At 41.0% G+C, this 72,089-nt stretch overlaps 1 protein-coding gene across 4 annotated transcripts in view; it reads right to left on the minus strand.

The window, feature by feature from the left end:
- AEN (apoptosis enhancing nuclease) overlaps positions 1-899 on the minus strand; it is an 8,731-nt gene extending 7,832 nt beyond the window's left edge. Inside the window, exon 1 of one of the 4 annotated variants that reach the window (XM_075858191.1) lies at positions 832-899. The gene's annotated coding sequence lies outside the window, so the exon portion shown is untranslated. Of the gene's footprint in view, positions 1-178; positions 253-302; positions 492-831 lie in introns of those variants that run through there. The other 3 variants (XM_075858188.1, XM_075858189.1, XM_075858190.1) reach the window with 3 other exon arrangements.
- Between the last annotated feature and the right edge of the window lie 71,190 nt (positions 900-72,089).

The raw sequence follows: 72,089 nt of genomic DNA on the forward strand, positions 1-72,089 counted from the left end.
CGTGCATTGTGTCTGGTTTTAGATGCAGATTCCACACGTAAATTTGGACAGAATACACAGCAATTCCAGCAGCAGTATACGAGAATGGGGTTTTATGACTAATCGCAGACTTCAATATCTGCAATATGCGAATTCACATGCAAATCCGCGGTAGATGATGGGAATAGTAGCGACAGACCCCTGGGCAGCTGCTGAGTAGTACACGTGTAGACGCCGCAGCCAATGATCAATAGGTGTTATATAGATCCTTCAACCTGGAGGGTGACTGCCGGCCGGTCACCTCGAGTCTCCCTCAAACTCACCAGTCCAGCGATCGCACGGTCCCCGGAGATTCTAAAAAACCCCTCTCCTCTCTATTCACCACGTGTTACAGTACCGGCTTCTTAGCACTTGCCTGGACATGTTCCTGTACTGGGTGCCCCTGATTCGTTAATTCCTCAATGTCCCGCCCCCGTGCTGTTCTGATTGGCTAGGATTGAGATTAGTACTGTATTTGGAATGCAGGAAACCGAAGCGGAGTGACGTCACCATAGAAGCCTGACAGGCTATGAGAGGAGCGCTGCCGCCCAAACCACGTGACTATCTATTAACGTCACCAGACACGTTCTATCAAGTTTTATTCGCAGAAACGTGGCGTGCAAGTTACACGTGTGAATGGTGGCAGCTGTTCATGCAAGCTTTGTTTCATAAGGGTCATTCACACATACACACAAACTTGTCTTGTATTAGGTAATGGTGTTCGTGTTCCTAAATATTTCAAGCCGCTTTATATTTTGATACGGACAGGATTTAAGTGAAAAATAAATTAAAAAAACTGTCCAGTATACGCACCTTTTGAATTCTGTAGCATTGCACTGCTGGTTTCTGGTCCTTGCCATTTACATTAAGTATAGTGAGAAGACATCCATAAGACGTTGTGCCTGGTCAATGTCTCAATGTTATAGTGGCAGATTGGCCACCACGGTCAGGTGACCAAGTATGTGAAGTCCACGTAGTCACATGATAGTGTCCATAGCGATGCAACCTCAAGTGGCGACTAGCTGCTGCCACCAGGTAAATCTACCATAGCACAATGCAGGAGAAAACTAGTACTAGTATAGGTCTGATAAAGACCCCATGCACTTCTATGGATTCCCTATTAAAAGTGTATTCCCAGAATCGACAATTCTCACCTATCCAGAGAAGCTTTGTGTCTGATCGCTAGGGGCCCCACCGATAGCGAGAACGGAAACAGTCGAGTACAGCGCTCTGCTGTTTTCGTCAGTACCCTAAGCAATTGAGCGACAGGCACATGCTCGACCACCATTCCATTTAAAGAGGCTCTGTCACCAGATTATAAGTGCCCTATCTCCTACATAATGTGATCGGCGCTGTAATGTAGATTACAACAGTGGTTTTTATTTTGAAAAACGATCATTTTTGAGCAAGTTATAAACAATTTTTGATTTATGCTAATTAGTTTCTTAACCCCTTAGCGCACCAGGACGCAACGGTACGTCCTGCATTGAAGTGCTTTAAGTCACAGGGACGTACCGCTGCGTCCTGGCTAATTTCTGTCACCCTGTCAAAAGACAAGGTGACAGAACTGTGCCGTCAACTGTTTATGACAGTTGATCGACACAGTAACACGGCAGGGGACCAATAATAGCGGTCCCCTGACGACGATCGCTGTAATTGGTCAGTCTTCTGTGACTGACCAATTACAGCGCATGACAACAGTAAGGGTATGTTCACACGGCGGGGGTCCGTAACGGCTGAAATTACGGGGATGTTTCAGCCTGAAAACATCCCCGTAATTTCAGCCGTACCGGCATGTGCAGGCGCTTGAACGCCGCGTCAATTACGGCCGTAATTAGCGCTGCTATTCATTGGAGTCAATGAATAGCGGCTCCAATTACGGCCAAAGAAGTGACAGGTCACTTCTTCTACGCGGGCGTCTATTTACGCGCCGTCATTTGACAGCGGCGCGTAAATATACGCCTCGTGTGAACAGACAAACGTCTGCCCATTGCTTTCAATGGGCAGATGTTTGTCAGCGCTATTGAGACGCTATTTTCAGACGTAATTCGGGGCAAAAACGCCCGATTTACGTCCGTAAATAGGCCGTGTGAACATACCCTAACTGGGCTGTCAGCGTCTGATCTCTTCAGTCCGAGAGTGAAGATTGTAGAGATCAGACGTGCCAGTTAGTTTACACCTGTCAGACCACCGATAACCCCACATTAACCCCTCCACTGCCGCTGTTTACCTGCTCCTAGATAGAGAGAGAGAGACAGGGATAGAATAGAGAGGAGAGATGAGAGAGAGAGAGAGAGAGAGAGGGAGAGACAGAAAGAGAGAGAGGGAGAGACAGACAGACAGAGACAGAGAGAGAGATAGAAATTTTACTGACAATGAATTTAGGGATAACATATAGGTTTAGATTATTAGGGATTAGTTAGATATAATTATATAGGTAGATAGGGATAGTTGGCTAGGAATAATTAGGGAGGTTTTATAAAAAAAACTAAAAAAAGATATATATATATATATATATATATAAAAAAAAAGTTTAAAAAAATTTGTTTCAAATTGTATAGTTCACTGTTACAATACAGTTTGTTGTAACAGAAATTTTACTATAGAGAGATACACACACGCTGTATCAGTTTTGCACGTGCATACGTATACGGGCAGTATGGCAAAGCGATCATATACAGCGGAGGAGGCATACGAAATGCTGTGCTCTGATACTGAATCAGCCAGTGACGGATCTGAATTTATTCTTTCATCTTCCAGCGATGATGAGGAAATTCCTCAGAGTCACGAAGTGGACCGCCATCAAGTCTACCCTGATAATAGCGAACATTTCTGGGTTCCCCCCGTTAATTATACCCCCCAAGTTCTAGAATTTAACGCTACTTCAGGGATTCATGTAGACACAGTGGCTCTTGATGATACAGGTTTTTTCAAACTCTTTTTTTCAAATGAGTTTGTTAATTTTATTGTTATGCAAACTAACTTATATGCGGAGCAATTTATTGTCGCTAATCCGCAGTCATTTTATGCCAAGCCAAACAGGTGGCATCCTGTTAATGCAGCGGAAATGCATAAATTCTGGGGGTTGCTGTTAAATATGGGCATCACAAAAAAAACCTCTGTGAGATCATATTGGTCAACAGACGTGTTGTACCATACTCCCATGTACCGCAATACAATGTCCAGGGGAAGGTTTGATGCAATAATAAGATTTCTGCACTATAATGATAATCTGCAGTGCCCACCCCCAAGTGACCCCAATTCTGACCGCCTATATAAAATCCGGCCTGTGATCACACATTTTACTAACAAATTCAGTGAAATATACACCCCTGGAAAAGAGATCACAATTGATGAATCCCTCGTTCATTTTAAGGGCCGGCTAAAATTCAAGCAGTACCTCCCCAATAAAAGAGCCAGATACGGCATCAAAATTTACAAATTATGTGAGTCTAAAACTGGCTACACATACACATTCAGGATTTATGAGGGCAAAGACACCAAGATTGAGCCCGCAGACTGCCCTCCTGTCCTAGGTACAAGTGGTAAAATTGTTTGGGATCTCTTGCACCCCCTGCTAGACCACGGCTACCACTTGTACCTAGACAATTTTTACACCAGAGTTTCACTACTTAAATGCCTGACTGTAAAAAAAAATGTAGCCTGTGGAACAGTACGGAAAAATCAGAGAGGCCTCCCAAAGACCCTCCTAGGCCAAAGGCTACAAATTGGTGAGAGCAGGGCAATGTGCAGTGATGGGGTGTTATTCTTAAAATATAGGGACAAGAAAGACGTCCATATGCTAACAACGATACATAATGACGCAAGCACTCTCGTCCCTGTGTGAGGCAGATCTGCTGAGGCCCCAAAGCCTGTTTGTATACAGGCGTATAATAAATATATGGGGGGGGGGGGTCGATTTCGCCGACCAAATGATTAAGCCCTATGATGCCATGAGGAAATCCAGGACCTGGTATAAAAAAATTGTCATGCATCTTGTCCAGGTAGCGATGTACAACTTGTACATTTTGTACAGATCTGCCGGCCATCGCGAAAAATACCTGGAATACCAGGAAAACATCATCCGAAAATTAATTTTTGAAGGCAGTGAGGAGGAAGGAGAACCTTCAATATCAGCCAGTGAAGCCTCAAGAATAGTTCGAAGGCAACATTTTCCTTCAGAGGTGCCTCCCACAGAAAAAAAATTACGGCCACAAAAAAATGTCGTGTGTGCTACAAACGAGGAATCCGTAAAGATTCTCGCTATCGATGCGAAACATGCCCCTCCAAACCTGGCCTTTGTATAATAGATTGCTTTAAAACCTTCCACTCCTCTTTAGATTATTAATTTAGTTAATTTATTTCCATCTTTCACATTTATTCACTGCCACTTTTGCCCCTTTTAATTTTATACATTTATCCTTATGCCACTTGCTTTATTGCCCATTACAAACGTGAACACAAACTAACCAAACAAAACTAAAAATTCTCATTACACCCCTAGATGAATAAAACATACGGAATATTTCTGTACTACAGAAAAAAGCAGAACAGACATTTGTTTCTCTATTGTTACCAACTGCAAAAAAATGTAACTAACTGACACATCTGAAAAAAATAACAATTGTTACTCTGTACAACCTCATACATTTCTGACAACCCCTTGTGCTTTAAAAATTCTTATTACACCACTAGATGAATACCTTGAGAAGTGAATAATTATAATATCTTTTGAAAAACTGAGGTTTTTATATTTTTTCTTGTCTTTGCCTGTTATTATGACCATATTCTGCCAAATTCAGCGGTTATATTTATTCTCATAACTGGTGATATGGGCATCTTGCATTTTTTTTTGGAGGATATCAAGCTGTTCATCATCAATACAGTATGGACTCTAGATAGTTCTATTCTGTTTCTTCACTGACCTTTTAAAACCGACAAAACTTCTAGTAAAGCTCACAATACTTCGGGGACTGGTGGTTCTTTACTATCCATATATACAGAGTTGGACATTGCCCCTTAAATATTCTGCAGGTGACAGGTTGTTTTGCGCATATTTCAGTTCCTACCTTGCCGGGCAGGGACCTGTTATGGTGTGCCAACGTCACTTGGCACGTCCGTCTCTCATATAGTGATTGATGGGGCTAAAGAGGCGTACAACCAGTCCCTTTGAAAAAAGATGATGAATATATTTCGCTGCAACTGTTCTTTCATCCTGTGAACACGCTTTCATTTCAACACGGTTGTATCTATTTTTTTCCTCCAATTTTTAGATTGCCCTTCACTACAGGATAATTTTTCCTTGCTTGCTAACTTACTACATATCAAACCAGGACTATGTTTGATGGTCAACAGCTTTGTTGGCATTATATGGTCATGCAGTAACTACAGACAAAAATTCACTGTTAGGGACAAGCCTTTTTTACCAGTAAAAATTGGCGCTCTATTGTTTGATCCCCCAGAAACGCAGCATATTTCTACACATAGGAGTAACAGAGTAAAGGGAATAAATTGTGAGAATACATGCCATTTATATATGCTGTACCAGAATGGCACATTTCCATTTTTTTTTTACATCTAACCCCAATTATTTTCTGCTTTAAAAACTTTTATCACTACATCCCTAGATGAATAGTTTAGGGGGTATAGTTTTCAAAATGGACACAATTCTGGAGGTCTTACATCATTCTGCAAGCTGAAATCCCCAGAGGCGTGGAATAGGGCCTATAATTTAGATAAAATTGTGACCTGAAAGCCGCAGGGTGCTCCTTTTGGGGCCCACCATTTGATCGAGCAGCAGATGGGGGTATTTATAAACATAGAAGAACAGGGATAATTAATGTTGGGGTGCAATTATTCAGTTTAATGTACTTTGTAGGAAATTTGTAAGAAAAAAATCTGATTTTAAATTCTTCACATGGAAATGCATCATATCCTACAAAAAACTTGGGCTCGAAATACTCACTACTCCACTAGATATGTACTTTAGGGGGTGTAGTTTCCAAAACCTTTGGGGGCTATCCCTATTCTGGTACCTCAGGACCTCTGCAAATGTGACATGGCTCTCAAAAACCATTCCAGCAAAATCTGCATTCCAAAATCCAAATGGCGCTCGTTCCCTTCTGAGCTCTGCCGTGGGTCCAAACAGCAGTTTAGTACCACATATGGGGTATTGGCGTAATCGGGAGACATTGCTTTACAAATCTTGTGGTGCTTTTTCTCCTTTAGTCCTTGTAAAAACTAAAACATTGTATGTTTTCTCAGAAAAAAAGTAGATTTTCATATTCACAGACCAGTTCCAATAAATTTAGCAAAAAACCTGTGGGCTCAAAATGCTAACTATACCCCTAGAAAACTTCCTTGAGGGGTGTAGTTTCCAAAATGGGGTCACTTTTGGGAAGTTTCCACTGTTTTGGCAGCACAAGACCTCTTCAAACCCGACATGGTGCCTAAAATATAATCTCAAAAAAAGCAGGCCCCAAAATCCACTAGGTGCTCCTTTGCTTCTGAGGCCGGTGTTTTAGTCCATTACCACTCTAGGGCGACATGTGGGATATTTCTAAAAACTGCAGAATCTGGGCAATAAGTATTGAGTTGCGTTTCTCTGGTAAAACCTTTGTTGTTACAGAAAAAACTGTATTACAAATGAGTTTAGTAAAAAAAATTGTAAATTTCACCTCTACTTTGCTTTATTTCCTGTGAAACGCCTAAAGGGTTAAAATAATTTCTGAATGCTGTTTTGAATACTTTGAGGAGTGCAGTTTTTAAAATGGGGTGATTTATGGGGACTTTCTAATATATAAGGCCCTCAAAGCCACTTCAGAACTGAACTGGTCTCTGAAAAATAGCCTTTTGAAATTTTCTTGAAAATGTGAGAAATTGCTGCTAAAGTTCTAAGCCTTGTAACGTCCTAGAAAAATAAAAGGACGTTCAAAAAACGATGCAAACATAAAGTAGACATATAGGAAATGTTAACTAGTGACTATTTTGTGTGGTATTACGATCTGTTTTCCAAGCAGACACATTAAAATTTAGAAAAAATAGAAGAATAAATTTTGGTGTTTTTTACAAATAAATATTGAATTTAATGACCACATTTTTTCAGTATCATAAAGTACAACATGTCATGAGAAAACAATCTCAGAATCGCTTGGATAGGCAAAACCATTCTGGAGTTATTACCACATAAAGTAACACATGTCAGATTTTCTAAAATCGGCTGTGTCCACAAGGCCAAAACAGGCTTAGACACTAAGGGGTTAATGACCAACTGGGCGTGTTTTTACTTTTGACCAAGTGGGTGTTGTACAGAGAAGTGTATGAGGCTGACCAATCAGTGACCAATCAGTGTCATACACTTCTCATTGTTCCAGCCCATTGTTTCAGTGTGATTGTGCTGTGGATCATGCTGAGCTGGAACAATGAGAAGTGTATGACAGTGACCAATCAGTCACCAATCAGCCTCATACACTTCTCATTGTTCTAGCTCAGCATGATCCACAGCACAATCACACTGTAACAATGGGCTGTAACAATGAGAAGTGTATGACACTGATTGGTCACTGATTGGTCAGCCTCATACACTCCTCTGTACAACACCCAGTTGGTCAAAAGTAAAAACACGCCCAGTTGGTCAAAAGTAAAAACACGCCCAGTTGGTCATTAAGAAACTAATTAGCATAAATGTAAAATTACTCATAACTTGCTCAAAAATGGTCGTTTTTCAAAATAAAAACCACTGCTGTTATCTACATTACAGCGCCGATCAGATTATGTAGGAGATAGGGAATTTATAATCTGGCGACAGAGCCTCTTTAAGCTCTTCACTGTGACAAATGCAATGAGGAGGAACGTGGAGTTCGGGACCCCCGTTCTTGCGGTCGGTGAGGTCCCCCAGCTTCCAGACAATTATCAACTTTCCTGTGGATAGGTGATAATTGTCGATTCTGGTACAATCCCTTTAAGGTTCTGTACTAAGCGGAGCCGTATCATACCTCTTAACTATTTAATTTGGAAAAGAGGGACATTTTAAGCAACGCCCCTAACCTCGCCCAATATCCCACATAAACACATAAAACCACGGCCAGATACTTCTTCCAATAGCAAGATCATATTCTCACTGCGGATCTCTAGACTTAAAAAAAAAAAAATATAGATATCACAGATATTATGGGTCCGGTTATGTCGTCTTTGTGTTACTTTTCCTAACTTGGGTATAACATTTTCTGATCACGGCAGCAGCAGCTGCAGGACAAACCAAAAGGCTGAGAACAATAAAAGTCAAGAGGGAGACCCTATGGTGGATGACTTTTCAATTGACAGGTAGCAGAGTTACATGATGGGGAATTTTTTTTCCAGTTGTGTAACTCTGCTACCTGTCAATGGAGAAATCATCCGCCAGAGGGAAAAATGTTTCCCCATGGCGGAGAACCACAAAGAAACACCTGGGAATCAGACATGATGGGGAAACATTTTTCCCTGTGGTGTATGACTTTTCAGCTGAGAGGTAGCAGAGTTACATAAAGGGGAATTATTTTTCATTGAAGTCTAGTTTCTATTGTAGCGCAGGGAAGAAGACAGAAGTCGCTGGAGGTGAGGAGAAGTTTTTTTATTCTTCATATTACTAACTTTATTTTTTTTGTTTTGCAGGTTCTGCTGGATCGTTTGGGCTACGTTGTAAACTCGTTGGACTACTTCGATGATATACGTTTTTGTTTTTTCAAATAAAATGGTCAGAGAGGGTTATGTAGGGGAGTTCTTATTTCAATAAAAAAATATTTTATTATGTCTCTGAGTGTTCTCCACTCAGAAAAATGCAATTTTTTTCAAATTTTCTCTGAATTTTGCTATTTTTCACAAATAAACACTGAATATATCGACCAAATTTTACCACTAACATAAAGCCCAATGTCTCATGAGAAAACAATCTCAGAATTGCTTGGATAGGTTTAAGCATTCTGGAGTTATTACCACATAAAGTGAAATATCAAAAACACAAAAGAAAGAGAGCTTGTAGCCAGAGAAATATATCAAACGTACAAAATTTATTAATAACATATACAAGAATACATTTATATAAAAAAATATATGTATGCGATACAATATATTGAAAGGACGAGATTCTAGAAAAAAGTTTCAGGAAGTAGATATCGGAATTATCAATATACAGATTGGGTTGGCTGTATTGTCACAGAAGCAAAATCTCTCAGATATGTTAGGGAAATCCCTCTTATAAAACGTAGTCAAGTAACATAGCCTCAATATAGAGAGGCATAATTGTATAGATCTACATACTAAGTATAACACATAAATTCCAGATATCTAACTACAATAGTTACTGGGAGAGAGAATGCATTGGACAAGGCTTACCCATGTTGTGTTGAGGTAGTAGTCCGATACGTGCTCCAGCACAAAAGCCCCAACGCGCGTTTCGCAATAGTGTTGCTTCCTCAGGGGGAGATGTGTGTCTATGTCCTGTGTCTAAGGGCCCTTTATACTATGTGACTCAACAAGAGACAGCCGATGATTATCGGCGCATGCCCAGAGCCACGACCGGAAGCGAGGACTGCCCCACTTCCGCCTCCACATGCTGGAGCGCACATCCGGATACCCGACGCGTAGCGGGATTTCCGGGCATGCGCAGTGCATCACCAGAGATGGAGCGGGGACAGCGTCGCAACCCAGGTTGGATCCGGGCATGCGCACACATCGCACTGACAAGTTTACAGATCAAGTCAGTGAAGTAATGTTCATCTAGATGTAGTATGTCATGTGTATATCAACGATCATTTTTAGAGACATTAAAGGTATGTTTAAATTAGAGTGTATGAATGCAAAAATAGAAACATAAAATAGAAACATAAAAATATAACGACATAAAGTGGCAGTGTAATACTAAAAAACTGTTTTAGAGCGGGGCATATAGCTGACCGTACTCAAAGTAAATATGTGAAGTGGAGATATGTGTAAAAAAGGGGATAATCTTATATGTATATTTAATATAAGATGAGTAGAGTCTTACTGTACTTGGTACTTAGTTTAGATGGGGAAGTTGTTATCTACAGCACTCACGGACTGATCACCATACATAGTGATTAGAAGACAATTTATAGAGATGACAGAAACTCGACAAGAGTATTAAAACAATTACGTGAAAAGTAAGACAATAGCGCAGATTATTGATAAAAGAAGTGACCATATTATACAGTAAATTTATATTGTTCATGACAAAACAAGATACATCCTGCTAAGCCGATGTATCGATCCTATAATTAGTGCTGAATATTAGAAAACTGAAATAAATAAAAATATATTGATAGAAATCAATAGAGAAGTGGTATATGATACATATAGCAATAAAGATTCAAATTAATATCTAAAACAGTTACAGTCAACTAGAGGCCATTATATAAAGTTTAATGCATACATCCACTGATCTTAGTAACAAAAATTGAAGTGGAAAATACTAAGAAGCCTTCTAGACCCTCACACCCTTGGGAGTCCAGATGACACATGTCTGCTCTTTCCCCACATTCTTGTCATATATATGAATACAGAGTCAAACTAAACAATACATTAGAGAGAATTAGCCACATAAAATGTCACAATATTACACGATCATATTATGCAGTACAATGGGTTAGACGCTCTTGTTATTCGGGTATTCTAGATGGTAGAGAAAGGATTAGGGACATCATTCACAGTCTTCGGGCAAAAAGACATACAGGAACATTTTTTGGAAACCTAAATAAAAGCAGACAGTTAGAAAAAGTACAAGAAACAAAGTTAAAATAATTTAAAAATAAGGAATGGCAGAGACTATAGAAATGGGACGAAGCTCAGGTTTTCGTTAAGGCCATGAGGTTTCATGGATCCGATCATTACGATCCATTTGCATTCCCTTTGTGACAGAATTTTCTTCACGTTGGCCCCTCTGATGCCACAGTGTATTTTATCAATGCCGCGTGTCTACAGAGTTTTAGGGTTACAGTTGTGGTACTTTTTAAAATGTCGAGGTAGGGTTTTGAGACTCAAAGGGTCATCAATTTCAGCTGCTTTAGCAATATCCCGTACATGCTCCCTAGTCCGGGTTCTTAGTTCCCTGGATGTGAGTCCAATATAAATTTTCTGGCAGCCACATGTGGCATAATACACCACATGTGTACTGCTACACGAGATATAGTCCCTGATCTCAAATTGTTTAAGTCCATCAGCTGACGCAAAATTAGTCGCTCTACATATATTGCTACATGCCTTGCAATCACCACAGGGATAGCAAACCTTTTTTGGTCCACGGGAGCCAAATGGGCAGACCTGACGAGGTATGTAATGGCTTTTGACTAGCAAGTCCCTCAAGTTCTTGGCCCTCCTTGCCGTCATCATTGGCCTTTCTGGCAAGGTCCGAGCTAGTTGTGGCTCGGATCTTAAGATTGGCCAATGTTTATCCAATATTGCCCTCATCTGGTTCCATTGTCTGTTGTATGTAGAAATAAATCGTATTTCTGGATCGTTGGATTGATGCAATTTAGGTCTCAAGAGCTCATTTCGTGGTGTATTTCTTGCTCTCCCATATCCTGTTTTAATCACTCTATTACTGTACCCTCTCTCCCTAAATCTAATTTTTAGATCGTTGGATTGGTTTTCAAATAGGGTATTGGATGAACAGATCCGCCTGATCCTAAGGAATTGTCCAACCGGGATGGCTCTAATGGTGGATGGAGTGTGGGCTGATGAAGCATGCAGCAAAGAATTGACTGCCATAGGTTTGCGATACACATCAGTGTGCAAAAAGCTTGAGTCATCAGTAAATATTTGTATATCCAAAAATTCAATCCTCTGTTGGTGATATTTATATGTCAATCTGATGTTATATGGATTTATATTCAATTGCTGCATGAAATTCATCAGCCCAGACTCCGATCCTTGCCAGATAAAGAAAATATCATCTATGTATCGTAACCATAGATGCGCATGGTCCGCGGCACAGGCGCCATCCCCATGGAAAATCTGCCTCTCCCAGAAGCCAAGAAACAGATTTGCATAGGATGGCGCACATGCCGCACCCATAGCTGTACCCTGTTGTTGCAGATAGTAACAATCCCTGAACACAAAAAAGTTGTGACTAAGGATAAATTTGAGCAATTCCAAAATCAAATCACATAAAGAACCATCCCGGTTGCCAGTCCCAAGGAAAAAGCGGACCGCCTCTATTCCATCATGATGCCTGATGTTTGTATAAAGTGACTCCACATCAGCTGAAACTAAATACATATCTGGTTCCACTTGGATCCCATTGATCCTACACAAGACGTCCGTCGTGTCCTTAACAAAAGAAGGTAAATCATTTACCAAAGTTTTTAGATAATAGTCGATAAATTTACATATCGGATCACATAATCCGTTAATCCCGGACACGATCTGACGTCCCGGGGGGTCAATGGGATCTTTGTGTATCTTTGGTAGGAGATATAATGTAGGGACCTTTGGATCAACAGTCATCAAACCATCATAGATCTTTTTTGGAATAACTCCTCGTTCAAGGGTCCATATCAAGGATTGTCTGTAGTTCCTGTGAGAAGCGAACTAGGGGGCTTGAAGATAATTTCAAATAGGTCTGTCTATCGCGCAGTTGTCTAAATACTTCTTTTTCGTATTTGACCGTTGGCCAGATTACTATATTTCCCCCCTTGTCAGCGGCTTTAAAAACAACATCTTCCCAAGTTTGACGTTCCTTAAGGGCATTTCTTTCATCTCTCGATATGTTATCATTTGTCCTAAATGTGGACAATTTCTTGAAATCATCCACAACCATTTTAGTGAAGATCTCTATCTGTGGACAAAGTGACAAAGGGGGAAATCTAGTAGATCTAGGCACAACTGTAGATGGAAACGTACCTGATGATTCAATAGTTTGTTCACGCAAAAGGTCTTCCAATGCTTTTAGAGCTTCTCTTTCTAATTCACTGGTGAACTCAACAGATGTATTGCTATGAAGTTTCTTAAGAACCAGTTTTCTCGAGAATAGATGCAAATCTTTCAAGGCTGTGAAGAAGTTAAAAGCATTGGTTGGTGAAAATGTCAGACCCTTCCCCAGAACATCACGTTGGGCATCAGAGAGGGCATGCGTGGAAAGGTTAATTACCTCCAGATTACTCCTTGATTTTTTTGTCCCGCAGATGATTCGATATGTTCTTTCTTTTAGCCTGTCGCTCAAAGCGCCATCGTGGACTCTGAGTACTCTGGCTATTCCCAGGTTCTGGGATATTTCCAGTTTCCCTAAATCTAGGGGGGTCATCGGCCGAGTTTCGGGAGGAGACTGAGGAAGATCTGGAGTGGGAAATGCTCCCAGACCTTCCCTTGTTTCTATGCCATTTATACACACGCCCTTGCTGGTAATCATTGGTATCCCTCTGAAACTTGCCCGTTTTCACCGTACAGATCTCCTTCTCCCATTTACCAAAATCTTTGTCAAGATCATCCGATAATTTATCTAATGCCATGGTGGAAAGGTCCATCCTAAGTTCCACTTGAATGTCCTCTATTTCTTTCTCAATTTGGCTTAGGCTAGTCTGATTGGAGCTAACAAGTAATTCCATGAAACCTCTAGAACAGTTGTCAGAGAGTTCCTCCCATTTATTTTTGAACACCTCATTATCCATTTCAAAGGAAGGGAAGACTTGCACCCTCAAACCCCGGGGGATGAGTTTTTTAGCCAAATATTTCTCTAAGAAGGCTTTATTCCACCAAATTTTTATTCTTTGGTGTAGTAGTGACCTTAATTTTTTAATAGCTTCCCTACAGTCCCTGCCACTATCGTTTAAAAGCAAACTAGAGTCCTCCTTAAAGATTTCATCAAGATGTGCGAGCCATGATTGGTCACGGACTCTGAAATCCATTAGATGCAAAGAGCCAACAGCTGTGAACAACACAGAATAAATAGTAATCAATATATGCGCTCCAAAACGCATTAGTGCTACGGGCTAGGTCTAAATCAAAGACTGACCTCCCATATGTAGTCAAATAGGCAACTCTATTTAAGTATATCAAAAACACAAAAGAAAGAGCTTGTAGCCAGAGAAATATATCAAACGTACAAAATTTATTAATAACATATACAAGAATACATTTATATAAAAAATATATGTATGTGATACAATATATTGAAAGGACGAGACTAGAAAAAAGTTTCAGGAAGTAGATATCGGAATTATCAATATACAGATTGGGTTGGCTGTATTGTCACAGAAGCAAAATCTCTCAGATATGTTAGGGAAATCCCTCTTATAAAACGTAGTCAAGTAACATAGCCTCAATATAGAGAGGCATAATTGTATAGATCTACATACTAAGTATAACACATAAATTCCAGATATCTAACTACAATAGTTACTGGGAGAGAGAATGCATTGGACAAGGCTTACCCATGTTGTGTTGAGGTAGTAAGTAGTCCGATACGTGCTCCAGCACTAAAGCCCCAACGCGCGTTTCGCAATAGTGTTGCTTCCTCAGGGGGAGATGTGTGTCTATGTCCTGTGTCTAAGGGCCCTTTATACTATGTGACTCAACAAGAGACAGCCGATGATTATCGGCGCATGCCCAGAGCCACGACCGGAAGCGAGGACTGCCCCACTTCCGCCTCCACATGCTGGAGCGCACATCCGGATACCCGACGCGTAGCGGGATTTCCGGGCATGCACAGTGCATCACCAGAGACGGAGCGGGGACAGCGTCGCAACCCAGATCGGATCCGGGCATGCGCACACATCGCACTGACAAGTTTACAGATCAAGTGAGTGAAGTAATGTTCATCTAGATGTAGTATGTCATGTGTATATCAACGATCATTTTTAGAGACATTTAAATTAGAGTGTATGAATGCAAAAATAGAAACATAAAATAGAAACATAAAAATATAACGACATAAAGTGGCAGTGTAATACTAAAAAACAGTTTTAGAGCGGGGCATATAGCTGACCGTACTCAAAGTAAATATGTGAAGGGGAGATATGTGTAAAAAAAGGGATTTTCTTATATGTATATTTAATATAAGAGATGAGTAGAGTCTTACTGTACTTGGTACTTAGTTTAGATGGGGAAGTTGTTATCTACAGCACTCACGGACTGATCACCATACATAGTGATTAGAAGACAATTTATAGAGATGACAGAAACTCGACAAGAGTATTAAAACAATTACGTGAAAAGTAAGACAATAGCGCAGACTATTGATAAAAGAAGTGACCATATTATACAGTAAATTTATATTGTTCATGACAAAACAAGATACATCCTGCTAAGCCGATGTATCGATCCTATAATTAGTGCTGAATATTAGAAAACTTAAATAAATAAAAATATATTGATAGAAATCAATAGAGAAGTGGTATATGATACATATAGCAATAAAGATTCAAATTAATATCTAAAACAGTTACAGTCAACTAGAGGCCATTATATAAAGTTTAATGCATACATCCACTGATCTTAGTAACAAAAATTGAAGTGGAAAATACTAAGAAGCCTTCTAGACCCTCACAACCTTGGGAGTCCAGATGACACATGTCTGCTCTTTCCCCACATTCTTGTCATATATATGAATACAGAGTCAAACTAAACAATACATTAGAGAGAATTAGCCACATAAAATGTCACTATATTACACGATCATATTATGCAGTACAATGGGTTAGACGTTTTTGTTATTCGGGTATTCTAGATGGTAGAGAAAGGATTAGGGACATCATTCACAGTCTTCGGGCAAAAAGACATACAGGAACATTTTTTGGAAACCTAAATAAAATTAGACAGTTAGAAAAAGTACAAGAAACAAAGTTAAAAGAATTTAAAAATAAGGAATGGCAGAGACTATAGAAATGGGACGAAGCTCAGGTTTTCATTAAGGCCATGAGGTTTCATGGATCCGATCATTACGATCCATTTGCATTCCCTTTGTGACAGAATTTTCTTCACGTTGCCCCCTCTGATGCCACAGTGTATTTTATCAATGCCGCGTATCGACAGAGTTTTAGGGTTACAGTTGTGGTACTTTTTAAAGTGTCGAGGTAGGGTTTTGAGACTCAAAGGGTCATCAATTTCAGCTGCTTTAGCAATATCCCGTACATGCTCCCTAGTCCAGGTTCTTAGTTCCCTGGATGTGAGTCCAATATAAATTTTCTGGCAGCCACATGTGGCATAATACACCACATGTGTACTGCTACACGAGATATAGTCCCTGATCTCAAATTGTTTAAGTCCATCAGCTGACGCAAAATTAGTCGCTCAACATATATTGCTACATGCCTTGCAATCACCACAGGGATAGCAACCCTTTTTTGGTCCACGGGAGCCAAATGGGCAGACCTGACGAGGTATGTAATGGCTTTTGACTAGAAAGTCCCTCAAGTTCTTGGCCCTCCATGTATTTAGTTTCAGCTGATGTGGAGTCACTTTATACAAATATCAGGCATCATGATGGAATAGAGGCGGTCCGCTTTTTCCTTGGGACTGGCAACCGGGATGGTTCTTTATGTGATTTGATTTTGGAATTGCTAAAATTTATCCTTAGTCACAACTTTTTTGTGTTCAGGGATTGTTACTATCTGCAACAACAGGGTACAGCTATGGGTGCGGCATGTGCGCCATCCTATGCGAATCTGTTTCTTGGCTTCTGGGAGAGGCAGATTTTCCATGGGGATGGCGCCTGTGCCGCGGACCATGTGCATCTATGGTTACGATACATAGATGATATTTTCTTTATCTGGCAAGGATCGGAGTCTGGGCTGATGAATTTCATGCAGCAATTGAATATAAATCCATATAACATCAGATTGACATATAAATATCACCAACAGAGGATTGAATTTTTGGATATACAAATATTTACTGATGACTCTGGCTTTTTGCACACTGATGTGTATCGCAAACCTACGGCAGTCAATTCTTTGCTGCATGCTTCATCAGCCCACACTCCATCCACCATTAGAGCCATCCCGCCACCATTCATCCAATACCCTATTTGAAAACCAATCCAACGATCTAAAAATTAGATTTAGGGAGAGAGGGTACAGTAATAGAGTGATTAAAACAGGATATGGGAGAGCAAGAAATACACCACGAAATGAGCTCTTGAGACCTAAATTGCATCAATCCAACGATCCAGAAATACGATTTATTTCTACATACAACAGACAATGGAACCAGATGAGGGCAATATTGGATAAACATTGGCCAATCTTAAGATCCGAGCCACAACTAGCTCGGACCTTGCCAGAAAGGCCAATGATGACGGCAAGGAGGGCCAAGAACTTGAGGGACTTTCTAGTCAAAAGCCATTACATACCTCGTCAGGTCTGCCTATTTGGCTCCCGTGGACCAAAAAAGGGTTGCTATCCCTGTGGTGATTGCAAGGCATGTAGCAATATATGTCGAGCGACTAATTTTGCGTCAGCTGATGGACTTAAACAATTTGAGATCAGGGACTATATCTCGTGTAGCAGTACACATGTGGTGTATTATGCCACATGTGGCTGCCAGAAAATGTATATTGGACTCACATCCAGGGAACTAAGAACCTGGACTAGGGATCATGTACGGGATATTGCTAAAGCAGCTGAAATTGATGACCCTTTGAGTCTCAAAACCCTACCTCGACACTTTAAAAAGTACCACAACTGTAACCCTAAAACTCTGTCGATACGCGGCATTGATAAAATACACTGTAGCATCAGAGGGGGCAACGTGAAGAAAATTCTGTCACAAAGGGAATGCAAATGGATCGTAATGATCGGATCCATGAAACCTCATGGCCTTAACGAAAACCTGAGCTTCGTCCCATTTCTATAGTCTCTGCCATTCCTTATTTTTAAATTCTTTTAACTTTGTTTCTTGTACTTTTTCTAACTGTCTGCTTTTATTTAGGTTTCCAAAAAATGTTCATGTATGTCTTTTTGCCCGAAGACTGTGAATGATGTCCCTAATCCTTTCTCTACCATCTAGAATACCCGAATAACAAGAACGTCTAACCAATTGTACTGCATAATATGATCGTGTAATATAGTGACATTTTATGTGGCTAATTCTCTCTAATGTATTGTTTAGTTTGACTCTGTATTCATATATATGACAAGAATGTGGGGAAAGAGCAGACATGTGTCATCTGGACTCCCAAGGGTGTGAGGGTCTAGAAGGCTTCTTAGTATTTTCCACTTCAATTTTTGTTACTAAGATCAGTGGATGTATGCATTAAACTTTATATAATGGCCTCTAGTTGACTGTAACTGTTTTAGATATTAATTTGAATCTTTATTGCTATATGTATCATATACCACTTCTCTATAGATTTCTATCAATATATTTTTATTTATTTAAGTTTTCTAATATTCAGCACTAATTATAGGATCGATACATCGGCTTAGCAGGATGTATCTTGTTTTGTCATGAACAATATAAATTTACTGTATAATATGGTCACTTCTTTTATCAATAATCTGCGCTATTGTCTTACTTTTCACGTAATTGCTTTAATACTCTTGTCGAGTTTCTGTCATCTCTATAAATTGTCTTCTAATCACTATGTATGGTGATCAGTCCGTGAGTGCTGTAGATAACAACTTCCCCATCTAAACTAAGTACCAAGTACAGTAAGACTCTACTCATCTCTTATATCAAATATACATATAAGAAAATCCCCTTTTTTACACATATCTCCACTTCACATATTTACTTTGAGTACGGTCAGCTATATGCCCCGCTCTAAAACTGTTTTTTAGTATTACACTGCCACTTTATGTCGTTATATTTTTATGTTTCTATTTTATGTTTCTATTTTTGCATTCATACACTCTAATTTAAACATACCTTTAATGTCTCTAAAAATGATCGTTGATATACACATGACATACTACATCTAGATGAACATTACTTCACTCACTTGATCTGTAAACTTGTCAGTGCGATGTGTGCGCATGCCCGGATCCGACCTGGGTTGCGACGCTGTCCCCGCTCCGTCTCTGGTGATGCACTGCGCATGCCCGGAAATCCCGCTACGCGTCGGGTATCCGGATGTGCGCTCCAGCATGTGGAGGCGGAAGTGGGGCAGTCCTCGCTTCTGGTCGTGGCTCTGGGCATGCGCCGATAATCATCGGCTGTCTCTTGTTGAGTCACATAGTATAAAGGGCCCTTAGACACAGGACATAGACACACATCTTCCCCTGAGGAAGCAACACTATTGCGAAACGCGCGTTGGGGCTTTTGTGCTGGAGCACGTATCGGACTACTACCTCAACACAACATGGGTAAGCCTTGTCCAATGCATTCTCTCTCCCAGTAACTATTGTAGTTAGATATCTGGAATTTATGTGTTATACTTAGTATGTAGATCTATACAATTATGCCTCTCTATATTGAGGCTATGTTACTTGACTACGTTTTATAAGAGGGATTTCCCTAACATATCTGAGAGATTTTGCTTCTGTGACAATACAGCCAACCCAATCTGTATATTGATAATTCCGATATCTACTTCCTGAAACTTTTTTCTAGAGTCTCGTCCTTTCAATATATTGTATCACATACATATATTTTTTATATAAATGTATTCTTGTATATGTTATTAATAAATTTTGTACGTTTGATATATTTCTCTGGCTACAAGCTCTCTTTCTTTTGTGTTTTTGATATACTTAAATAGAGTTGCCTATTTGACTACATATGGGAGGTCGGTCTTTGATTTAGACCTAGCCCGTAGCACTAATGCGTTTTGGAGCGCATATATTGATAAAGTGAAATATGTCAGATTTGAAAAATGAGCTCTGACCCTTAAAGAGACTCTGTCACCAGATTATAAGTGCCGTATCTCCTATATAAGGAGATCGGCGCTATAATGTAGGTGACAGCAGTGCTTTTTATTTAAATAAACTATCTATTTTTACCACTTTATTAGTGTTTTTAGATTTATGCTAGTGAGTTGCTTAATGCCCAACTGGGCGTATTTTTACTTTAGACCAAGTGGGCGTTGTACAGGGGAGTGTATGACGCTGACCAATCAGCATCATGCACTCCTCTCCATTCATTTACACAGCGCATGGGGATCCTGTTAAATCCTTATGTGCTGTCTTATACTAACACATTAACAATACTGAAGTGTTTAGACAGTGAATAGACATTCCACGGAATGTCTATTCACAATCTCTGCACTTCGTTACTGTTTCTATGGTAGTTACAGCCGAGGAAACATGATCTCTTTGTAACCTGTCATTTACCGCGTAATCTCGCGACATTACTCGTCCTCTGCTGTAACTACCACAGACAGGGTAACGAAGTGCAGAGATTGTGAATAGACATCCCGTGGAATGTCTATTCACTGTCTAAACACTTCAGTATTGTTAATGTGTTAGTATAAGACAGCACATAAGGATCTAGCAGGATCCCTATGCGCTGTGTAAATGAATGGAGAGGAGTGCATGATGCTGATTGGTCAGCGTCATACACTCCCCTGTACAACGCCCACTTGGTCTAAAGTAAAAATACGTCCACTTGGGCATTAAGCAACTCATTAGCATAAATCTAAAAACACTAATAAAGTGGTAAAAATAGATTGTTTTTTTAAATAAAAAGCATTACTGTCACCTACATTATAGCGCCCATCTCCTTATCTAGGAGAAAGGGCACTTATAATGTGATGACAGAGCCTCTTTAAGGCCCAACCCAGGCTGCGTCCTTTAGGGGTTAATGAAATTGATCATTATTGAACATATATATTTGGCCACTTTGTTACACTGTTATGCTTGAGAAAGGCTCACACTGAGCTGAAACGTTGCGTGTGGAATAAACAGGATAATTTTTTAACTTATTTGGCTGTTCTGCCTCAAATTCCTTTTTCTCCTAATTTCAAGGGTCATTAGACCGTGACCCAAGAGGCGTGCACTCACTCTATTCACTTGTCTGGTGCTGCTGATCGTTTGCTTGGCTTATCAGATATCAGAAGATGTGTTTTGGGTTACCTAGAAAGAGTCGCTGACTTTAGGAAGACCGTCCATCTCCTTGTCCAATTTTTACTTGTCCATTTCTACTTGTTACCAGAATAGGAATATATCACCCCCGTTGGACTTGACAGCACATTCAACTAGAGCAGTTTCCACCTCATGGGCTGAAGGGGCTTCCACTTCCATTGATCAGATTTGTCAGGCAGCTACCTGGGCTAACCCCTTAACCTTCTTTAACCCCTTCAGGACCCAGCCACTTTTGGACCAAATGACAGCCTCATTTTTTAAATCTGACGTGTGTTACTATATGTGGTAATAACTTGGGAATGCTTTTACCTATCCAAGCGATTCTGAGAATGTTTTCTCGTGACATATTGTAATTTAAGTTAGTGAAAAAATGTGGTCGATATATTCAATATTTTTGTGTGAAAAACACCAAAATTGAGAGAAAATGTGCAAAAAATTAGCATTTTCCAAATTCAAATGTATCTGCTTGTAAGACAGATAGTTATACCACACAAAATAGTTACTAGCTAACATTTCCCATATGTCTACTTTAGATTGGCATCATTTTTTGAACATCATTTTATTTTTCTAGGACGTTACAAGGCTTATAAGTTTAGCAGCAATTTCTCAAATTTTCAAGAAAATTTCAAAAGCCTATTTTTTTAGGGACCAGTTCAGTTCTGAAGTGGCTTTGAGGGCCTTATATATTAGGAACCCCCACAAATCACCCCATTTTAAAAACTGCACCCCTTAAAGTATTCAAAACAGCATTTAGAAAGTTTCTTAACCCTTTATGCGTTTCACAGGAATTAAAGCAAAGTGGAAGGGAAATTTGCAAATCTCTTTTTTTTTGCAGAAATTCCATTTTAATCCATTTTTCCTGTAATACTGAAGGTTTTTACCAGAGAAACACAACTGAATATTTATTGCCCTGATTCTGAAGTTTTTAGAAATCTCCCACATGTGGCCCTAGTGCGCTACTGGACTGAAACAAAAGCCCCAGAAGCAAAGGAGCACCTAGAGGATTTTTGGGCCTTCCTTCTCTTAAATTATATTTCAGGCACCATGTCAGGTTAGAAGAGGTCTTGTGGTGCAAATATAAAGGAAACACCCCAAAAAAGACCCCACTTTGGAAACTACACCGTTTGAGGAATTCATCTAGGGGTCTAGTGAGCATTTTGACCCCACAGGTGTTTCATAGATTTCATTAGAATTGGGCAGTGAAAATGAAAAATTACATTATTTTCCAATAAGATGTAGCTTTACCTCAAAATGTTTATTTTTTTCAACAAATAAATGATGAAAAGCACCCCAACATTTGTAAAGCAACTTCTCCAGAGTAGGGAAATACCCAACATGTGGTCATAAACGGCTGTTTGGGGAAGCACCAGGACTCAGAAGGGAAGGCACGCCATTTAGCTTTTGAAGTACAGATTTTGCTGGTTTGATTTCTCAGCACCATGTCACATTTGTAAAGCGCCTAAGGTACCAGTACAGTGGAAACCCCCCAAAAGTGACTCCATTTGGGAAACTACACCCCTAGAGGAATTCAACTAGGGGTGTACTGAGCATTTTGACCCACCAGGTGTTTCATAGATTTCATTAGAATTGGGCAGTAAACATGAAAAATTTCATTTTTTTCCACTAAGATGTAGCTTTAGGTAAAAATGTTTAATTTTCTCATCAAATAAAGGAGAAAAATCACTGTAACATTTGTAAAGCAACTTCTCCAGAGTACGGAAATACCCCATATGTGGTAATAAAGTACTGTATGAATACACATCAGGGCTCAGAAGGGAAGGAGCGCCATTTGGCTTCTGGAGAGCAGATTTTGCTGGATTGGTTTTTCTGCACCATGTCGCTTTTGCACAGCCCCTTAGGTAGCAGTACAGTGGAAACTACCCAAAAGTGACTCCATTTGGCAAACTACACCCATTGAGGAATTAATCTAGGGGTGTAGTGAGCATTTTGACCCCACAGGTGTTTCATAGATTTCATTAGAATTGGGCAGTGAAAATAAAAAATCACATTATTTTCCAATAAGATGTAGCTTTACCTCAAAATTTTTATTTTTTTCAACAAATAAATGATGAAAAGCACCCCAACATTTGTAAAGCAACTTCTCCAGAGTACGGAAATACCCAACATGTGGTCATAAACTGCTGTTTGGGCAAGCAGCAGGACTCAGAAGGGAAGGCACGCCATTTCGCTTTTGGAGTACAGATTTTGCTGGTTTGATTTCTCGGCACCATGGCGCATTTGTAAAGCTCCTAAGGTACCAGTACAGTGGAAACAAAGTGACTCCATTTGGCAAACTACACACATTGAGGAATTCATCTAGGGGTGTAGTGAGCATTTTGACCCCACAGGTGTCTCATATATTTTATTAGAAATGGGCAGTGAAAATGAAAAATTACATTATTTTCCAATAAGACGCAGCATTAGTTAAAAAATTTTCATTTTCTCAACAAATAAAGGAGAAAAAGTACCGTAACATTTGTAAAGCAACTTCTTCAGTTTAGGGAAATACCCCACACGTGGTCATAAACTGCTATTTGGACACACAGCAAGGCTCTAAAGGGAAGGAGCGCCATTTAGTATTTGGAGTGGAGATTTATAAGATTCGTTTTTTGACACCATGTTGCATTGAGCTATAGTACCAGTACAGTGGTACCCCCCGATAAATTACCCCATTTTGGAAACTAGATCCCTCAAAGAATTTATCTAGGGGTGTAGTGAGCATTTTGACCGCACAAGTGTTTTGCAAAAATTATGTTGCAGATTGAAAATTGCTGTTTTCCACAGATATGCCATTTCAGTGCCCAATGTGTTGTGCCCAGCTTGTACCACCGTAGACACACATCCCATAAATTGTTAAGCGGGTTCTCCAGAATACAGTAATACCCCATATGTGGTCATAAATTGCCGTTTCGGCACACTGCCAGGCTCAGTTGGACCACCATTTGGCTTTTGAAGCGCAGATTTTGCTTGGTGTTTTAGTGGTATTTTATCTTATAATGTGGGGGCATATGTGAGCTGGGTGGAGTACATCAGGGTATATGTAAGCTGGGCGGAGTACATCAGGGTATATGTAATATGTGCGGAGTACATCAAGATATATGTAAGCTGTGCAGAGTACATTAGGGTATATGTAAACTGAGCGTAGTACATCAGGATATATGTAAGCTGTGCGGAGTACATCAGGATATATGTAAGCTGTGCAGAGTACATCAGGATATATGTAAACTGTGAGGAGTACATCAGGGTATATGTAATATGTGAGGGTACATCAGGCTATATGTAAGCTGTGAGGAGTACTTCAGGGTATATGTAAGCTGTGCAGAGTACATTAGGGTATATGTAAACTGTGCGTAGTACATAAGGATATATGTAAGCTGTGCGGAGTACATCAGGATATATGTAAGCTGGGCGGAGTACATCAGGGTATATATAAGCTGTGAGGAGTAAATCAGGGTATATGTAATATGTGTGGGTACATCAGGCTATATGTAAGCTGTGAGGAGTACTTCAGGGTATATGTAAGCTGGGCGGAGTACATCAGGGTATATGTAAGCTGGGCGGAGTGCATCAGGGTATATGTAAGCTGGGCGGAGTACATCAGGGTATATGTAAACTGGGCGGAGTACATCAGGGTATATGTAAGCTGGGCAGAGTGCATCAGGGCATAATAGGATGATGTAATAATGGGGAGAATGAATAATCCATGGATTGGTGTGGTACGCTTTGAACCAATCCTTTATACACAGGCCGGGTTTATTGGGTATTATACAAAATATCTGCGCTCCAGTGTTGCCTAATCTTTGACTTTTTCATTAGCCCTATAAGCCGCACAAGGCCCTGAAGTTTCCTCATCTCCGCTGCATCTACAAGGTCCACCTGTGGGGTCCAGCAAATGACGATGTAGGGTATTTAGTGAAATTCTACTGGACCTAAAAATGAGTCTGGGCCGTCATTTTGCATCATTGCGTTTTGAGAGTCATAACGTGTTATTTTTCCGTTGACGGAGCTGTGTGAGGGCGTGTTTTTTGTGGAACGAGCTGTAATTTTTATTGGTTCCATTTTGGGGTACAAGCGATTTTTTTTTTATCACTATTTATTCAATTTTTTGGGAGATGAGGAAACCAAAAAACAGCAATGCTAGCACGTTTTTTTTTTTACAGTGTAAACAACATGTTAACTTTATTGTGTGGGTCGATACGATTACAGCGACACCAAATTTATATAGTTTTTTTACGTTTCACTACGTTCCCACAATAAAAATACTCTTTTCTAAAAAAAAATCATGTTTTAGTGTCGCCATTTTCTGACAGCCATAACTTTTTTATTTTTTCATTGATATCGCTGCGGGAGGGCTTGTTTTATGCGTGACGAACTGTAGTTTCTATTGGTACCATTTTGCGTTACTTGCAACTTTTTGATCACTTTTTATTACATTTTTTTTGAGACAAGATGACCAAAAAATAAAATGCTGTAATTGTTTTTTATTACAATTTTTTACGGTGTTCACCGTCCAGTAAAAATAATCTGACATTTTTATAGATCAGGCCGTTCCGAACGTGGCGATACCTATTATGTATAGTTTTTTTTTCATGTTTTCATTTTTTTCTAATAATAACGGAGTTGATCAGGGAAACAGGGCAAGTGTTGTTTTTATTGTTTATTATTTATTTATTTATTTATTTTTCTTTCACATTTTTTTTTAATTTTTTACTTTTTCTTTTACACTGACCTGGGGACATGAAGATCTGGTCTTCTGATCCCCGCTACGATGCACTGCACTACTTATGAAGTGCTGTGCATCGTAACTGTCATTCTTCAACTGACAGTTAGCGTATTAGGTCCTGCCTCGGGCAGGACCTAATAGGCTTCCGTACCTGGGCAACCAGGAAGCCTAGCAACGGCTTTCTGCTTGCCATAGCAACCATCGCCACCCGCGATCCATCGCGGGGGGGCCTGGGGGGTACAGAGGGAGCTCCGTCCCTCTGTAAACCACTTCAATGTGGCGGACATCATTGACAGCCGCATTGAAGGGGTTAAATGGCTGCGATCGGCGGTAACAGACATCGCAGCCATTGCAGCGGCATGTCAGCTGTGTATAACAGCTGACAGCCGCTGAAGATAAAGCGCGCACAGCTCCTGTGCTCACTTTATCTGCAGGGCGTGTCTGTACGCCCGTGTGCGGGAACTCACTTGGTTTCTGGACGTACAGTCACGCCCAATCGCGGGAAGGGGTTAAACAATACAAATTAGATGTTTTGCCTGACAAGGACTTGTCTTTTGGGTGTAATGTCCTTTCAGCAGTTGTCCCTCCCTAAATTGAAATCCTCTGTTATTCCTCCTATGAGTGCCGTTGTGGAGGTGCCAGGAAAAGATGAAACCAGTAAATTAATTTTCCTTAGACTTCCACAACGGCACGGGATCCCCCACCCCCCATGTTATTTGAATTGTTTTTGGGTAGTGTTTTTACCTAAATATTGAATTACTGAATAGAGGTACTTTGTTATTACTGGATAAGATATGGAGGAGGGGCATTTTATCTCTGTGTCCATTGTTGTTTCCTGTCCCTTGAGTGGTGGGGAATCCTCCTCAGACTGCAGTTGTGGAGGTCTCTGGAAAATCCAATTACCGGTAAAAGTAGTTTTGATCTTTTTCACGTCTATGGCATATCGACAGAAAACAAAGCCAAATATGTAAGTGAGAATAACACAGGCAAAGGCAGGGGGTTGAGTCCAGCGATAGAGAGGATAAAATGGAAACTTATTCCAAGTTTACTAGGTATCGATGTTTTAAAAAGGTCCAATGAGTTGGAGTCCTGGTGTGCAGACAGGAGTATATAACGGTCCAGTCTTGGAGCCTACGCGTTTCAGACGTTGTGCACGTCCTTAATCATGGCTGTTTTTGAAAAACCCCCTGCCTTTGCCTGTCTTTACCTATCGTGTGCCGACACGAGAGCCCGTGCGATGACTACGACACACACGTCAAGTGTCAGGTGAGCTGGAGGATCTCTTCCACATATCTTCTGAGAATAACACCTTAGATGCACAACCACTACTAAAAAAAAGTTTAAGATGTGCAAAGTTCATACTACTTACGCTGCGTTCACATCTACCTCGGGACTCCGTTTGTGGTTTCCGTCTGACCTTTCCATCAGGTGAACCCATGAACGGAATCCAAACTGAAACAAATAAAAACCATAGCTTTCCGTTTGAATCACCATTGATTCCAATGATGATGGATCTGGTGCAAATGGTTTCGGTTTGTTACCGTTGTGTAACCCTTTGTCACCATTGTGATTCTACACTAGCGCAATCGACTACAATATTGATTCTGTCAAAACAACGGAACCCTTACACAACGGTCACAAACGGAAAACATTTGCATCAGATCCATCACCATTGAAATCAATGGTGATGCAAACAGAAACCTATGGTTTCCGTTTGTTTCAATTTGAATTCCGTTCATGGGTTCCCCTGATGGAAAGGTCAGATGGAACCCATGAACGGAATCCCGATGCAGATGTGAACGCAGCCTTATGCTTATGTCTAGATGCACACATCTTCACAAAAATCACCATAAGGACAGGATCACACACACAGTTTTGATTCAGATTTTGCGGCAGTTTTTGGCTCAGTTCTTTGAGCCAAAGCCAGAAGTAGATCCAAAAGGAAGTAAAGGTATAAATAAAAGACTGATGCATCTCCTTTCTTTGGGTTTGGCTAAAAAAAACCTGTCACAAAAACTGCATGAAAACTGTTTGATCCTGGCCTAACTAAACAGACCAAATATCCTTAAGGCCAGAATCGCACACACAGTTTTGATGCCGTTTTTGGCTCCGTTTTTTGAGCCAAACAATGGATTGGACACAAAAGAATGGAGATGCATTAGTTTTTTCTTTAAACCGTTCCTTCCTTCTGGATTTACTTCTGGTTTTGGCTCAAAATACTGAGCCAATAATTGCACTATAAATTGCATCATGGCCTTAAGAACACCTTAAAAATTAATTAATCACCTTATTACCCTTTTAGACTATATATTTCCTAAAAGCAGACAACCTGAACGATGTGAAAGTGCTACCTAGTAGTTTACAGTCATGACCACCTTCATGCAACTTTGCTACACACAGTAATTTAAAGTTCGAGTGTGACAAAAAAAAACACTTCACTTGACCCTTTATCCATAAAATACGTACCAAACTTTAGAATTAAAGTTGTGCAAATTTCACAAATATTACAAATGTCTGCATTTACCTGCACATATCTTCAAGAAGGTATAATCCGTACCATTTCGGTTATCCAAAGTCCCTGTACGCTTGTATCACTTTCAAAGATACTGTGTGCCATCTTCTACTTTACTAAATTTTTAAAAACATGTTTGTGCCATACAGCTTTCAGATTTATGAAGTATGCAGCATCTAGATACATTTTGTATAAAATGTGCAAATAAATAGTACATACAAAATCCACATAATTCGTGTATACAGTAGTCCAAGTTACAATATTAATTGGTTCTGTAAGTGGAAATATTTAAACTTTAGACCATAACTCTATGGAAAACTAGTAATTTCACCCAAAGGAAAGAAAAAAGAAAAAAATATTAAACTGATAACCAATCCAGATAAAGTTTTTAAATATAAAATATAAAAATAGCTGCCAACTCTTGTAAGTCACTTTCTTTGATGAGGACAGAAACTTCGTAAAAGGACACTAACTTTTCAAACAACTCATGCTAATATAATAGTATACCCGATATAGATCAACTTTGTAATTTACTTACTGTTAAAATGTTGTTTTATTCTGTGTGAATTTACGGCCACTAGGTGTCTCCCTTTCTGTAATCGGGGCAGAAGTCCTGGATTTTTGGCCCGGTGCTCCGCATCCCCTCAGATACAATTGAATACTATGGGGGAGCATACAATTGACTACTATGGGGGAGCAGGGAGCCATCAGCTCCCTGCTCAACCATTAACGAGGCTACAAGCTTTGTTAGAACTGCATCCTATAAGACGCTGGGACAGGATCCCTTTGCAGGCCAGCACAATGACGTCACCTCATCGCGTCAGCCTACACAAGAGAAGACCTACTCTATGGAAAAAAGCAGTATAATAATCTTAAAAAACAATCCTCACTTATTAGATGTATAGGGAATTTGGACACATGCTCCAGTCAAATTAGGAACATCTTACAAAAACACTGGTCTATCCTACAGGCGGATCCGGATCTCTGTGATGCAATTTCTACCGTCCCTAAGATCACTTACCGGAGAGGAAGGAATTTACGGGAATTCCTCACACATAGTCATTATTCCAGACCATCCAATCCGCGAAGTAGCTGGCTTCCACCCCTCACACATGGGTCCTTCCCATGTGGCAGATGCTCTTTTTGTCCCTTCATGCCTACGACTAAGATTTTCTCTAATCCACTTGATGGGAAGATCTTTACTATTAAACAGTTCATCAACTGTCAAAGCAGCGGAATTATATATGCTGCCCAGTGTCATTGCCCCAAACTGTATGTGGGCAAGACCATTCAACAGCTTCGAAGGAGGATCTCAAAACATCTCAGCACCATCAACACCAAGGAGGACACTCCTCTCTCAAAACATATGAGATCCGTCCATCATGAGAATACCAGTGCCCTTAAATTCTGGGGTATCACCCAAGTCAAATTGGGCCCCAGGGCTGGCAACCTAGATAAAAAGCTGTTGCAAGAAGAAGCCAGATGGATTCGTAAATTGGGCTCTTTGAGTCCTAATGGGCTCAATGAATGTTTTACCTTCATAGCCTTCCTATAGTACCTGTACTTTTATACATTTATTCATCGACTAATATAATCTTTATCTCATTTATTATTGATGTCATACCGATACAAAACTGATACAGTATTTTTACTATATTTTCACTAATGACACTTCCACCTCCCTAATATACAAGTTGTATTAAAATAAAAAATAAATTTCTGTCCATTGGTTTGACCTAATCCTCTTCCTTGTACCAGATCGACATTTTTAAACAGTGTGTACACCTGTGGAGCTTACACCTTCATAGGTGTAACATACTGATAACACTTTTTTTACAATAGGGATTCAGTTATACTCATCTCTCACTGTTCACAATTAATATTTTTATGCTACCTACTCACTTATTATTAATTCATTAACTAATTACACCACTTTGTATTTTTATACAGTTAACATTCAGTCTGCTTTCATAACTTCAATATACATTCCGAATAAAGGTCTTTTAAACTTAAAGACACTCCACATATGCCCTTACAATCGCTTATCTGCTAACTCGATGTGCAGAACCTGAGCACCGCCGATCCTAAGTGCCCAGACATGCGCACTTACTTCTTCTTACGATAAAATCAACTATGTCCAGATTTGAAACTTATGCGCATGCGCGGCTCGGTCTGCGTTGCGCACATGGATTGGACCGTCTATCCATCCTCTCAATTGGCTTATTTATATGCCAATCTCAGCAGATGGAGGTGTGTCTCTGATGAGGGAATCCCATTGGTCTCCACACAGGTAGTTTCTTTCTGACACACGCCCGAGGCTTTAAAGCAAGAGGATCCTGAACGCGCGCTCATTAGCCCCATCTTTATCCCCTGATGACGCTGTGTTAACAGCGAAACATGTCGGGGGGCTTTGGAATTTTTAAACCGCTATGTCAGGATGGCCTTTACACTGATATAAACAGTGACACTTGCTTGCGTTCGGCAATCTGCAGTGAAAGCACTGTTTGCACACGAACCTGTGCCAAGCTGACTTTAGCCACAATTTTAATCAATAGTGCATGTTTGTTCGTCTTACCTTGGACATTTTATCAATATATCAATAAAAGTTATGTTTTATAGAAAAAAATTTCAGTAGTTGGGAAATTGGGTCCTCTCTGTGCCATAGGCACATTAGTTCTTTGATTCATTCATTGACCTTCCAACTATTAGGGTCTTTATAGTATTTCATTGTTTCAATTGGGTTAATCACCCTGTAGTTCTGACCCGTTTCTGCTCCTCCCATAGAGCCACTTAGTCCACTCCAGGTACATCTAAATACCTTCTGGGTAATGGCTAGCTTTTTATCCAGAAAATTAAATCCAGAGGATCTGGCTTCTGAAGCAGCTTTTGTTTTTTCGACAGAAAGCATACCGCTGCATCAATTTGACGTACACACGGAATTTAGGGACCTCCAGAAAACATACAAACAGTATGTCAGATCCTGCTGGGAAATAACCAGTTTGGAGACATACATACAGCAAAAAATCATATATAGAGGTCTGCGTATTAATTTAATTCCCAATTCCTATCCCAATGACACCAATTTTATAAAAGGTTTGGAACAAATACTTACTGACAGTTCCCTACGTCTGCTGCATTACCTTTTGGAATTTGAAAAGAGAGACCTTACCAAAATTGGCCTACAACTAGAAAAGGAAATCAACGACATTCAAACATTTAATTCAGTACCGGAATATCATGACTGTGAAATAAAATTGCAAAAAAACATAGAACATCTACAAAGAGAGATTAAGGAGAGGAAACATAGGAAATATATTAGAGATCGAAGAGACTTCGATACTGGACAAATATATACATACCGAAGTCGTGTTTCCTCCACTCCATTTCAAAATCGTGACAACAGGTCTGTAGATATCTCGGAGTCTGACGTATCGGGCACCGACGAATCCAGACTGCCCTCTGACGAAAGTAGACTGGGAGCAAAACGGAAAATTAAAAACAGGAAATATAATCTGTCTAAAAGGACACCTACTGTCCCTAGAAAAACATCCTCACCATGTTTGGCCCATGTTTGAGGGGGCACCCCCTGATTCTATCACTTTAAATGCCGTGGTCGCGATTGACCGCGGCATTTAAGGTTTTAAACGGGCGGAATCAAAGTGATCTTGATTCCGACTGTTGCAATGAGGTGTCGGCTGTCACCCGCTGTGTATGGAGCGAGCTCAGCCCGTTATCACATACAGTTACATGATAGTGAGTTAAGGGGTTATATGTTGGGGTGCTTTTTCTCCTTTATTCCTTGTTGAAATAAAAAAATGTGAGATACATCTTATTGGGAAATTTTTTTTTTTTTTTCATTTTCATGGCCCAATTCTAATAAAATCTATGAAACAACTGCAGGGTCAGAATGCTCACGGCACCCCTATATAAATCCCTTGGAGGGTGTAGTTTCCAAAATGGGGTCACTTTTGGGGGGTTTCCATTGTTTTGGCACTACAAAGCCTCTTCAAACCTGACATGGTGCCTAAAATATATTCTAATAAAAAGAAGGCCCCAAAATCCACAAGATGCTCCTTCATTTCTGAGGCCGGTGTTTCAGTCAAGTAGCACACTAGGTCCACATATGGGATATTTCTAAAAACTTTAGAATCAGGGTAAAAAATATTGAGTTGTGTTTCTCTGTTAACACTTGATGTGTTACAGAAAAAAAGGATTAGATTTGAATATCTGCAAAAAAAATGAAATTATGAAATTTCACCTTTACTTTGCTTTCATTCCTGTGAAATGCCTAAAGGGTTAATAAACTGCTTTTAATGCTGCTTTTAATACTTTGAAGGGTGCAGTTTTTAAAATGGGGTGGTTATTTATTGGGGTTTCTAATATATATAGGCCCTACAAAGCCACTTCAGAACTGAATTGGCCTCTAAAAAAAAAGGCTTTGAAATTTTCTCGAAAATGCGAGAAATTACTGCTAAACTTATAAGCCTTGTAATGTCCTAGAAAAATAAAGGATGTTTAAAAAACATAAAGTAGACGTGGAAAATGTTAACTGGTAACTATTAGGGTATGTTCACACGGCCAAATTTCAGACGTATACGAGGCGTATTATGCCTCGTTTTACGTCTGAAAATAGGGCTACAATACGTCGGCAAACATCTGCCCATTCATTTGAATGGGTTTGCCGACGTACTGTCCAGACGACCTGTCATTTACGAGTCGTCGTTTGACAGCTGTCAAACGACGACCCGTAAATTTACTGCCTCGGCAAAGAAGTGCAGGGCACTTCTTTGCCACGTAATTTGAGCCGTTCTTCATTGAAATCAATGAAGCACGGCTCAAGGTTTACGAGCGTCTCAGATGCCTCGTAAATTACGAGGAGGAGCTTTTACGTGTGAAACGAGGCAGCTGTTAACAGTCTGTCTTTTCACACGTAACTGCCTCTCAGCGTGTGAACATACCCTTATGTGTGAAATAACTATCTGTCCTACAAGCAGATACATTTAATCTTAGAAAAATGCCAGCTTTCCAAAATTTTCTCAAAATGTTGGTGTTTTTCACAAATAAACACTGAATGTATTGACCAAATTTTAACACTAAAATAAAGTACAATGTGTCACTAGAAAACAGTCTCAGAATCGCTTGCATAAGTAAAAGCACTACAAAAATATAAACACATAAAGTGACATGTCAGATTGGAAAAATGAGGCTCTGTCAGGAAGGTCAAAACTGGCTGCAGCAGGAAGGGGTTAAGGATATTGTAGAGTACACAGTGTACCAGAAAAATAAAATGGGGCATGCAGTTCAGTAATACAAGCTAATTTTGGCATTCAGGACCGCAGGATTTTTTTCTTTTTGCGTCGCTTCATTTAGAGAGCCATAACTTTTTTGTTTTTAGCAGTTGGAGGGCTTATTTTTTGTGGGATAAGTTGTATTTTTTAATGGCACCATTTTGTGGTCCATATAACTTGTTGCCTAAATTTCATTAACTCTTTCTGGGGGAATTGAAAAAAAAACAGCAATTCAATAAGTAAAAAGTTACCTTTATTCTATGGGTTTGTACAATGACAGTGATACCAAATATGTACAGGTCTTTTGATGTTTTACTACTTTTGCACAATAAAAGTACATTTCATGAAAGAATAATAACAACTATTATATATTTACTTTGAGACTTGTTCAATACTTTTGTTAAACAAATATTTTTGTTTGGAAAATGGACAACCAAAATAGAAGACAAAATGTTCAAAATTTATATAATAGCCAAAGAAGTAATGCATTTGTGTAATCTGCAGAAAATTACAAATGGTTTAGCTCTGGATTTACAAATTACAGATCAGGGAAAAATATACACTAAGGTTCAAAAGTTTGGGGTCACCCAGACAATTTTGTGTTTTCCATGAAAACTCACACTTATATTTATCAAATGAGTTGCAAAATGACTAGAAAATATAGTCAAGACATTGACAAGGTTAGAAATAATCATTTTTAGTTGAAATAATAATTTTCTCCTTCAAACTTTGCTTTCGTCAAAGAATGCTCCATTTGCAGCAATTACAGCATTGCAGACCTTTGGCATTCTAGCTGTTAATTTGCTGAGGTAATCGGGAGAAATTTCACCACATGCTTCCAGAAGCCCCTCCCACAAGTTGGATTGGCTTGATGGGCACTTCTTGCGTACCATACGGTCAAGCTGCTCCCACAACTGCTCTATGGGGTTGAGATCTGGTGACTGCGCTGGCCACTCCATTACAGATAGAATACCAGCTGCCTGGTTCTTCCCTAAATAGTTCTTGCATAATTTGGAGGTGTGCTTTGGGTCCTGTTGTAGGATGAAATTGGCTCCAATCAAGCGCTGTCCACAGGGTATGGCATGGCGTTGCAAAATGGAGTGATAGCCTTCCTTATTCAAAATCCCTTTTACCTTGTACAAATCTCCCACTTTACCAGCACCAAAGCAACCCCAGACCATCACATTACCTCCACCATGCTTGACAGATGGCGTCAGGCACTCTACCAGCATCTTTTCAGTTGTTCTGCGTCTCACAAATGTTCTTCTGTGTGATCCAAACACCTCAAACTTCGATTCGTCTGTCCATAACACTTTTTTTCCAATCTTCCTCTGTCCAATGTCTGTGTGCTTTTGCCCATATTAATCTTTTCCTTTTATTAGCCAGTCTCAGATATGGCTTTTTCTTTGCCACACTGCCCTGAAGGCCAGCATCCCGGAGTCGCCTCTTCACTGTAGGCGTTGACACTGGCGTTTTGCGGGTACTATTTAATGAAGCTGCCAGTTGAGGACCTGTGAGGCGTCTATTTCTCAAACTAGAGACTCTAATGTACTTGTCTTGTTGCTCAGTTGTGCAGCGGGGCCTCCCACTTTTCTTTCTACTCTGGTTAGAGCCTGTGTGTGCTGTCCTCTGAAGGGAGTAGTACACACCGTTGTAGGAAATCTTCAGTTTCTTGGCAATTTCTCGCATGGAATAGTCTTCATTTCTAAGAACAAGAATAGACTGTTGAGTTTCACATGAAAGCTCTCTTTTTCTAGCCATTTTGAGAGTTTAATCGAACCCACATATGTAATGCTCCAGATTCTCAACTAGCTCAAAGGAAGGTCAGTTTTATAGCTCCTCTAAACAGCAAAACTGTTTACAGTGGTGCTAACATAATTGCACAAGGGTTTTCAAGTGTTTTCTAATCATCCATTAGCCTTCTAACACAGTTAGCAAACACAATGTACCATTAGAACACTGGAGTGATGGTTGCTGGAAATGGGCCTCTATACACCTATGTAGATATTGCATTAAAAACAGACGTTTGCAGCTAGAATAGTCATTTACCACATTAACAATGTATAGAGTGTATTTCTGATTAATTTAATGTTATCTTCATTGAAAAAAACTGTGCCGTGCTGTGTATACAGTGTTTTATAAACCAAGACAGACTACTTGAATTGTTTTATTGAACCATTATATCATAAATATTATACTCGTAAGATGGGATTTATTGAATTTTATTACATTCAAGAACTGTGCATCCTACAAGGTTAAAACTGCATGAAATGAAAAGCTAAGGCGGGTTGAAAAAAATCAAGGTTATAAGTTGCAAAGGGGAAAATCTGCCTTTATAACTGATTTAGTTACATAATGGAGCTCTATTTAATGGAGATATGGAGATCTGTGTGTTCCTACAAGGAGCTGTGCCTTGTTGAGAAGAAAACCGCTGTCAGGGAAACAATCTCCCCCCTCCCTATTCAAATCTTCAGCAGTAAAAGGAAACATTTACTTACCTAAGATCTCATACACATGGAAAATCATGTGCGCAAAAATGCATTTAGCAGTACTTTAAAAGCCCCTGTACGGACCTGTAATACGGCGTGTGTTGGAGCATGCCACAATTGTTTTTACCATGGAATCTGTGAGATAAAAACCTCCATGGAGCCCATTGTAAAATCGGAAGCCGATGGAGAAACAGTATGGGCCCACTGAAGGCTAGGGTGTCATATTCAGGATCTGTATGATACATACATATTCAGGATCTGCCTAATACTTATACCAGTTTCCACCTTATCCCGGAAAAGTACAGGAATTAGAAGTGATGGTGGCACATCAGCCATGCATGCTACCCTGTACCATGGCCAGAGGTAGGTCGGATATATACCCTCCATGGGTGCCAATAAACTTTAAGGGAGGTTGCAGTTTGTCAGAAAAATAAAATTTTCCGCAGCCACTTGGCCCTCTGTCCGAGCAGATGTTGATATCTGCAGTGTAGGTGGTCTAATGAGTGATTCCCCCTGCACTACAATAATCAGTCATTAGATATCGGTGTGAGTCAGGGGCCAGGGGATGTCTGGCCAGCCCTACATTTATTAATGTTTGGAGAGATGGGCTGCAATGGGGATTATGCACCGATAATCTATAACATTAAAACCACTGACAGGTGATGTGACTAACGTTGATTATCTCTTCATAATGACACCTGTGAAGGGGTGGAATATAGTCCATAGTCAACGCAGCCATCTACCAGGACATTTTAGAGCACTTCATGCTTCCCTCTGCTTTATGGAGATGCTGATTTCATTTGCAGCAGGACTTGGCACCTGCCCACACTGCCAAAAGTACCAATACCTGGTTTAATAACCACAGTATCACTGAGCTTTATTGGCCAGCAAACTCGCCTGACCTAAACCCCATAGAGAATCTTTGTGGTATTGTCAAGAAGAAGATGAGAGACACCAGACCCAACAATGCAGACGAGCTGAAGGCCTCTATCAAAGCAACCTGGGCTTCCAAAACACCTCAGCAGTGCCACAGGCTGATCACCTCCATGCCACGCTGCATTGATGCAGTAATTCATGCAAAAGGAGCCCGACCAAGTATTGAGGGCAGATACTGTACATACTTTTCAGTAGGCCACATTTCGGTATTAAAAATCATTTTTGAAATTTGGCTTATATAATATTCTAATTTTCTGAAACACAAAATTTGGGGTTTTACATAGTTACATAGTTACATAGTTAGTACGGCTGAAAAAAGACACATGTCCATCAAGTTCAACCAAGGGAAGGGAAAAGGGAAGGAAAAATTTCTACACATAGGAGCTAATATTTTTTTGTTCTAGGAAATTATCTAACCCTTTTTTAAAGCCATCTACTGTCCCTGCTGTGACCAGCTCCTGCGGTAGGCTATTCCATAAATTCACAGTTCTCACTGTAAAGAAGCCTTGTCGCCTCTGCAGCTTGAACCTTTTTTTCTCCAGACGGAGGGAGTGCCCCCTTGTTTTTTGAGGGGGTTTTACAAGGAACAGGATTTCACCATATTTTTTGTATGTGCCATTAATATATTTATATAAGTTAATCATGTCCCCCCTTAGTCTTCTTTTTTCAAGGCTAAATAGGTTTAATTCTTTCAATCTTTCCTCATAACTTAAATTCTCCATGCCCCTTATTAGCTTCGTTGCTCTTCTTTGTATTTTTTCCAACTCCAGGGCATCCTTTCTATGAACTGGAGCCCAGAACTGAACTGCATATTCTAGATGAGGCCTCACTAATGCTTTGTAAAGTGGCATTATTACATCCCTGTCCCGCGAGTCCATGCCTCTTTTAATACACGACAATATCCTGCTGGCCTTTGAAGCAGCTGATTGACACTGCATGCTGTTATTGAGTTTATGATTTACAAGTACACCCAGATCCTTCTCAACAAGTGAATCCGCCAGTGTAGCGCCCCCTAGGACATATGATGCATGCAGGTTGTTGGTACCAAGATGCATAACTTTACATTTATCTACATTAAACTTCATTTGCCAAGTGGACGCCCAAACACTTAGTTTGTTTAAATCTGCCTGTAATTCATGAACATCTTCCATAGTCTGAACTATATTACATAGCTTGGTGTCATCTGCAAAAATAGAAATAGTGCTATTAATCCCTTCCTCTATATCATTAATAAATAAGTTGAATAATAGTGGTCCCAGCACTGAACCCTGGGGTACACCACTTATAACCGGGGACCATTCAGAGAAGGAATCATTGACCACAACCCTCTGGATACGGTCCTTGAGCCAATTCTCAATCCAATTACAAACTATATTTTCTAAACCTATAGTCCTTAATTTACCCATTAGGCGTCTATGGGGGACAGTGTCAAATGCCTTTGCAAAGTCTAAAAACACTAAATCCACAGCGGCCCCTCTGTCTAGACTTCTGCTCACCTCTTCATAAAAACAGATTAGGTTAGTTTGACAACTTCTGTCCTTAGTAAAACCGTGCTGGCTGTCACTTATAATGCTATTTATTGTCACATAATCCTGTATATAGTCCCTCAATAGCCCCTCAAACATTTTCCCCACGATGGATGTTAAGCTTACTGGTCTATAATTACCCGGGGAAGACCTAGAGCCCTTTTTGAAAATAGGCACCACATTTGCCCTGCGCCAGTCCCTTGGCACTATACCAGTCACTAGAGATTCTCTGAATATTATGAAAAGGGGGACAGAAATAACTGAACCAAGCTCTTTAAGAATTCTAGGGTGTAACCCATCTGGTCCCGGAGCCTTGTGCACATTTATTTTATTTAATTTAGCTTGGACCATCTCTACATTCATCCAATTCAGTATATCAACTGATATATTAACAGCACTGGCACCGGCTACATCAGCTGCTCTTTCTTCTGTTGTATATACAGAGCTAAAGAACCCATTTAGTAACTCTGCCTTCTCTTGATCCCCTGTGATCAACTCCCCATTACCATTATCTAGGGGTCCTACATGTTCAGACCTTGGCTTTTTTGCATTTATATGCTTGAAGAATTTTTTAGGATTTGTTTTACTATCCTTGGCCACCTGCCTTTCATTTTGTATTTTTGCTAATTTTATTACATTTTTACAGATTTTATTAAGCTCTTTATATTTTACAAAGGCTACAGCTGTACCCTCAGATTTGTATTTTTTAAATGCCCTTTTTTTGTCATGTATTGCCCCTTTCACAGAAGGTGTAAGCCATGTGGGGTTTAATTTGAGTCGTTTATACTTATTACCTGTAGGAATAAATTTTGCACTATAATAACTCAAAGTAGATTTGAAAATCTCCCATTTATCATTTGTTCCATTATTTGACATTAGTTCTTCCCAGTCTATATCCTGAATTGCAGCCCTCATCCTGGGGAAATTGGCTTTCTTAAAATTAAATGTTTTTGCCCTCCCAGCCTGCGTTTGTTTTTTACAGTATAGGTAAAATGTAACTATATTATGATCACTGTTACCGAGGTTTTCACGAACATTGACATTCCCAACAAGATCTGCATTATTAGAAATGACCAGATCCAACAGAGCTTCACCTCTAGTCGGGTCTTCCACAAACTGGCCCATAAAATTTTCCTGCAACAGGTTGAGGAAATGTCTCCCCTTTGCAGTTGAAGCCGAACCATGACACCAATTAATATCCCGGAAATTAAAATCTCCCATTATCACTACAGTACCCGCCTGTGCAGCCCGCTCCATCTGTTTATATATCTGACCTTCCATCTCCTCAGTTATATTGGGGGGTCTATAGATTACACCAAAAGTAATTTTTTCAGTGATCACCTCCCTTTCTAGTTCCACCCACAAGGTTTCAACCTCCTCACAGTCTTCACCCACTATTGTCTCTTTCACACTCGCCTTCATATCACTTCTCACATACAGACATACACCACCACCTTTCCTATTTGTCCTGTCTTTACGAAAAAGTGTAAAACCCTGTAGATTTACAGCCCAGTCATGTGAAGAGTCCAGCCATGTTTCAGCAACACCAACTATATCTATATTTTCTTCCAGTATCAAGGCCTCCAGCTCCCCCATTTTGCTTGCTAGACTTCTGGCATTTGTGAACATACACTTTAACTTGCCTGTCAGTTTTTCACTTTTATTATCAGAAATGTGATTTGACATTAATCGGTCCTTTTTATTTACACTGATGTTTTGTAACGAAAGGATCTCCTTATCTTGTTGTCTAGTCCTCTCCCCACATTCTGTTTCTCCCCCCACCAATATAGTCTGACCCCTCTCTAACCTGGCTACCCCTTTTTTTTCTACATTGACCTCCCTCCTCAGCCCTAGTTTAAAAACTCCGCCACCCCAGCTAGAATTCTCTCCCCCAGCACAGCGGACCCCCTTCCATTTAGGTGCAAATCATCTGCAGAATACAGTTTGTACCCCAATGAAAAGTCAGCCCAGTGCTCTAGGAACCCAAATCCTTCTCCTCTACACCAAGACTTCAGCCATGCATTTAACTCCCTTTCATTAAGTGTTAGACATAATCATCAACATTAAAATAAAAAAATGCTGGAAATAGATTACTCTGTGTGTAATAAATCTATATAATATATGTTTCACTTTTTGAATTGAATTACTGAAATAAATTAACTTTTTGATAATATTCTAATTCATTGAGAAGGACTAGTACTAGTATATACACCGCTTTCCAAATTATTATGCAAATGTTATTTTTCGCTGATTTTCCTAAATAGTCGATGCAAATGACAGTCAGTATAATCTTCAAGCCATCAACCGTTGGAGTATAATGCGAATTTTATTGACCAAATCTCCTAATGATAACAGATTTTTTTTAGAAGTAAAAAACTCAAAATGCACTGTTTCAAATTATTATGCACAACTGAGATCAAAACATTTTAAAGGTTGTAAAGAGAACTAAAATGGTCATTTGTTGAATTTGCAGCATCAGGAGGTCATATTTACAGAAATCAAAAGCTCTTTCAATAAAAAAAAAAACTGTTACATGTTAACATAGGACCCCTTCTTTGATATCACTTTTACAATTCTTGCATCCATTGAATCTGTGAGTATTTGGACAGTTTCTGCTTGAATATCTTTGCAGGATGTCAGAATAACCACCCAGAGCTTCTGTGTTGATGTGAACTGCCTCCCACTCTCATAGATATTTTGCTTGAGGATGCTCCAAAGGTTCTCAATAGGCTAGAGGTCAGGGGAACATGGGGGACACACCATGAGTTTCTCTCCATTTATGCCCATAGCAGCCAATGACACAGAGGTATTCTTTGTAGCATGAGATGGTGCATTGTCATGCATGAAGATAATTTTGCTACGGAAGGCACGGTTCTTCTTTTTGTACCACGGAATAAAGTGGTCAGTTATAAACTCTACGTACTTTGCAGAGGTAATTTTCACAACGTCAGAGACCCTAAAGGGGCCCACCAGCTCTGTACCCATGATTCCAGCCCAAAACATGACTCCGCCACCTCCTTGCTGAAGTCGCAGCCTTGTTGGGACATGGTGACCATTCACCAACCATCCACTACTCCATCCATCTGGACCATCCAGGGTTACACGGCACTGAAAATTAGTCTTCATGTATTTCTGAGCCCACTGCAACCGTTTCTGCTTGTGAGCATTGTTTAGGGGTGGCCGAATAATAGCTTTATGCACACTTGCAAACCTCTGGAGGATCCTACACCTTGAGGATCGCGGGACTCCAGAGGCAACAGCGGCTTCAAATACCTGTTTGCTGCTTTGCAATGGCATTTTAGCAGCTGCTCTCCTAATCCTATTAATTTGTCTGGCAGAAACCTTCCTCATTATGCATTTATCTGAAAGAATCCGTCTGTGCTCTGAAACAGCCACAAATCTTTTCACAGTACGATGATCACGCTTAAGTTTTCTTCAAATATCCAATGTTTTCATACCTTGTCCAAGGTATTGCACTATTTCACGCTTTTCGGCAGCAGAGAGATCCTTTTTCTTTCCCATATTGCTTGAAACCTGTGGCCTGCTTAATAATGTGGAACGTCCTCCTTAAGTCGTTTTCCTTTTATTGGGCACACCTGGCAAACTAATTATCACAGGTGTCTGAGATTTATTACAATGATCCAAAGAGCCCTAAGACACAATAGCATCCATGAGTTTAATTCAAAAACGAATAATTAAATGTTTATGACACTTAAATCCAATGTGCATAATAATTTGGAACATGGTGTACAGCACCACAACAAAGCTTAGTACATAAATACAGAACCAAAACCAAGCTCAGTACATGTATATATGTTTTGCGCTTGGTTGTTGTCATGCCCATGGCCACGGGCCGTCAGACTCACTCACCTCCTGACGCCCGCAGCCATGGAACTGTGAGCGCTGGTCCCCGTCTCCTCTACAGGACATGCCAGCGCTAACTTCCGTTTCTCCCAGCTGGGTCCCGTAGGTTGTGCGCACACGCTCTTGCCCGCTCTTAAAGGGCCAGCGTGCGCACCTGATATTAAGTACAAAATTGGCCCATGAGCACTATGGACTGTAAGAGGGGCCCAGCCCCTTCCTGCCATGCCTGAGCCTTGTTGTCGTTACACTAGTCTGCCTATGCAAATGGCCTCCTAAGTGTTTTCCAGTTCCCATTGTTTCCCGTTCCTGCTACCTGTAACCTCTATCCCGTGCTATCCTGGTCAAGTGCCGTGCTGAGCTGAAGTCGTGCTGTGCATAGTACCCCGCCTGTCTTGCTATACCATGCCTGGCACCTGCCTGCTGCCTAGTTCCAGCCGAGCCTGTCTTGCTACTGTCTGAGCTACCACAGGTACACTATACGAACTATAGACTGTGTCCTGTTGGCCAGCTGCCATACCATCAAGGCGGTACGGCCCAGTGGGTCCAAGTACCAGAAGTGACAGTTGTTATGATGTATATATGTATGAGCTTGGTTTTGGTCTTGTATATATGTACTGAGCTTTGTTCTGGTACTGTATATATGTACTGAGCTTGGTTCTGATGCTGTATATATGTACTGAGATTTGTTGTGGTGCTGTATATATGTATGAGCTTGGTTTTGATGCTGTATATATGTACTGAGCTTTGTTCTGGTACTGTATATATGTACTGAGCTTGGTTCTGATGCTGTATATATGTACTCAGATTTGTTGTGGTGCTGTATATATGTATGAGCTTGGTTCTGATGCTGTATATATGTACAGAGCTTTGTTCTGGTGCTGTATATATGTATAGCTTGGTTCTGATGCTGTATATATGTACTGAGCTGTGTTCTGGTGCTGTATATATGTATGAGATTGGTTCTGATGCTGTATATATGTACAGAGCTTTGTTCTGGAGCTGTATATATGTATTGAGCTTGGTTCTGATGCTGTATATATGTACTGAGATTTGTTGTGGTGCTGTATATATGTATGAGCTTGGTTCTGATGTTGTATATATGTACAGAGCTTTGTTCTGGTGCTGTATATATGTATGAACTTGGTTCTAATGCTGTATTTATGTACTGAGCTTTGTTCTGATGCTGTATATATGTGCTGAGCTTGGTTGTGGTGCTGTATATGTGTACTGAGCTTGGATCTGATGCTGTATGTATATGTACTAATGTTTGTTGTGGTGCAGTATATATGTACTGAGCTTGGTTCTAGTACTGTATTTCTAGTATATGCTGAGCTTGGTTCTGGAGTTGTATATATGCTCTGAGCTTCCCTTTGGTGCTGTATATATGTATTGAACTTGGTTGTTATGATGTTTATAACTCCAGGACCAAGCTCAGTACATACGATGTATAACAAAAAATTATAAAAAATATATATACAGCACCAGAACCAAGCTCAGTACATGTATATATGTTTTGCGCTTGGTTGTTATGATGTACATATGAAATGAGCTTGGTATTGTATTTATGTACTGAGCTTGGTTTTGGTACTGTATATATGTACTGAGGTTGGTTCTGATGCTGTATATATGTACTGAGCTTTGTTCTGGTGCTGTATATATGTATTGAGCTTGGTTCTGATGCTTTATATATGTTCTCAGCTTGGTTCTGGTGCTGTAGATATGTATGAGCTTTGTTCTGATGCTGTATATATGTACTGAGCTTTGTTCTGGTACTGTATATATGTATTGAGCATGGTTTTGATGCCTTATATATGTTTTGAGCTTTGTTCTGGTGCTGTAGATATGTATGAGCTTGGTTCTAATGCTGTATTTAGGTACTGAGTTTGGGTCTGATGCTGTATATATGTGTTGAGCTTTGTTCTGGTGCTGTATATGTGTACTGAGCTTGGATCTGATACTGTGTGTATATATATATATATATATATATATATATGTACTAATGTTTGTTGTGGTGTAGTATATATGTACTGAGCTTGGTTCTGGTACTGTATTTACAGTATATGCTGAGCTTGGTTCTGGAGTTGTATATATGCTCTGAGCTTCCCCTTGGTGCTGTATATATCTATTGAACTTGGTTGTTATGATTATAACTCCAGAACCAAGCTCAGTACATATATACAGCACCAGAACAAAGCTCAGTACATATATACAGCACCAGAACCAAGCTCAGTACATGTATATAAGTTTTGCGCTTGGTTGTTATGATGTATATATGTAATGAGCTTGGTATTGTATTTATGTACTGAGCTTGGTTGTGGTACTGTATATATGTACTGCGCTTGGTTCTGATGCGGTATATATGTACTGAGTTTGGTTCTGATGCTGTATATATATGTGCTGAGCTTGGTTCTGGTGCTGTATATGTGTACTAAACTTGGATCTGATGGTGTATATATATATATATATATATATATATATATGTACTAAGCTTTGTTGTGGTGCAGTATTTATCTACTGAGCTTGGTTCTGGTACTGTATTTACAGTATATTCTGAGATTGGCTCTGGAGTTGTATATATGCTCTGAGCTTCTCTTTGGTGCTGTATATATGTATTGAACTTGGTTGTTATGATGTATATAACTCCAGAACCAAGCTCAGTACATATATACAGCACCAGAACCAAGCTCAATACATATATACAGCACCACAACAAGCTTAGTACATACATACAGCACCAAAACCAAGCTCAGTACATGTATATATGTTTTGCGCTTGGTTGTTATGATGTATATATGTATGAGCTTGGTTTTGGTATTGTATATATGTACTGAGCTTGGTTTTGGTATTGTATATATGTACTAAGCTAATTCTGGTACTGTATATATGTACTGAGCTTGGTTCTGATGCTGTATATATGTGCTGAGATTTGTTGTGGTGCTGTATATATGTATGAGCTTGGTTCTTATCCTGTATATATATTTACAGAGCATTGTTCTGGTGCTGTATATATGTATTGAGCTTGGTTTTGATGCCTTATATATGTACTGAGCTTGGTTCTGGTTCAGTATATATGTCTGAGCTTGGTTCTAATGCTGTATTTATGTACTGAGCTTGGTTCTGATTCTGTATATATGCTCTGTGGCTTGAAACAACAAGTGGTTTGTATATCAAGTGGAGTTCCAAAAACCGGATTGATTTACTGTGTTGTGTGTGACAAAGTGGGGGGGCCATTGTATGTGATATATGTATTGATTGCTTGCTTGCTACAAAGTTTGCAAAAGTGACATTATTTAAAATCATTTTTCCCTTGCAGTTTCCTTCCTGAGTAGCTGAGTAAGGGGGAGGGGTTAGCTGCTACCAGGTGCTATAAATCAGGCCTCACTACTCTGTAGAGCCTGCTCTGTGGCTTGAAACAACAAGTGGTTTGTATATCAAGTGGAGTTCCAAAAACCGGATTGATTTACTGTGTTGTGTGTGACAAAGTGGGGGGCCATTGTATGTGATATATGTATTGATTGCTTGCTTGCTACAAAGTTTGCAAAAGTGACATTATTTAAAACCATTTTTCCCTTGCAGTTTCCTTCCTGAGTAGCTGAGTAAGGGGGAGGGGTTAGCTGCTACCAGGTGCTATAAATCAGGCCTCACTACTCTGTAGAGCCTGCTCTGTGGCTTGAAACAACAAGTGGTTTGTATATCAAGTGGAGTTCCAAAAACCGGATTGATTTACTGTGTTGTGTGTGACAAAGTGGGGGGCCATTGTATGTGATATATGTATTGATTGCTTGCTTGCTACAAAGTTTGCAAAAGTGACATTATTTAAAACCATTTTTCCCTTGCAGTTTCCTTCCTGAGTAGCTGAGTAAGGGGGAGGGGTTAGCTGCTACCAGGTGCTATAAATCAGGCCTCACTACTCTGTAGAGCCTGCTCTGTGGCTTGAAACAACAAGTGGTTTGTATATCAAGTGGAGTTCCAAAAACCGGATTGATTTACTGTGTTGTGTGTGACAAAGTGGGGGGCCATTGTATGTGATATATGTATTGATTGCTTGCTTGCTACAAAGTTTGCAAAAGTGACATTATTTAAAACCATTTTTCCCTTGCAGTTTCCTTCCTGAGTAGCTGAGTAAGGGGGAGGGGTTAGCTGCTACCAGGTGCTATAAATCAGGCCTCACTACTCTGTAGAGCCTGCTCTGTGGCTTGAAAAAACAAGTGGTTTGTATATCAAGTGGAGTTCCAAAAACCGGAGTTCAAAAGAGGAGTTAAAGCCCAAGTAAGTGCTCTTCTACTTCTTTTTGATTAACCTGTTCGCTGTTTTTTTTTTGTAACTTGGATAATGGATAGCAAGATTGGAGGTTTTCTTCAGTGCACAGTTTGCCATATGTATGCACGACTGGAGCCAGAGTTCCAGGGTGAATATCTCTGTGGCAGATGTGAGCATGTTGTTCACCTGGAAGCTCGTATTAGAGATCTGGAGGAGCAGAATGCAACACTGAGGAGGATAGACAATTTTGAGCGGAGCTTGCTGCTCACAGAGCATGCAGTTAGTGGGTTAGAACTGGAGGGTGAAGACATGTGTGAGCAGGATCAGGTAAGTAGCTGGGTTAATGTAGTTAGGGGCAGTAGAAAGGGGTCAAAGAAAAGGAAGGCCGATCCGGTTTCTGACATTCCAGGCAAAATTGCCAAGTTGGGTGAAGATGCGAGGGTGTCAGTCTCAGAAATGGCAGCCCTAGTGGATACTGATCTCCCTAACAGCCGGGAGAACAGCCCAGCTAGTAGTCGGCGGGATGGTAATGCAGGTAAGCCAAGACAATTGATAGTCGTAGGGGATTCTATAATCAGGAAGACGGATAGAATAATTTGTCGCCAAGACCACCTCAACCGAATGGTTTGCTGTCTCCCTGGTGCCAGGGTTCGGCATGTGGTGGAACGGGTGGACAAATTGCTGGGAGGGGCTGGTGATGATCCAGCTGTCGTGGTCCATGTCGGTACCAACGACAGAATAAATGGTAGGTGGAGGAGCCTTAAGAATAATTTTAAAGAACTAGGCTACAAGCTGAAGGGAAGGACCTCCAAGGTTGTATTCTCAGGAATACTGCCTGTGCCATGCGCATCACAGGAAAGACAGCGGGAGCTCAGGGAGTTAAATGCATGGCTGAAGTCTTGGTGTAGAGGAGAAGGATTTGGGTTCCTAGAGCACTGGGCTGACTTTTAATTGGGGTACAAACTGTATTCTGCAGATGATTTGCACCTAAATGGAAGGGGGTCCGCTGTGCTGGGGGAGAGAATTCTAGCTGGGGTGGCGGAGTGAGGAGGGAGGTCAATGTAGAAAAAAAAGGGGTAGCCAGGTTAGAGAGGGGTCAGACTATATTGGTGGGGGGAGAAACAGAATGTGGGGAGAGGACTAGACAACAAGATAAGGAGATCCTTTCGTTACAAAACATCAGTGTAAATAAAAAGGCCCGATTAATGTCAAATCACATTTCTGATAATAAAAGTGAAAAACTGACAGGCAAGTTAAAGTGTATGTTCACAAATGCCAGAAGTCTAGCAAGCAAAATGGGGGAGCTGGAGGCCTTGATACTGGAAGAAAATATAGATATAGTTGGTGTTGCTGAAACATGGCTGTACTCTTCACATGACTGGGCTGTAAATCTACAGGGTTTTACACTTTTTCGGAAAGACAGGACAAATAGGAAAGGTGGTGGTGTATGTCTGTATGTGAGAAGTGATATGAAGGCGAGTGTGAAAGAGACAATAGTGGGTGAATACTGTGAGGAGGTTGAAACCTTGTGGGTGGAACTAGAAAGGGAGGTAAACACTGAAAAAATTACTTTTGGTGTAATCTATAGACCCCCCAATATAACTGAGGAGATGGAAGGTCAGATATATAAACAGATGGAGCAGGCTGCACAGGCGGGTACTGTAGTGATAATGGGAGATTTTAATTTCCGGGATATTAATTGGTGTCATGGTTCGGCTTCAACTGCAAAGGGGAGACATTTCCTCAACCTGTTGCAGGAAAATTTTATGGGCCAGTTTGTGGAAGACCCGACTAGAGGTGAAGCTCTGTTGGATCTGGTCATTTCTAATAATGCAGATCTTGTTGGGAATGTCAATGTTCGTGAAAACCTCGGTAACAGTGATCACAATATAGTTACATTTTACCTATACTGTAAAAAACAAACGCAGGCTGGGAGGGCAAAAACATTTAATTTTAAGAAAGCCAATTTCCCCAGGATGAGGGCGGCAATTCAGGATATAGACTGGGAAGAACTAATGTCAAATAATGGAACAAATGATAAATGGGAGATTTTCAAATCTACTTTGAGTTATTATAGTGCAAAATGTATTCCTATAGGTAACAAGTATAAACGACTCAAATTAAACCCCACATGGCTTACACCTTCTGTGAAAGGGGCAATACATGACAAAAAAAGGGCATTTAAAAAATACAAATCTGAGGGTACAGCTGTAGCCTTTGTAAAATATAAAGAGCTTAATAAAATCTGTAAAAATGTAATAAAATTAGCAAAAATACAAAATGAAAGGCAGGTGGCCAAGGATAGTAAAACAAATCCTAAAAAATTATTCAAGCATATAAATGCAAAAAAGCCCAGGTCTGAACATGTAGGACCCCTAGATAGTGGTAATGGGGAGTTGATCACAGGGGATCAAGAGAAGGCAGAGTTACTAAATGGGTTCTTTAGCTCTGTATATACAACAGAAGAAAGAGCAGCTGATGTAGCCGGTGCCAGTGCTGTTAATATATCAGTTGATATACTGAATTGGATGAATGTAGAGATGGTCCAAGCTATATTAAATAAAATAAATGTGCACAAGGCCCCGGGACCAGATGGGTTACACCCTAGAATTCTTAAAGAGCTTAGTTCAGTTATTTCTGTCCCCCTTTTCATAATATTCAGAGAATCTCTAGTGACTGGTATAGTGCCAAGGGACTGGCGCAGGGCAAATGTGGTGCCTATTTTCAAAAAGGGCTCTAGGTATTCCCCAGGTAATTATAGACCAGTAAGCTTAACCCCTTAATGACCGCCGATACGTCTTTTTACGGCGGTCATTAGTGGGCTTTATTCTAGAGCGCCGACAAACTACGTCGCTGCTGTAGAATAAAGTAAACAGAGCAGGGAGCCGTGAAATCTCCCTGCTCTCAGCTGCCAGAAGCAGCTGAGGGCTGGGGGCGTCCCTGCTCTGCCGGGTGAGATCGATATTAGTATCGATCTCACCTGTTTAACCCTTCAGATGCGGTGCACAATAGCGAGCACCGCATCTGAATGGTTTTGGAGAGAGGGAGGGAGCTCCCTCTCATCTCACTGACACCCGGCGATAAAATCGCCGAGTGTCTGTGTCTTCTATGGCAGCCGGGGGTCTAATAAAGACCCCCAGGTCTGCCTGCAGCGAATGCCTGCTAGATCATGCCGCAGGCATGACCTAGCAGATGCCTGTCCGTTTTAAACGGACAGGCAGTAATACACTGCAATACAAAAGTATTGCAGTGTATTATAATAGCGATCGGAGGATAGGGAAGTCCCCTAGTGGGACTAGTAAAAAAGTAAAAAAAGTTTAATAAAGTTAATTAAAAAAAAAAGTGAAAAAAAAAAAATGAAAAACCCAGCTTTTCCCCTTACAAACTGCTTTACTATTAAAAAAAACTACAATAAAGCAAAAAAGTTACACATATTTGGTATCGCCGCGTCCGTAACGACCCCGACTATAAAGCTGTTACATTATTTAACCCGCACTGTGAACGCCGTAAAAAATAAAATAAAAAACAATGGAAAAATTGCTGTTTTCTGTTAATCCTGACTTAAAAAAAATGTGATAGAAAGTGATCAAAAAGTCGCATCTACTCTCAAATGGTACCAATAAAAACTGCAAGTCGTCCCGCAAAAAACAAGACCTTATACAGCTATGCCGACGCAAAAATAAAAAAGTTACAGCTCTTCGAATGTGACAATGGAAAAATCTAAAAAATGGCTTGGACATTAGGGCCCAGAATGCCAGCAGGGGGAAGGGGTTAACATCCATCGTGGGGAAAATGTTTGAGGGGCTATTGAGGGACTATATACAGGATTATGTGACAATAAATAGCATTATAAGTGACAGCCAGCACGGTTTTACTAATGACAGAAGTTGTCAAACTAACCTAATCTGTTTTTATGAAGAGGTGAGCAGAAGTCTAGACAGAGGGGCCGCTGTGGATTTAGTGTTTTTGGACTTTGCAAAGGCATTTGACACTGTCCCCCATAGACGCCTAATGGGTAAATTAAGGACTATAGGTTTAGAAAATATAGTTTGTAATTGGATTGAGAATTGGCTCAAGGACCGTATCCAGAGAGTTGTGGTCAATGATTCCTACTCTGAATGGTCCCCGGTAATAAGTGGTGTACCCCAGGGTTCAGTGCTGGGACCACTATTATTCAACTTATTTATTAATGATATAGAGGAGGGTGTTAATAGCACTATTTCTATTTTTGCAGATGACACCAAGCTATGTAATATAGTTCAGACTATGGAAGATGTTCATGAATTACAGGCAGATTTAAACAAACTAAGTGTTTGGGCGTCCACTTGGCAGATGAAGTTTAATGTAGATAAATGTAAAGTTATGCATCTGTGTACCAACAACCTGCATGCATCATATGTCCTAGGGGGAGCTACACTGGCGGATTCACTTGTTGAGAAGGATCTGGGTGTACTTGTAAATCATAAACTCAATAACAGCATGCAGTGTCAATCAGCTGCTTCAAAGGCCAGCAGGATATTGTGGTGTATTAAAAGAGGCATGGACTCGCGGGACAGGGATGTAATATTACCACTTTACAAAGCATTAGTGAGGCCTCATCTAGAATATGCAGTCCAGTTCTGGGCTCCAGTTCATAGAAAGGATGCCCTGGAGTTGGAAAAAATACAAAGAAGAACAACAAAGCTAATTAGGGGCATGGAGAATTTAAGTTATGAGGAAAGATTGAAAGAATTAAACCTATTTAGCCTTGAAAAAAGACGACTGAGGGGGGACATGATTAACTTATATAAATATATTAATGGCACATACAAAAAATATGGTGAAATCCTGTTCCTTGTAAAACCCCCTCAAAAAACAAGGGGGCACTCCCTCCGTCTGGAGAAAAAAAGGTTCAAGCTGCAGAGGCGACAAGGCTTCTTTACAGTGAGAACTGTGAATCTATGGAATAGTCTACCGCAGGAGCTGGTCACAGCAGGGACAGTAGATGGCTTTAAAAAAGGGTTAGATAATTTCCTAGAACAAAAAAATATTAGCTCCTATGTGTAGAAATTTTTCCTTCCCTTTTCCCTTCCCTTGGTTGAACTTGATGGACATGTGTCTTTTTTCAGCCGTACTAACTATGTAACTATGTAACTATGTATGTATGTGCTGAGCTTTGTTCTGGTGCTGTATATGTGTACTGAGCTTGGATCTGATGCTGTATATATATGTACTAATGTTTGTTGTGGTGCAGTATATATGTACTGAGCTTGGTTCTGCTACTGTATTTACAATATATGCTGAGCTTGGTTCTGGAGTTGTATATAAGCTCTGAGCTTCCCTTTAGTGCTGTATATATGTATTGAACTTGGTTGTTATGATGTTTATAACTCCAGAACCAAGCTCAGTACATACGATGTATAACAAAAAAAATAAATATATATATATACAGCATCACAACCAAGCTCAGCTCATAAATACAGCCCCAGAACCAAGCTCAGTACATGTATGCAGCACCAGAGCAAAGCTAAGTATATATATAAAGCACCAGAAGAAAGCTCAGTACATGTATATATGTTTTGCGCTTGGTTGTTATTATTTATATATGTAATGAGCTTGGTATTGTATTTATGTACTGAGCTTTGTTCTGGTACTGTATATATGTACTGAGCTTGGTTCTGGTGCTGTATATATGTATGAGCTGTCACATTGCGGGTTTGTGGACCCACTAAGCCGTATCGCAGTAGCGGGGAGGCAGCTGGCCAAACAACAGGGAACCCCAGTAATACAATGTCCCGCACAAGGGTACCTGGATAGTCCAGACAGTGGCCGCAGCTCTGGCACAGATGGAGATGGGTGCAGCAAGCAACGCCAAACGTGGCTGATGACACAGGTGCCGCAGGTTGCGCCAGACGTGGCGAATTCCTCTGGACGTGGCAGATGACACAGGACGTGGCGGATGACACAGATACCGCAGGTTGCACCAGACAGGGCGAATTCCTCCGGACGTGGCAGATGACACAGGATGTGGCACGACTCCGACACTAGTAGGCACAGGAACAAGAACAGCACGGGATACAGGAACAGGTAACGGCACGGGTAACAACTGGAACGGGAAACACTAAGGGACCATTTGCAAGACAGACTTGGGATAACTAACAGCGCTAAGGAAAGGATCAGAAGGGCTGGGGCCTTCTTATAGACCAGGAAATCATGGGCAATTGATGATGATGATTTCCATTAGTGTGCGCGCTGGCCCTTTAAGGCCGGGCACGAGCATGTGCGTGCACCCTACGGGACACAGCATACCGGAGCGGAAGTGAGCGCTGGCGTCTCCTAGCAAGGAGATGGGGACCAGCACTCACGGATCCATGGCTGCGGGCGTCGGGAGGTGAGTAAACGCGACGGCCCGTGGCTATGGACGCTACAGTATCCCCCCTCTTACGCCCCCTCCTCTTGGGGCCAGAGCGAGAGAGGAACTGCTTAATAAGAGCAGGAGCACTGAGGTTCTCTTCTGGCTCCCAGGACCTCTCCTCAGGACCAAAGCCTCTCCAGTCCACAAAATAGAAAGTCCTTCCTTCTACCCTTTTGCAGTCCAGGATCTCCCTCACCTCGAACACATCAGAAGAACCGCTGGGAGCAACTGTGGAACTAGAAGTCTTGCTGTAGCGGTTCAGGACCACAGGCTTCAGGAGATGGGGATTCTGAGGGCAGGAGGCAACCGCAGCTTACAGGAAACGGTTTATCTGTTGCAGAATTTCGACAGGACCAAGGAACCTGGGAGACAACTTGTATGAAGGCACCCTCAAACTAATGTTCAGAGAGGACAGCCAGACTTTGGTACCCGGAAGATACTGGAGCGACTCTCTCCAGCAAAATAGAGGACCGGGTCTGTTGCCAGATTTGCAGAAAGTCCCCATATGCAGAGTCAACAACGGGTACCTGAGATGTGGTTGACACTGGAAGAGGGACTCTAGGATGTTGACTGTACACAATGTGAAATAGAGTGGAAGTGGTGGACTCACTTGTGTGGTTGTTGTATGAGAACTCGGCGCATGGAAGAACCTTTACCCAGTTATCGTGCTGTGAAGAGATGAAGTGGCGGAGATAATTCTCCATGATCTGGTTGATCCTCTCAACTTGCCCATTGGACTGGGGGTAATAGGCTGAGGAAAAGTCAACTCTCACATCCAGGAGTTTACAGAGGGCTCTCCAGAACTTTGAAGTAAACTGAACCCCCCGGTCGGACACAATGTGAAGAGGCAAGCCATGCAAGCAAAAGATGTGTTGAATGAAGAGACTCGCCAGTTGGGGTGCAGAAGGTAGGCCGGTCAGCGGGATAAAATGTGCCATCTTAGAGAACCGGTCCACCACCACCCAGACAGTGTTGCATCCTGCTGAGGGGGGAAGGTCTGTGACAAAGTCCATCGCAATGTGCTGCCAGGGGGCGTTGGGTACAGGCAGAGGTTGAAGCAGGCCGGCAAGCTTCAAGTGAGTAACTTTGTTGGAAGCACACACCGTGCAAGAAGAGACAAAGTCCAGAACATCTTTAGGTAGCGTGGGCCACCAGAAGTAACGAGCAATCGGGTTTGGGTTTTACGGACACCAGCGTGCCCAGCTAGTTTAGAACTGTGTCCCCAGTGGAAAATTCTTCTCCTGTCTGCCAACCGAACAAAAGTCCTCCCCGGAGGCATGTTCTTTGACTTGTGCAGAGGTCATTGTGCAGGAAGCGATAGGAGGAACTCTGTCCATCATCTATTATCAATGGTGGATCATGTGTTATCTTTTTAAAGGTGTTACCGGTCATTGTAATCCTGCCTGTGATAATAATGAGTTGACTGCTGAGAAGTGATCTCTGCAGAACAGGAAGGGTCAGTCTATTGTGAGATTCAGTGGCCAGTGTGAAAACTGTAAGATTTTAGGAATATTGTTAATATAGATAATAACATAGAAATTAAAATTAAAAAAAATCACCAAAAATTCTAAGAAAATAAGTTTAGCATAAAAATTTGATTTAAACAATAGGTCATTTTTTATGACACATTCCCTTTAACATCCCCTTCGCAGATATATTATATAGGATGATGAAACCTCCAGTTAATCAGAGAGCTAAATTTATCTATGCCCTAAATGAGTGGCCCACTGAAAAGCATTATACTTTATTCACAACTACATCAAACCCACATTGACAAAGATTACTTCTTTGGTAATATAATTACATTACAGACTCTTCTATCCACTGATATCCAATCAATCACATGGTCTGAACGTGGTCCTCTGATACTAAATACTTACATCTTCATGAATTCTACTCACATCTGCCACTGGAGGTTTTATAGACCCAGGAACGCTTCCAATTTAAACATAAACATTTTGCTAAACTGTTGACTTGTTTACATGTTTCAACTTTTTAAACCACCGACAAGCTGGTTTGCAAAGTAATTTGCAAGGATTTCATCTAAATTTCCGTCAGGAAAACATTCTCACCGAATGTCACCCTTAGGGGCTCTGGCTCTTCCTAACATCACAAATTTTTATTATGCAACTTACTTAAGACACCGGGGCCACTTTTCTTACAATAAATGGACTGAGGAAGGAAAATTATGTCTTTACCCCATTTATCACAAGTCTTGACTGTGCGGTGGTATCCCCTTATTAGAAATCAAGATTTATTAGGGTCTAGGATCTTGGAAATTTTGTTCATTCTACTCCACCATCAGCCATGACCTTTGTGGGTTCCTGGACACCGCTGAAGTGGTGACTAAGTAGCTGCTCTCCTTTAAAGAGCTATGTACTAAATATGTATTCCAAAATCATGCCTCATTTAGTTACCTGCAAATATCTATACATATATATTTTTACCTGTATTTTGATGAATCCTTTTAATACACATCTTCACATGATTAAATAGGAACAGTGAATGGGTCTGAGCCACTTTACATTACACAGCAGTATGGCCACATGTGCACCTGTGTCACTACCGCAGTTATGGGCTTGGGGCAGTCTGCCAAGAGATACTGCCCCTTTTTATGTTTATCAGTACGGGTCCCACTGAAGAGATCCCTGCCGATCACACATTGATGGCCAATCCTAAGGATAGGCAAATATTGTTAAATCCCAGAAAACCCCTTTAAAGAGGCTCTGTCACCAGATTTTGCAACCCCTATCTGCTATTGCAGCAGATAGGCGCTGCAATGTAGATTACAGTAACGTTTTTATTTTTAAAAAACGAGCATTTTTGGCCAAGTTATGACCATTTTTGTAGTTATGCAAATGAGGCTTGCAAAAGTCCAAGTGGGTGTATTTAAAAGTAAAAGTCCAAGTGGGCGTGTATTAGGTGCGTACATCGGGGCGTTTTTAATACTTTTACTAGCTGGGCGCTCTGATGAGAAGTATCATCCACTTCTCTTCAGAACGCCCAGCTTCTGGCAGTGCAGACACAGCGTGTTCTCGAGAGATCACGCTGTGTCGTCACTCACAGGTCCTGCATCGTGTCAGACGAGCGAGGACACCGGCACCAGAGGCTACAGTTGATTCTGCAGCAGCATCAGCGTTTGCAGGTAAGTAGCTACATCGACTTACCTGCTAACGCCGATGCTGCTGCAGAATCAACTGAAGCCTCTGGTGCCGGTGTCCTCGCTCGTCTGACACGATGCAGGACCTGTGAGTGACGTCACAGCGTGATCTCTCAAGAACACGCTGTGTCTGCACTGCCAGAAGCTGGGCGTTCTGAAGAGAAGTGGATGATACTTCTCATCAGAGCGCCCAGCTAGTTAAAGTATTAAAAACGCCCCGATGTACGCACCTAATACACGCCCACTTGGACTTTTACTTTTAAACACACCCACTTAGACTTTTGCCAGCCTCATTTGCATAACTACAAAAATGGTCATAACTTGGGCAAAAATGCTCGTTTTTTAAAAATAAAAACGTTACTGTAATCTACATTGCAGCGCCTATCTGCTGCAATAGCAGATAGGGGTTGCAAAATCTGGTGACAGAGCCTCTTTAAGTATGTGTGCAACAGGAATCATTTCACTTCTTGTAACTAAATGTATGTTACCAAGTAGTGGGAAAAATGGCAGTCAGCATGACTGAAGGATTATACTACACAGGATTTATTTGTAGTCTGTAACCATTAAAACATAAAATAGATTTAGAAACAATATTGTAGGATATTTTAAAAGAAACATTTTTGCAAAGTTGCTTCCTGTTTTTTGGGGAGGGGGATGCATTGGAGCGATAACACAATGGTAACAATGGTGTATGTACCCTTTAAAGGGCTCTATTTCATCCCTGCTCCCGCTTGCTTATGTTTAGGATACATATAGGACAAATCCCTTGCCTATTAGCGTGTGATGAGGCCACTAGCTCAATAGGCTGGCTCAGGACTTTATGACATGTTAACAGCACATGGGCAGCATTGTGTCTCAGATGTAAGCACTGGTGCCTTGGGCTATGTTCACACGGGGTATTTTGCCGAGTTTTTTGACGCGGAAACCGCGTCGCAAAACTCGGCAGAAACGGCCCGAGAACGCCTCCCATTGATTTCAATGGGAGGCGTTGGCGTCTTTTTCCCGCGAGCAGTAAAACTGCCTCGCGGGAAAAAGAAGCGACATGCCCTATCTTCGGGCGCTTCCGCCTCCGACCTCCCATTGACTTCAATGGGAGGCAGGAGAAAGCGTATTTCTCGCTGTTTTATGCCCGCGGCGCTCAATGGCCGCGGGTGAAAAACGGCGCGATAATCGCCACGAAAATCGGCGTGCAGGGAGAGGAATATCTGCCTCAAAGTTCCAAACGGAATTTTGAGGCAGATATTCCTCCCCCAAAATACTCCGTGTGAACATAGCCTTGCAGTGCTGGGTTCAGATCCAACCAAGGACAATGCATGAAGCTTGTATGTTCTTCCCATGTTTCCTTCCGAGCATACTGATAGGTTGACTAGCATCCTGGGAAGTGGACCCTTGTGTGTGTGCATGAGAGGGGGAATTAGATTGTGGGACAGTTATGTTGCTGGAGCTTCCTGCACTTCTGCTCTGCCTGGAGACTTTGGCCCTGGGGAAGCTTCTAAAGTCACTGTAAATATATGGACAGTACAAATCCAACAAATAAAAAGGTGAAAGCAGCACCAATTGTCTCCGATATAGGTAGGAACGAAGAATGCATCAAACCGCCCTAGTGAAGTAGTTCAAGTTCATTACCACATATTCCAACAAAGTAAAAGATGGCGTCAGAGTATTATTATTTCATCCTTTTTTGTAGGGGCCCCATACCATACTAATGACAACATTTTGGCTCATAAAAGCGCCTTTCTCAAGCAATGTGCAACAGTTATACATATAAATAACCCATATGGGCTTGTACAAACAACAGTAAAACCAATCATGGCATCAGCAAAATAAATACAACTGTGCACACATGTGTATCAATAAGTGATCGCATTATTCACCATTAAGATATAACAGCACTATTCACCAATCTTTTTAGTGCAGGATGGCTGGGTTGCAGATCTTGCCACTCCACGGTGTCTCTGTATCCTTGTACTACACATGTCTAATCTCCCTTGTACCTCAGAGACCACATTGCTTTGTTAGTAACCAGTGTTGCATTTACAACTGCGCTTGCGTTATAGTAACCAATCCTATAGTTCAGATTCATAATCTCCATAGTGATCTATTATATTTATCATTATGAAACAGGGGCTCAACAACAAAATCGACATCAAGGTTCATCCTAGAATCACATCACAGCCTATAGAGGGGAACAGCAGAACCCCATGACTACCAGCACTTACTAGAAATTAGACCAGGTAAATAACGCAGTGAATTTTCCTGTGTGCACTGATTCCTAGGCGACTGATTCTTGGAAAAAGCCTACATAAGTTGTTTTTCCTAATTTCTATGCTCAAATGATTCAATCTTAGAAAAAAAATTACAGTTACTGATGTTTACAACATTATTACATAGATCTCAAATCCAGATTGACCACTGCACACTGTAAAATGGACAGAGGATTAGATAAACATATGCCTATAATGACACAACTAAAGGGATGCCCTCAAAAATCTATTATGCGCTACTAAAAAATGTATATTACATTACCTATATTCCAATGAATAAAAGCAACCCAGTACACACAAAAACATCATACAGAACCTAGCGTAATCCACTTACTTTAAAATCAATGTTTAATCCTTTTAGCTGTAAAGATTGTAACGTATATATTGTCATCTGCTATATGAGAAATGTGGACTATCATTATTAATGACTGGACCAATTGACTGCTAGGTTTTTCACATGGTACAAACACAGGTCAACAGGTCCTTGGTTGAACTTGATGGACATGTGTCTTTTTTCAACCGTACTAACTATGTAACAAGAGAACTGGCATCCTTACACGAGAATTGTTTTACAAGAACTGCCATATGTTCTAAACAGGACTTCCCACAGCTGTTGTCTCCGAGTGCATGTCCAGACAGTATATGCAAGGAATTAGCACCAGAATATCATTTTGAAGCTTTATAGGAACATTAAGGGAGGGAAGAACTGTTAGCCAGGTCTCTTGAGTCTGAAAGACGCGCTCAATGCCAAAATATAAAAGTTTATTCTTTTTATTTAAAAAATGTAAATGACAAAAGTTCTCAAAATTCAGTGTTTTTGCAAAATGTGCAAAAAATGAAAAGGTGACACGCTCTTCAAGCTGCAGCTGTTTCTCACTGCTAATATTGGTACGTTTGGCAGAAATTATAATTATATACAATGGATAACTTTACGTGTATTGTTCTAGGACAGAAGCAGTGTTCTAAGCCTCAAGGAGAAGTCAGGTTTTATTTGTCACATATCAAAGTCAATGCTTTTAAGTTCAGTTTTATCTTAAACTTTTTGTGTAATATTGTCATTCTCGTAACTACTGTGGGTTAAATGTATTGGATGTGCTCTTGCCTCTAGGTATTTTAACCTTGTCACAAACCTGCATATGATAAATTGCTTAAATTGTTGTTTTTATGCATAAGAAGGCATGACATTAGTGAAGGTCTGTTCAATAACAGGGTGTCAATTCTAACATACTGCTGAAACATATTCCTCTTCTGTAGACGGATGACATGTATCATGTCTGGATGCCCTAGTGGCTTGGCAGGTTGAGATGAGAGATTGAGGAGTTATTGGAGCATAAGGATCAGTTGTTGAAAGCAGAAGAGTAACCCGGAGTGAAATGCTCAGTGAGCCCCCAACACTCTAGGAGGCAACAGAGAATTTAATTTGCAGCTATCCCCATGCAACACGAGTGGGAAATTGAATTTTGGATTACGTGTGATCTTTCTGTAGGAAAAAATGACAAAGTTGTATCTGTCTTTCTTTTATTCTACAAATGGGCTTGTGGAAGAATTTTGTGCTTTATTTTTTCTATTGAACCCACATACAACGCTTATTATAGGATGTAGAATATTTTATTAAACATAGAGAATAGTGTGCATTTTACCACTAAATGGGAAGTATCTCGATTCTTAGTAATATTTATTGGTGCCAGTGGAGTAACTACCGCTGTAGCAGCCATATCGGCTACTACAGGGCCTGCGGTGTGAGGGGGCCCGTGCTTTCCGCTATGGCTGCTACAGCGGTAGCGACGCCACATTCAATAGTATCTGCATCCTTAGGATGCAGATACTACGCAAGGATCCCGTCGGCATTGAGGAGCTGCTCCGTTTGTCGGGGGAACGGGGCCTAGGCGAGTATAATTTTATTTGTGTTTGGGGCGATATATCATACTATATACAAGGGAGGGGGAGCGCTATCTACAAGGGGGGCTGTCTAGCACTGTCTGCAGGGAGGGCCGTATAGCACTGTCTACAGAGGGGGGCTTTATAGTACTGTCTACAGGGGGGCTGTATAGCACTGCCTATGGGGGGGCTGTATAGCACTGTCTACCGGGGGGCTGTATAGAACTGTCTACAGGGGGGCTGTATAGCACTGACTACAGGGGGGGCTGTATAGAACTGTCTACAGGGAGGGCTGTATAGCACTGTCTACAGGGGGGGGCTGGATAGCACTGTCTACAGAGGGGGCTGTATAGCACTGTCTATAGGGGGGCTTTATAGTACTATCTACAGGGGGGCTGTATAGCACTGCCTATGGGGGGGCTGTATAGCACTGTCTACAGGGGGGCTGTATAGAACTGCCTACAGTAGGGGGCTGTATAGAACTGTCTACAGTGGAGGGCTGTATAACACTGTCCACAGGGGAGGGCTGTATAGCACTGTCTACAGGGGACGCTGTATGGCACAATCTACAGGGAGGGCTGTATGGCACAATCGACAGGGGGGCTGTATAGCACAATCTACAGGGGTGGCCTGTATGGCACATTCTACAGGAGGGGCTGTATGGGACCATCTACAGGGGGACATTACCTAAAAAGGGGGGCTGTGTGTGTCACCCAGGGGAGGGGGACCAGTCAAAAGTTTGCTGTGAGGCCCAGTGTTTCCTAGTTACGCCCATGATTGGTGCTCCCGCATTTTTTTATGTTCTGTTAACAAGAGCTTTGGCGATCAAGCTTTGTTGGTCTCCTTTTTAGTGTAGTACCTAGGGAAATGCAATAAGCTGCTTGGACATCACGTTTGGGAGAACCATTCTCCCATGCATCTTTTTAGATCAAAAGGATATTTGAATAGTGGCATAAGGAACTGAGGAAACATTCCCTTATAATCCCTTGGAGAACATTTTGCCTCTCAATTGTACCATGATCCAATACTTATTTGATGTAAAAAGACTTATTAGAGAATGGAATGAACATTTATTTTTTATGGTTTATCTCATTTTGATCCTTTAACATACAGACGTAGCGATCTACTACTTGACATTTAACACGTTAAATACACAGTGACAAGAAACTTACTTGACTTTTCAATGGCCTTCAGTTATAAGTTATCACACTGCAGAAAGTTATCAGAGTCAAGATAAGGATTGCTACATCTGTACAATAAGCCACAAGCCAGTAAATGATAATGCCATCCAAAATACTTTACTCCCCAGTCTTTCTAATCGCTTTCTTGTATTTGTGCAGGCATTTTATATTTGTAGACATTCTTAAAGAGGCTCTGTCACCAGATTATCAAATCCCTATCTCCTATTGCATGTGATCGGCGCTGCAATGTAGATAACAGTGGCATTTATTTTTATTTTTTTTAAACGATCATTTTTGGCCAAGTTATGAGCAATTTTATATTTATGCAAATGAGCCTTTCTAATGGACAACTGGGCGTGTTTTTTCTTATTTCCAACTGGGCGTGTGTTGTGTTTGTAACATCTGGGCGTGTTTACTTGTTTTACTAGCAGGGCGTTGTGATTAGAAGTGTATGATGCTGACATATGATGCTGACAAACACTTCTATTCACAACGCCCAGCTAGTAAAACAAGTAAACACGCCCAGATGTTACAAACACAATACACGCCCAGTTGGAAATAAGAAAAAACACGCCCAGTTGTCCATTAGAAAGGCTCATTTGCATAAATATAAAATTGCTCATAACTTGGCCAAAAATTATCGTTTTAAAAAAACAAAACAACGTTACTGTTATCTATATTGCAGTGCCGATCACATGCAATAGGAGATAGGGATTTGATAATCTGGTGACAGAGCCTCTTTAAGAGCCACCATGCTTAGTCTTCGTTCACATCTGCCTCAGGGTCCCGTTCTGACGTTGCCTTGGAGCTTTCCGACAGAACCGGACCCTGACTGAAACAAACGGAAACCATAGGTTTCCGTTTGCATCAGCATTGATTTCAATGGTGACGGATCCGGAGCCAATGGCTTCTGTTTGTCTCAGTTGTGCAAGGTTCCAGCGTTGAGGAGACTGTATAGAAGCTCCATACGTCATGGGAACAGGGCCTATGTGAGTATAATGTTTTTTTGTTTTATTTGTTTGGGGGGGCGCTACCTACAGGCAGGGGGCTGTATGGCACTACCTACAGCGGGCTGTATAACACTATCTACAGGGGGCTGTATGGCACTACCTTCAGGGGGGCTGTATGGCACTATCTACAGGGGGAGGTGGGGGCACTATCTATGAGTGGGCTGTATGGCACTATCTACAGGAGGGCTATATGGCACTATCTACAGGGGGCTATATGGCGCTATCTACAGGGGGGCTGTATGGCACTATTTACAGGGGGCCTGTATGGCACTATCTACAGGGAGGAGATGGGGGCACTGTCTATGAGGGGGCTGTATGGCACTATCTACAAGGGGAAGGGGCACCATCCACAAGGGGGGTGTTACACTGTCTACAGGGGGGACTGTAAGGCACAATCTACAGGGAGGCTGTGTGGCAGAATCTACAGGGGGGCACTATTTATAAGGGGGACTGTGTGTGGCACCTAGGGGAGGGCGGCCCAGTCAAAAGTTTGCTATGGGGCCCAGTCTTTCCTAGTTACTCCCCTGGTTTAGTCGTTTTGACGGAATCAATACAGTAGTCGACTACGGTATTAATTCTGTCAAAACTACGGAACCTTTGCACAACTGAGACAAACGGAAACCATTGGCAGCGGATCTGTTACCATTGAAATCAATGGTGATGCAAACGAAAACCTATGGTTTGTTTCAGTCAGGGTCCCATTCTGACGAAAAGCTCAGGCAGAACGTTAATGACCTTTTCTCTACATAGTTCTGCTCAAGTCTCAAAGAAATGTGTTTTCGCTATGTGTTCTTCATGTGGCCTTCATGCATCCATGGCTAGCGGGTTGGCTGAATGCCCAGACATAAAGCTATCAGAATTGCAAGGTTTTTCTCGTTATCGCAACAAACTCCCTCTATGGGAAAGAACAGCTAACACCACTCTATTTTATGCCTGTCTCCGGGTGTTACCTGATGTCAGCATTTTAATGAAGAATTATAATAATGCTTCCTGTCAGTGTGACTCTTAGCGTCACACTGACAGTTTATAATACGTTACACTACCTAGGTAGTGTAATGTATTATAGCAGCTATCAGTGCTGCAGGTCTTCAAGTAAAACAAGTAAAAAGTATAAAAAAAAAAGTAATAAAAATGTTTTATAAAAGTGTAAAAATAAGTTATAAGTTACAAAAACAAAAAAAAGTGTCAGCATTTTAATGAAGAATTATAATAATGCATTTGAAATATTCTATTTGTATGCTACTGACTGAATAAGAGTTATTGCCTCTGATTGGTTAACCTCAAGCCTACACCCCTTTTGAATGATATTATTGTAATTGAGTTTGGCAATAAACCTTAGAGGAATATTTTGAGCATACGAGCATTGTCTGTGTTTTATTCCTCCTCTCTCATATCGATATGAAATCTCCTGATTAGGATGCAGGATAAAGTTCCTGGCGTGGGTGTCGGTTGGAACACTCGTCTAAATTTCAGTCTAATATATTTTGAGCCATTGACTTCCACAACAAGTGCTTTATCTTAACCCCCTTTCTGCACCAGGACGCACCGGTACGTCCTGCATTGAAGTGCTTTAAGGCACCAGGGCGTACCGGTGCGTCCTGGCTAAAAACTGTCACCCTGTCAAAGGACAAGGTGACAGAACTGTGCCGTCAACTGTTTATGACAGTTGATCGGCACAGTAAGATGGCAGGGGACCATTCACAGCGGTCTCCTGCCGGCGATCGCTGTGATTGGTCAGTCAAAGCAGACTGACCAATCACAGCTCCATGACGTGTGTATGTGATGGCGCTGGTTCAGAAGCTGAGCCAGCGCTATCACCGCTGGATATCGACTGTCCGACACTCCTCTGCAAGGGCCAGGACCAGAGCTAGGCTCCGATCAGGCCGCTTAACTCCTTCGATGCATCGATCAACGCGATCATAGATGCATCTAAGTGTCTTGTAGCCTGTCTTGTAGCCTGTCGGCAACCACGATGGTTGCCACAGGCGCGGGTGTCATCTGTTTGTCACAGCTGACATCGTGCTCTAACGGCCAGGACCGGAGCTAGGCTCCGATACGGCCGATTGACCCCTTAGATGCAGCTATCGCTGCATCTAAGTGATTAGATCGCACCCTATGGTTGCTAATGACAACCACCGGCACCCGTTGCTATGGCAACCGTAGCCTAACAATCGCTTCCTAGTACGGAAGCCTATTAGGCCCCACCGGGAGGCGAAGCCTAATAGGCTTGCTGTCAGTGAATAGCTGACAGCTCTAATACACTGCACTGTAGGTAGTGCAGTGTATTAGAATAGCGATCAGGGCTTCATGTCTTCAAGTTCCCTAGTGGGACACAAAAAAGTTAAAACACGTTAATAAAAATGTTGTAAAAAAGTAAAAAAAAATAAGTTTCATGTTAAAAAACACTATAACACCCTTTTTTCCTATAATAAGTCTTTTATTATAGGAAAAAACAAAAAACATAAAAAAAAGTACACATATGTGGTATCCCCGCGTCCGTAACAACCCAAGCTATAAAAATATCACGCTATTTTACCCGTATGGTGAACACCGTAAAAAAATTAAATAAAAAACTATTCCAGAATCGCTGTTTGTTAGTCACAACCCCTCACAAAACAGAATAAAAAAAGGGATCTAAAAGTTGCATGTACCCCAAAATTATACCATTAAAAACTGCAGCCCGCCCATAGCTTTTTTGACGGAAAAATAAAAAAGTTATGGCTCTCAGAATATGGTGACACAAAAAATTAATTATTTGAAACTCAAGTGATTTTATCGTGTAGACGCTGCAAAGCATAAGAGAAACTATAAACATCGTACCGACCCGCAGACTAAAGTAAAATTGTCATTCATAGCGCATGGCGAACGCCGTAAAAAAAAGAAATAATAAGACACATCAGAATTGCAGGTTTTTAATCACCTTGCTTGCCAAAAAAATGAAATACAAAGTGATCAAAAAATCGCATGAACCCCAAAATGGTACCAATGAAAACGACAGATTGTCCCGCAACAAATAAGCCCTCACCCAGCTCCGGTGGAGAAAAAATAAAGAAGTTCTGGCTTTCAGAATATGGCGATGCAAAATGTGCAGTGTCCAAAAGCGGATAAGATCTGGCACCATTTATCAGTGCGACACTGGCCACACATCTGTGGATAATTATTTATTTACCCAATTATTATACCCTCTTATTATGCCCTGATATACTCCACACAGCTTACATATGCCACCACATAATAAATTGAAATACCAGCAAAACCCCCAAAAAAACTACCACTAAGCAAAATCTGCGCTCCAAAAGCCAAATGGCGCTACCTCCCTTCTGAGCCCTGCAGCGTGCCCAAGCAGCAGTTTACGTCCACATATATGGCATCGCCATACCCGGGAGAACACGCTTAACAGTTTGAGGTATTTGTCTTCAGTGGCACAAAATATTGTGCACTAAAATGGCACATACCTGTGGAAATTTGCAATTTTCACTTTGCACCATCCACTGAGCGTTCATTTCTAATAGAAAAAAACCCCCTGTGTGGTCAAAATGCTCACTACACCCCTTAATAAAATGCCTTCAGGGGTGCAGTTTCCAAAATGGGGGTCACTACTTGGGGGTTTGTTTTACTATTTGACCCCAGAGCCCTGCCATTGTGGGCTAATGCTGCGAAAATCACCAAAATAGGTCTCACATGCGCCTTTCACTCCTAAGCCCTGTCATATGTCCAGGCAAATTATATATGCCTTGAGGGGTGTAGTTTACAAAATGGGGTCACTTCTCATGGTTTTACACTCTACTCTGGTACCTAAGGGAGCTCTGCAAATGCGACATGGCGCCCATACACCAGTCCAGCAAAATCTGTGCTCTAAAAGCCACATGGCACTCCTTCCATTTTGAGCTCTGCCATGTGCACAAACAGCAGTTTAGGGCCACACATGGGGTATTGCCATACTCGGGAGAAATTGGGTAACAAATTATGTGTTGTTTTTTCTCCTATTACCCCTTGTGGAAAAAAAATTGGGTGCAAAACGACATATTTTTGGGAAAAAAATAATTTTTTCATTTTCACTGCCTCATTCTAATACAATCTATGAAACACTTGTGGGATCAAAATGCTCAGTACACCCCTAGATGATTACCCTGAGGGGTAAAGTTTCCAAAATGGAGTCACTTCTCAGGGGTTTATACTGTACGGATACCTCAGGGGCTCTGCAAATGCGACATGGCGTCCAAAAAGCAATCAACCAAAATCTACATGCCAAGTAGCACTCCTGCCATTCTGAGCCCTGCGGTGTATCCAAGCAGCAGTTTATAACCACATATGGGGTATTGCCGTACTCGGGAGAAATTGCTTTACAATTGTTGTGGTGCTTTTTCTCCTTTATTTTTTGTGAAAATGAAAAAAATTCAACATTTTAGTGGAAATAATGTAGATTTTCAATTTCACTGCATAATCCCAATAATTCAGCAAAAAAAACTGTGGGGTCAAAAGGCTCACTATACCGCTAGATAAATTCCACGAGGGGTATAGTTTCCCAAATGGGGTCACTTTTGCCGGGTTTGCACTATTTTGGCCCCTCCATGGCTTTGCAAATGTGACATGGGACCGCAAACCATTCCAGCAAAACTTGAGCTTCAAAAGTCAAATGGCGCTCCGTCCTTTCTAACTTCCGCCATGTGTCCAAACAGCAGTTTATTACCACATATGGGGTATTGCTGTGCTCAAAAGAGTTTGCTTTACAAATATTGGGGTGTTTTTTCTCCTCTATCTATTGTAAAAATGAAAAAATTGGAGCTAAATCTACATTTTATTAGAAAAAATTTAGATTTTAAATTTCACGGCATAATTCCCATAAATTCAGCAAATACCGTGTAGGGTCAAAATGCTAACTATACCCCTAGAAAAATTCCTTGAGGGGTGAAGTTTCCAAAATGGGGTCACTTTTGTGGAGTTTCTACTGTTATGGTTTCTCCAGGGCTTTGCAAACACGACATGGCACCAAAAACCATTCCAGCAAAATCTGCGCTCCAAAATCCAAATGGCCCTCGTTCCCTTCTGAGCCCTGCCGTGGGTCCAAACAGCACTTTATTACCACATATGGGGTATTGCCGTCATCGGGAGACATTGCTTTACAAATGTTGGGGTGCTTTTTCTCCTTTATTCTTTGTAAAAACTAAAACATCGTATGTTTTTTCAGAAAAAAAGTAGATTTTCATTTTCACAGACCAGTTCCAATAAATTTAGCAAAAAATCTGTGGCCTAAAAATGCTAACTATACCTCTTGAAAAATTCCTTGAGGGGTGTAGTTTCCAAAATGGGGTCACTTTTGGGGAGTTTCCACTGTTTTGGCACCACAAGACCTCTTCAAACCTGACATGGTGCCTAAAATATATTCTAATAAAATAGAGGCCCCAAAATCCACTAGGTGCTCCGTTGATTCTGAGGCCGGTGTTTCAGTCCATTACCGCACTAGGGCCACATGTGGGATATTTCTAAAAACTGCAGAATCTGGGCAATAAGTATTGAGTTGCGTTTCTCTCGTAAAAACCTTCTGTGTTACAGAAAAAACTGTATTACAAATGAATTTCGTAAAAAAAAATGAAATTTCTACATTTCACCTCTACTTTGCTTTATTTCCTGTGAAATGTCTAAAGGGTTCAAATAATTTCTGAATGCTGTTTTGAATACTTTGAGGTGTGCAGTTTTTAAAATGGGGTGATTTATGGGGACTTTCTAATATATAAGGCCCTCAAAGGCACTTCAGAACTGAACTGGTCCCTGAAAAAAATAGCTTTTTGAAATTTTCTTGAAAATGCGAGGAATTGCAGCTAAAGTTCTAAGCCTTGTGACGTCCTAGAAAAATAAAAGGACGTTCAAAAAACGATGCAAATATAAAGTAGACATATAGGAAATGTTAATAAATATTTTGTGTGGTATTACGATCTGTTTTACAAGCAGATACATTACAATTTAGAAAAATGCAGATTTTTGCAAATTTTCTCTAAATTTTGGTGTTTTTTACAAATAAATATTGAATTTTTTCAGTATCATAAAGTACAACATGCCACGAGAAAACATTCTCAGAATCGCTTGGATAGACAAAAGCATTCTGGAGTTATTACCACATAAAGTAACACATGTCAAATTTGCAAAAATCGGCTGTGTCCACAAGGCCAAAACAGGCTTAGACACTAAGGGTATGTTCACACGGCGGGGGTCCGTAACGGCTGAAATTACGGGGATGTTTCAGCCTGAAAACATCCCCGTAATTTCAGCCGTACCGGCATGTGCAGGCGCTTGAACGCCGCGTCAATTACGGCCGTAATTAGCGCTGCTATTCATTGGAGTCAATGAATAGCGGCTCCAATTACGGCCAAAGAAGTGACAGGTCACTTCTTTGACGCGGGCGTCTATTTGCCCGCCGTCATTTGACAGCGGCGCGTAAATATACGCCTCGTGTGAACAGACAAACGTCTGCCCATTGCTTTCAATGGGCAGATGTTTGTCAGCGCTATTGAGGCGCTATTTTCGGGCGTAATTCGGGGCAAAAACGCCCGATTTACGTCCGTAAATAGGCCGTGTGAACATACCCTAAGGGGTTAAAGAGAGCCGCTCAGCTTCCCTGAGCTGTATGTTTTATTGCTTGCATCCCCCCCCCCCAACATATAACAATACTTGAGCTCTTCCTCTGTTACTCTTCCTGGAAAGGTATGAATAAATTGATTTGGCATTACTATTTCCTTTGTCAATGGGACATATCTGACTCTAATGCCTAGTTGTAAATGTATTAAATGCTTCCCGACCGCCCACAGTAAATTCACGTCGGCACTTGCTGGGCTCTGTGCAGCGCCAACGTGAATTCACGGTGGGTGTTAAAAGCGCGGTCTTAGAGTAGCGCTGACAACCGGATCGCACTGTTAACCCCTGCCTCTGGTCCTGGAGACATGATCGGAACCTGATTCGTTCAGGTCCCAATCATGTGATCGCAGGGAAAGTTTGTTGTAGCAACGAACTGGAAAGTTTGTTACTATAACAAACTGGAAATTTTGTTGCTAAAACAAACTTTCTCGGGGACCGATTGCGGATGCTGCAGTCGGTTGCATGGCAAAACCGGAGGCCATAAAACATCCTCCGGGTCTGCCATGCACGGCATCCTATGAGTACCAGCTGGAGGCCGGTCCTCATAGGCTTCCTGTCAGTGTGACTCTTAGCGTCACACTGACAGTTTATAATACGTTACACTACCTAGGTAGTGTAATGTATTATAGCAGCTATCAGTGCTGCAGGTCTTCAAGTAAAACAAGTAAAAAGTATAAAAAAAAAAGTAATAAAAATGTTTTATAAAAGTGTAAAAATAAGTTATAAGTTACAAAAACAAAAAAAAAAGTTTTTTCCCTATAATAAGTCTTTTCGTAACGACCCTAACTATAAAACCATAATATTATTTTTCCCGCACAGTGAACACCGCAAAAATAAAAAATGTCAGAATCACTATTTTTTTGGTCATCAACCCTCCCAAAATATAGAATAAAAAGTGCCAATAGTACCAATAAAAACTACAACCCGTCCCGCAAAAAACAAGCCCACAGACAGCTTTTTTGACTGAAAAATATAAAAGTTATGGCTCCCAGAATATGGTGACACAAAAAATAATATTTTTAGCGAAAAGTGATTTTATTGCGCAAACGCCACAAAAAAATAAAAAAACTATATACATATGGTATCGCCGTAATCGTATCGACCCGCAGAATAAAGTAAAATGTCATTTATAGCGCATGGTGAACACTGTAAAAAAAAAAAAAGACAAAAAACATTGTCAGAATTTATGTTTTTTTGTTACTTTGCTTGGCAAAAAAGTGATATAAAACAAACAAATAAGCCCTCACACAGCTCTGGTTAAGAAAAAAAAAAAACAGTTCTGGCTCTCAGAATATAGCGACAGAAATTGTGCAGTGTCCGAAAGCGGATAAGATCGGGCGCCATTTATCAGTGTGACACCGGCCACATATGTACGAATTATTATTTATTTACCACATGATTATATCCTCTTATAATACCCTGATGTACCCCGCACAGCTTACATATACCTCCACATTATAAACTGAAACACCAGCAAAACTCCAAACAGAACAGTTACCAAGCAAAATCTGCACTCCAAAAGCCAAATGGCGCTTCCTCCCTTCTGAGCCCCACAGCGCACCCAAACACCAGCTTACATCCACATATATGATATTTTATATCCGGGAGAATCCGCTCAACATTTTATGCAGAGACGTAGCTAGGTTCTCCAGCACCCGGGGGGAAAGATTCAGTTTGGCGCCCCCCCCCAACCTCTTTCCCGACATCCCCTTCCCCCTCGCCGTGTTTGTTTTCTCTACCAATCGACGTGTCATTTATTTTTATGTAACGCGAGCATAAAAACATTTGTACATTTTACAAGCAATATGGTTCTATACACAACACCAGAACCAAGCTCAGTACATATATACAGCCCCAGAAGCAAGCTCACTACACTACATATATACAACACCAGCACAAATACAGCTCAATTTAGTGCAACCCCTGCCGTATAGGTGTGTACGGCGTAAAACTACAACTCCCAGCATGGCCCAAACAATGGTAAGGATATGCTGGGAGATGCCGTTTCACAAAAAATAAATCCTATCATAATCACACCACCCATCATCTCGCTGCAGATCATACAGTGACTACATTACTGATTAGAGGCAGAATAAACATTTACTGTAACGATGGGGGTAAGGAAACAGACAAGTGAGCCCTAATCTACCCGCCACTTAGTCCCTGCCTACTTGCAATGACCCGCCCTAGGCGACGGGGTACAACTGGGCGACGGTCCCTACGCTCAATAAGTGCACGACAGACAAACAGACAAGGGGGCACAAAAGCAAGGGAAAAGGGCCAGTTGCCCACGGCAACACCGTGAGCAACAAGAGAGGTGAACGAGCCGAGTTAAACCAGGAGTGTACGAGGTACCAAACGCAGAGCAGGATAGTAGTGAACTAGCCGAGTCAAACCAGGAGTGTACGAGGTACCAAACGCAGAGCAGGAGAGTAGTCAGTAAGCCAGGGTCAATATGAAGCAGGGTCAAATGGTACAAGAAGCTGCAGCAGGGCCAGGAAACAAAACGAGAAGAATCACGAGCAAGGAGGAACAGGAAAGGCAGGTATAAATAGACAGAGGACGGGAGCTAGCTTCGTCTGGCCAGGCTGTGATAGGCTCTCCCACTCCTAAGCCTGCCATCCTGAGTGGTGGAAGATGGAGTCAGTCTCACAGACATAGAAGCAGGTGCAGACTGATTACCTATGGGCGTGGATACAGAAGCTGTGCCTGGCAGATCCTTAACATTTACATTAAGTGACTCACCGGTGACGTCTCAGATTCTAGTTCTTATTCTCCATCCGGTCCAGACTTCTATGATGACTTCTCCCGGTCACAGCCCATGTTTGCAGTTTGCCGCTCAGATGTCTTCAGCTTCTCACTTTTCCAACATTTCTGCACCTATAAATAAATATAAAGTTATCATTATACCACACACTACGCCCCTAAATATAATAGCGCCATACACT

This window comes from Rhinoderma darwinii, chromosome 3 (genome assembly GCF_050947455.1).
Source record: "Rhinoderma darwinii isolate aRhiDar2 chromosome 3, aRhiDar2.hap1, whole genome shotgun sequence".
In the NCBI taxonomy this organism is placed as follows: Eukaryota; Metazoa; Chordata; class Amphibia; order Anura; family Rhinodermatidae; genus Rhinoderma; species Rhinoderma darwinii.